The sequence below is a fragment of the Rhinolophus sinicus genome, chromosome 12 (assembly GCF_057876585.1).
Source record: "Rhinolophus sinicus isolate RSI-liver-muscle chromosome 12, RSI-T2T, whole genome shotgun sequence".
Lineage (NCBI taxonomy): Eukaryota > Metazoa > Chordata > Mammalia > Chiroptera > Rhinolophidae > Rhinolophus > Rhinolophus sinicus.
The window spans coordinates 42,949,687-43,010,634 of record NC_142512.1 but is presented as its reverse complement, the minus strand read 5'-3'; the positions used below and the strand labels follow the sequence as shown (position 1 = coordinate 43,010,634).

General features: G+C 51.2%; 1 protein-coding gene across 1 annotated transcript; it reads left to right on the top strand.

Moving 5' to 3' along the window:
• Nucleotides 1-13,019: 13,019 nt before the first annotated feature.
• WNT9B (Wnt family member 9B) lies at nt 13,020-36,666 on the top strand. The gene is made up of 4 exons (XM_019733060.3): nt 13,020-13,208; nt 29,771-30,027; nt 31,395-31,660; nt 32,524-36,666. Exons 1-4 carry the CDS (start codon nt 13,129-13,131, stop codon nt 32,995-32,997), a joined length of 1,077 nt encoding a protein of 358 aa, XP_019588619.1. The 5' UTR covers nt 13,020-13,128; the 3' UTR covers nt 32,998-36,666.
• The last annotated feature ends 24,282 nt before the right edge of the window (nt 36,667-60,948 follow it).

The following is a 60,948-nucleotide window of genomic DNA, read 5'->3' as shown; positions in this document are numbered from 1 at the left end:
GCATACATGTATACTTTGAGATGCCCTCCAGTCCATGTCCTGGAAAACAGGACTCCAAAGGAGGGAACAGGGGGAGATTGCCCATGAGGGGCTGCCTGTCAGGTCCTGTTGGGGAGGGTGGCTTTTCCTCCAACTTCCTTTGCGTTTTGTTCCTGCTGAAGTATGTGTTTTCACTAGTTCGCCAGTCTTTTCTATCCCCACCCAGGGCCAGGTCCCACCCCAGGTGTCAAGACTTGCTTCCAGAAGGGCCAAATCTCCATGAGGTGATAACAAAAAGGGCAAATTTGCCAACTCTGGGGGTAGCGGGATGGGGTGAGGGTTGGGGTCCTGGGCAGTGGCCGGAGGGGTGGGTGGTGACTGGTACTGAGCGCATGAGGGCCTCCACGGGTGGGCAGTATGGCTGGGCTGTGGGAGGGGAGGAGAGACGGGCCATCAGAAATCCCAGAGCGGGGAACTGGGAAGCTCTCCTGGACCCTCTGAGGTCTAGTTGGGCTTTGGAACAGGTGTTGAGCGCCTTCCATGGAAAAGCCCATCTCCCTGGCTTGTCACTGACTTTTCATCCCAGGAAGAGTCAAGGGCTCAAGGAAGCAAACGCACGTGGCCGGGCTCAGCCCTGTCCTTAAGCCTGGGCACAGGTTTAGTCCTCCCTCCCTGCCTCCTCTCCTCCCCTCTGCGGTCGCATCACTTCCCCATCTAGACAACCCAATGCTAGCCTGGCACGAAGGTCTCCCGTTTCCCTCTCACAACTCTGCCTCCTGTTGTTCCCTGGTAACCTTTGCCAGCTCCTCCCAAGGCTCCGACCCACCCCACTCTCTTAGTCTGTAACTCCTGTTTCTCTGGCTTGTGGGGGGAAGAGTCCCCGGAAGCCTCCCCCAACCCTAGAAACATCCCCCCAAATGGCCAATGATGAACTCACCTGTCAGCATTCCTCCCCCAGACAGTACCAACCCCTTAGGTGGGCCCCTCATCCCTCTTGTTCTTCATATGAGCCAGAGCCATGAGTTAATCTCTTAGTCCACACTCACCTCCTCCAGGAAACCTCCCCGACTTACAGCCCCCTTTGTGCCTTCTGGCTCCTCATCAGTGTAGGGATTCCTGACCCCGTGTGGCCCTCAGCTGTCACTAAGATTTGTCCCAAAAGCTCAGAGCAGGTGGTAAGGTGAGTTGGCGGGGGGTGGGGCACTCTCCTAATGCAATGGAAGAAGAGACCTGGCCAGCTGGGAGGGAAAGGAGGAAGGTCTAGCTCCCCACTTTCCCCTTCACTCTCCACCTTCTGTATCCCTTGACCATGAGGTTGAACATTCACTGAACCACAGCCCTTCCCTAAAATGGTCCTGGGAGAGAGTGAAACAGATCAGGACCCTTTTCTCTGGGACAGGACCCTCCCTGTGGGATTCCTTGGAGGTGAGGTCCCACCTCTGGGAGCCCCCCAGACCTTAAAGGTGTGCATACAGGCCCAAACAGGGGCCTGTGAGAATGGTCAGGGTCACAGTGACACCTGCTGGGGCTTCTAGGAACAGCAGCTGGAGAGATGCTGACAATGAATGCTGAGGTGGGGGAGGGCAATTAAGAACACCTCACCCCTGATCTTGAAATTTACCTCAGATATTAAACCCTCATCCTCTTTCCAGGGGAGAAGCACAGGAAGGAACAGGGGCCATTGGAATTCCAACTGGGGCTCCCAGGGACAGGAGCTGCATTTCTTTGAACTGGTGGTGTTTTTTGTACTTCGTTTACGGTCTGTTTTCTAGGGATGTAACCAGAAGGAAGTCTGACATTGTTCTTTGCATTTCTATGGGAAATGGAGTTTTAAGGGCAAAGAACAAGTACACTCTCTGTATATCTTTGTGTTGTATTGCACTGACAAGAGAAAGACAAGTATGTAATATTGCAAATGTCCATAATTTAAAAACGGTCCAGGTGACCATGGTAATGTCAACTTCTGAAGACATTGGAAGGAATAAATAAGATCAGAAAATGAATTAGCACAGTTCCTGACACCTGATAATACTCAGTATGTTGGGGGTGATTCGTTGATAAAATGAAACCCATGGTGGAGAGAGCCATCGGCCTCCCCGGCGAGCCAGCCTGAAAGCGAGCAGCATTGCCCAGGGTCACAGAGTGGTGTCTTGGTTGGAAGCCTCCATCTAAGGCACAGGTGTGCTGCTCAGTAATTCCCTGGAATAAATACAAAGCCAGATGTAGAAATAAAGAAATCCAGGCAGAAGGATTTCAGATTGTAAAGTAACCCTTCACTTCAGGAAAAACCCAGTCCAGGACTTTTGAAAGTATTTCATACATCATTTTTCTTTCTTTCTTTCACTCTCTCACCCCTTTACTTGGATAATCAAACTGCAGTGATGGGGGTAGAGAGGTTACCTACCCACGGAGCCAATGCTGATGTTCTTCCTTTGGCAGAGTTTGGAGTATAAATGATAAAGTATTTAGAGAGGGTGCTGGGACCGATGGTGGGGACTCAGCCGTCCTGGGGCGTTAATATGTTTCCCGTCTAACCCTCACGAAGGCCCCATGTGAGAGCTGACACTGCTCTCACTTCCCAAATGAAAGACTTGTGGCCCAGGGAGGCCGTGTCACCTCGCCAAGGTCACAGTCCTAGTCAGTGCTGGAACAGGGATGTGAACCCAGAGCCACCTCATTCAGAATCCAGGGGATGAGGGGTGACTCCAAAGGGCCAAGGTGGGGTTCACAGGAAGGTGGTGGGGTCCTCACTGGGAACACACATGGGGGGAGGTTTGGAGGAATAGCTAATGGTCAGTGAGATTGTTTCCCCCTCACAGGGCAGAGGACTGACCTGCTATCCGCCAGTAGGGCTGACATACACAACTGTGCATGTTGTGCATTGCAAAAGCTACCACATCAGAGGGCACCCTTTTAGCACAGGCATATTTGTAGTGACTGTTTTCTGACCGTTGGAAGTCAAGGGCCTGGAAGCGGACAGATCTGTGTCTAAGTCGCTCAGAGGGGCTGTGTGTGTGGGCACTGCCCTGCCAGCCTCTTCCATGTGTACCTCACATCTTCCTCCAGACCGGCACCCGAGAGAGTGAGCAGGTATGGGGGCAACTCCAGGCCACAGCCTGGAAGTGGAGGAACCTTGCACATTTCCTGCTCCATCTCCTTTCTCCCAGCTGTCGTCAGAGGGACAACAGGGAACAAAAGCCTTCAGTGTACCACTGGTCCTGCTGGTTCCTCCCAGAGATAGCTTGCTGAAGATTCCGGGTTTTGCTTCCTCCTGGAGCAGGACCCTGTAACTGAGGGTGGGGGAGGGGGAGGGAAGGAGGGAGAGGAGAGGAGAGGAAGAGCCTGGAGCCCAATGGGTAAGTGGAATGGAAGATGCAGAGCAGGGGTTGGCCCCTTCCCCGGCTACATCTCAGGTTCATTTTTCAAAATTACACCATAGGTCATTTGGGGAAGCCCTTCTCCCAATGCCATCACAGTTGAGTTTGAGAACCCTGAGACTGTTTCCTGGAGCAGTATTGCGTGTAACAAGCATGTGAGTATACCAAGCTTCAAGCAGGGGCAGTCTGTATAAATCTGGGTGTACCAAACATAATAATTTGGCATGCAGCTCTGTGTAGGTACAGGGGATTATTCACCACATAAAACAGTTCACAAGAGTTGTTTCCTTTTCTGTTGAATGTCGAATGAATTTTCATCAAGTCTCAAATATTATTATTAATTATAACAGTGCTTATCGAACACTTATTTTATTGGACATGTAAATACGTTTGTGGCCCTGCTTCACAGCACATATTCTGCCCCTATGACCACAGCCAACCGGACCCTCGGACGGCCAGCCCACAGCTGGCCAATAGCGTTTGATGCAGATGCCACCAGGTGCCAAAGCTGAATGGCCATGACACAGTGAGGGTGTCAGGGCAGTCATGACGGCCACGTGCAGACTGTAAGCTCTAAGTAGCAGGAACTAGGAGTTCATGGAAGCAGAAGCAGATAGGCATGTTCAGAAAGAATATAGTCACCCTATAGAAACCAGCACAAAGAGGGGAATGAGCAAGGCAGACCAGGTACCTGAAAGCCACGTTGGGGGGAGCATAAGCGATAGTGTGGCTTGATTATTCCGTCGTTCTGCCTTTTCTGTTCTCTAACATCCTCCTTTCCTTTGATCTTTTCATAGTCACTGCGCAGCCCCTACCCTGATGCTGCTCCTGAGGTGGGGGTAAGGAGGGTGAGGGCGGGAAGGTTCACATTTGGGAAAGAGGGTACCAAATAGGAGAGGGATGAGGCCTCCAGTTTGAGCCTCCCGGGAAGTCTGACTAATCAACCTTGCCAATTATTGAGCACCTGCTGTGTTCCAGGCACATTTTATACATGATCTCAATTACTCCTCACAACCAGCCCAAAGAGCTTTATTCCTATTTTACAGTTGGGGAAACCGAGGCTCTGAGAGATTTTAAGTGACTTGCCCAAAGTCACCCGCTAGGAAGGAAAGCCGCCAAGCTAGCATAGGCATCCTGGCTGACAAGGGCCAGAGAAACTCTGCTGGGCTGCTTTGCAGTGGGAAGAAGAAAAAGTCATCCATCAGTATTCAATATGGAGTGAGAGTTCAGCTCTGTTCCAGGCACATCTGGGGGTGGGAAGGAGCTAGGTTGGTGAGTAGAAAAGCCAAAAGAAAGAGTCCCCTCTATGGTCCCCAAGATCCTGCCAACAGGCCGACAAAGCCGTATCCTGGAATTATAAGCCATTTAAACTTGTGTTCCCCGGAGGCAACAGGGCTTCATAGATGAAAGCACTCCGGGGCTACAGTGAGGGAGGGTTCCTAGAGGAGATGGCCTTGTGAGGCGGTAGGGACTGAAGAGGAAAGGAGGAATGGGGGCTGGCCGTGTGCAGGGAGGGAGGGAGGGGCCCTCTGGGCTCAGGAATGCGGGGTAGGAAGGGAGGGGAGGCAAATGGAGGACTCTGCAGTGTGAGGCTGGAGGACTGGGAGATTCACATTCCCGCTGGTCGCTGAGAGCCCTTTTCTAAACTTCGGTGTTTGCTGTCTGACAAATGAAGGGTCCGGGGTGACTCTGGGCCCTTCATGCTCTACTCTGGGGGTGGGGGGATAATGGCTGGGGGTGTCTGTAGTCTCCCAGAGAACAGAACCTCTAGCGCGGAGCCTCCTCCTCCACACAAGCAGCGGCACCGGTCACCAGCAGGGGGCGCTCCTGCAGAAGGCTGGCTGCCGCGGCTGCCCTCGGCATAGTATGTCTGGCCAGGGTGTCGGACAGGGTCCTCCCTTCTCCGTCCCTCCCAGCCTGCTCAAGTCACTTGCCTTCCCTCACCGCCCCTTACCACCCTACATTCTAAAATTAGCTGTCTGGAAGGGTCCTGGAATCCAGGTTCTTGGGTAAGTCAGTTTGCTTTTTTGTGCCTCGGTTTCCCCATGAGCTAACTGGGTTGTGTGAGGAAGACATAGGCTGTTGGGGGAAGGACTTTCACATCCCGCTATCTTTCCCAGGGAGGGGACATTGCTTCTACCTCCCACTAGGGAGAGCTAGAGCCCCCTTCACCCTGCCCCACAGCCCTTATAGCTTGCTTAAACATATTGAAAGTCCTTTTATGCAAAGGTGGGAATCATTTCTGGATTCCATATGGCACCTGGCACAGTGAGTGATTCTCAGAAGGTAGCTGTGGAATGATTGGTTTTCTGAAATTATCTGGACTCTTCTGAATCACAATGGAAGGTGCCCACGTTCACCCTCACATTTCTCACCACTGTTCCAAGGAAGACAGACAGTGAGTGTTATATCCGTTTTACGGATGAGGAAACCGAGGTCACAGAGGATACCAGGAACAAGGTTAAATTAGGATCCGGGGTTCTCTCCATTCAACCAGAGGGGTCCCATCCCATTGTAGTGAGCGATCCTTATTGGAGACATGTGGTATTGCAGCCAGGTCCTAGCAGATACTGAATGCTCCTCTGTCATGGGGAGGAAGGTAGTAGGCACATCCAGGAGTGCTAAGGAGAGGGGTGATAGGTAGACCCTGACATTGGAGCTGGGAGTGAAAATGAGATTCCAGAGTCAATAACACAGAGTGGTAAGGTTCAGCAAGTCTCAATGACATTTCCTAAAGTCCCCAACACCCTTTTCAATCTACTTCTCACTCCAAAGTTGAACCCACTATAGCAAAGGAATGCTCTGTAGGGTTATCCCTTAGAATTATAATGACAACCACTGGGGAAACTTGATTCCTTATCAAACATTTGGGTGGCAAATTAGGATGGACTGTGCCATTTAGTCAAGTGAAGAAAGAAAAACAAACAAACAAAAAAATAATCGGTGCAAGATCCAGCTCAACTATCACTGCCTCTTGGTATTGCCCTAGACACACCTTCCCTGGAATGATAGATGGATTGTCCTCTCGCCTGGGTTCGCATCTCACTTGGTACTTTCTTTTCTTTACTGCAGCGCAGTGACGAAACATGCTTCTGCGGCTAGTTCACTGGGTTCTAATCCCAGTTCCAAGTTTACTAACTGGCCAGTTACTTCTCTGTGCCTGAGTTTCTTCATCCATAAAATGTGGTGAGGATTAGATGAGTTAATATTCCTATAGGACTTAGAACAATGCTTGGCCAATTAGTCAATAAGTAACTTACACCTACATATTAGGTTGTTGCAAAAGTAATTGCGGTTTAAAAGGTTAAAAATAATTGCAAAAACTGCAATTACTTTTGCACCAATCTAATAGAAATGTCAAAATGCTGTATGTACTTACAGTATTTCCCCGGAAATAACACCTAACCGGAAAATAAACCCTAGCATGATTTTTCAGGATGACATCCCCTGTACATAAGCCCTAATGTGTCTTTTGGAGCAAAAATTAATATAAGACTGGTCTTATTTTCAGGGAAACACTGTATTTGCATGTCTTTCCCAACAAACTGTGTGCTCCTCAAGGATAGGACCTGGTTTAATCATCTCCTACTCCAAGGACTTAGCACCAGATGCTCAATCAAAGTTTGTTAAATTGAATATTATATAATCATACTTTATATGAAATGAAAATTTTGCAGTAAAATAGAGTTAGTCACTTCTTTCTTTCTTTTTTTTAAGGAGTCAACCCTGAGCTTACTGTTTCCCAGAGATAAATCAAGGTTTGAGTCTCTCCCTAGTTTAAAGAAAGACCTCTGGCTGGGCCACTAGAGTCCCACACTGAGTTCACGAAAACATGCTCTGGCCCATCTGTCTACTAGTCCAGATTTTGTCAATGAACACTTCCTGCAAACTTCTCATACTTGTGGTTGTGAAAATGCGAAATGGAGGAAATGATCTGTGATGGCCGCCTCCTCCAACCACGCAGGGGACTGCTTTCCTCCAAGCACCGGTTGCATTCTGAATTTCACGATGGGATCCCTTTCCTCTCAGCCTTCCTTTTCAGAGAGCAAGAAGTTACTCCGAGGAAAGCAAACTCAAATGATGTTGAGAATGCCTCTGTTTAGAGTTGAGTCTTTAGAATGTTATTTATAGTAAATTCTGGATTATTCTTCATTTCTGTTTCCCAAGAAAGTTTTTCCTGCCTTCTTCCTTCCTTCGTTTTTCTTTCTTTTAAGCCGCATTAGTAGCTGTGCCTTGCGTGGAACACCTCTCTGTCGTGAAACATCCCAGTACAGATTTTTTTGTTGGCGTTTGACCATGGAGGGGAAGACCCTATAGGGGAGTCACAATAACACGCTGCTCGGTACTGTCTACGCGGTCATCTCACCGTGTTCTAATGCTTCTGGAAGTGGGAACCCAGGCCTGGGATATTCACGGTGAACCCCAGGGCCCAGGCAGCGTACAGACATGTATGCCCCTTGACATTTGTGAGTCTACATATGGGGACAATGAAGCAGGCTATTAAAAATTGGGATTGTCCATTCAGATTGCTATCTGTCTACCTACCACTGCCTAACCACCCACCTACCTACTCGACCAAACTGGACGGCTCAGAACACTCCGCCCAGTTCCAACCATGCTAGTACAGAGGGCTCAACATCTTGTCACTTATGAAGATGATAAGACCAAGGGCAAGAATTGTAGCAGTGTTTATTCATTCATTAATTGAAATATTTAATGATTAGTTCACTTTGGGTTAAAGCTCAGTTCCACTAGGGGACAAGGCAGGGGATATAAAAGAAACAGGGGCCAGGGTTTTGGTCTTTGAGAAATCTGCAATCTATACATAGCAGGGGTGGCTGACACCCCCAAACTCAAGGAGAGTGTGCATTAATGTAGCCACTGGCACAAAATTAAGCTATGCCAAAGAAGTCTCTAGGGCCAAGGTGGTGAGTGAGTAGAGCCAGGAGTGGTCAGTCAAGGCAGGCTTCCAGGAGGGAGTGGTACACCACAGCAGGAAACCTGCTGGCCTTGGCAATGGAAGCATGGCTGGGTGGGGGGATGCTAAAGGATATTCCTCTGCATTCATCCTTGACTAAGCTCAGATGCTGCTGTATCAAGAGCTGGAGAAGGGCCTCAGGCAGGTAAGGGGCAAAGGAGGGACATACCATCCTCCACAAAATGTAACCTCCACTCCGAGAGTAATTCTGGAGGAAGGCGAGGAAGGGAGGAAGGAACAGAGGCAATAAGGTCTTAAATTAGAATTTCCATGGGTGGGGGGAGCTCTGCCATTACAGAAGCAAGCTCCACAAGAGAGGATAGGGGCCCTTCCTATAGAAGCATGGATAGATGGGTACCATAGCACGACATCCAAGACTATTTCTCCGGCCTCCCTCCCAGAGAGCTTTTCTGCCAGTGCTTAAAGTTCCATCATTAGAGATTTGTTCCCTCCCCCTTTTAAGGAAATTTTTTCACTATAAATGTTAAACATGCTTGTAATAGAAAATTTGGAAAATCCAAAAAAATACCCACCATTTTTTATTCATTCTGCCAACCTCCAGGGCACTCACTTTTAAAACATTTTGGTGTCTTTGCCATCTTTTTTTGGTTGTTTTCAAGCATAGCCATGAGTGTCCTGCATGTGGGATTCTGTAACCCACTTTCCCCAGTCAGTTAGCTTTTAGTTCTATTTCGCCCTGACATTCTGAAGACATCAAGTTCCCAACCACCAAGTGCCAGTAAATTCCATGACATTTAAGAAGTTACTCACCTTTCTGGAATTCAGTGTCCTGTCTATAACAGTGGGGACAGTGACAGGGCACGGATCCAAATAATGCAAGTGGGAGTCAAGTCCAATTCAAATGTGGAGGGAGGGGTAGGATGGATGGGAGTGGTCAGAACAGAACTAGTCACACTGAGGCAGCAGCGAAGGCTGGGTCATGGGGATGGGGGAAGGACAGGCAGAGGGACAGGTGAGCACATCCACGCCAGTCCTGTCAGGCCTTCCCAGGACCAGATTTCCTGAGCAGCCTTTGGCCTGGGCACTGGTGCCTTCCCTCAGAGCTGCTCAGGCATCTCCTGCTCCACTTCCTGTTGGGCTGGGTCCATTTCCAGTGCAGGTGTGAGGGTGATTAGAGGGAGATAGCCAGCCTGGAATTCTTTGCTTCCACTAGCTCAAGGTCTAGTGGTAAGCTCTGGGGATTTTGTGATTGCCAGGCTCTGCTTAGGACCTGGGCTTGGCTGGGGTTTGGAGTTGTGGGAGACCTGGCATGGTTCCTGAGGGTTTGCTTCAGGCAGGGTGGCTGGGTCTGGGGGTAGAATGGGGGTGGAGGGGCTGGACGTGTCTGGAGACACCCTGGAGTTGGCATTGATGTAGCCATTGCTAACCTTTCAGCCGTGCATTTGTAACTCTAAAGCGTGTGTGTGTGTGTGTGTGTGTGTGTGTGTATGTGTGTGTGTACCCGAAGAGGGAGGGGAGGACTCCATCCCCTTGTGGCTGCCTTGGGCTGGTTGATGGAGACAGGTAGCTGCATGTGAATGTCTAAGAATGCTTCTTTTGCATACCTGTGTGAACGTGTGGGTCCGGGAGCAGCTGTGGGGCTGCCTAGGAATTTAGCTATCCATGGGGGAGGTGTGGGGGTGTCTGTGTGTCACTGAATGCCTGGGCTTGTGTTGTAGAGTGTCAAAGTGTGTGTGTGTGTGTGTGTGTATGTGTGTAATGGAGCATGTGTCTGAGTGTGGGAAGGGGTGCTTTCATGAGCATGCATTGTGTCAGTATGACACTTTCTACTCCTGCAGCCCCATAAAAAGGCCACAGACCAAGGTTATAAGCTGGTAACAACATGTATTTCTTGAGCACCTACTATGTGTTGGGCCCTGTGCCAGGCTCTGGATATACAGAGAGAAATAAAACTCAGGCCTGCCCTTGAGGAGCTCAGAGGGCAGAGGGGCAGTTGGGAGCCACAAACCACTTATGGCACAGGCTCCAAGTCTGAGAGCCACCCCTCATGTCCTTCCTCAGGGATCCCACAATACCACAGTTGCAGAGATGATCTGTTTTCACTGCCAACTCCCCACGTTCGCTTGAGGGTCAGCACTTATCTGGTACACGATGTTCCATAAGGATGAATTATGCAAAGGTTATGTGAGTTGGGCTCCGCCTGGGTGGCTCCCGGCCAGCCACAGCCCATCAAGAGCCACATCCAGTGTCAATCACTCTGGAGCTGGGCTCAACTCCTGCTTCCACTATTTACAGCTGGGTCACACACACCAGCTACTTAAGCTTTCTGATCCTCAGTTTGCTCATCTGTGCAATAGGGATAATGATTGCCTAACCTCAAAGGAAGCATGAGGCTTCAGTGAGACCATGTGGTGGGTGAGGGACACACATATACACAGAGCTTGATGCATGGCGGCAACAGCAGTTGCCACCTGGGCAGTTCCGTGAAGCCCTGTTGACCAAGAAAGCCGAAGCACAATTCGGAAGCCTCCATGGGCAAGCTGGATGTCTCCCCAGCAGGCAGAGAGCAGCCTGGTTCTAACATCAGGAGGACGGAGCCCAAGGGCGGGGTCCATGCCATTGGCTGATGGGGGCTCAAGAACATCCATCTGGATATTTTCTAAATGGATCTCAGTGGGCAACCATTGCCGTCTTCATTGACTCCGGTACTTCCTCCAACTTCTTTGCATCACAGCCTTAACCATCAGATGTCAACATGTAACTTGTATGTAATGTTGAAAATGTGTCATTTTGGGAGAATGTGCTCCCCCTCACCCTTCACCTTTTGGCAGACGCATGCTTGTGTGTGTGCCATGTGCTGACGTGTATGAAGACAGAATAGGCAGCTGGGGCAGCCCAAGATGGACCTGCTCTCTCTCCTTGCCTGCCTACACTCCGTGTCCATTGGGCATGGCTGGGGCCTCCTCTCGGACTCACACTGGTCCAGCTTGGCCTCCCCTCCTCTGAGCCTCGGTGAGTCTGGTTCAAGGTCTTACTGGTGGTGTGCTGGGGCTGACTCAGACTGGTTTGCAGAGCTGACTGTGCCAACCTCTTCCAAACTCCAGAGATCAGGGATGACACCATATTGGTAGCTTGAAATTAGATATAGTGGCAATATTTCCAGCACAGAAGTCAGCAAATGCTACAAAGCAGACACCCACCGGCCCCCAAAAGCATGCGGACACTCACCAGCACATCACCCGTGCTGCTCGCAGTTATAACAACATCCGATATTGGGCGGTAGCACCTGCTAGGCCTTTGGCATCACTCTTATCTATACAAAAATCCTGTGAAGTATTTGTCATCATCCCCATTTCATATCTGGGGCTCATATTTACATGATTTGACTCCAGGTCTCTACCCACCACACTGGGCTGTGTGTCTCAATAGATAGAGCCATAGATTTGACAGGGCTGGCACAGTTGTTAAAAGATCATCCATCATCTAATCACTCTGTTCATTTGACAGGGAAACTGAGCTCGGAGAGGCTCACTGTGGGGAGGGGTGTATTCCTCTGCTAACACCGCCTAATGTCACAGCTGCCATCTTCCCACCTGTCTCCAGCCCCCAATCATGCCAGTGTCTACTGCAAAGCCAAGGTCACTGTCACCTGATGTTCTACATGCATGGCTGGTTTTGGGGAAACGTTACATGCCATGCAGATCTTGACATTCAGTGCAAGTTATGTATATTTTGTTTTGATTGATTTGACCTGGTGTTCAAGACTCTCAAAAACATTTTAAAACTTGCTTGGGCCATTTATTGTATGTCTCCCTCCTAGACTGGTGCCACCCGCGGCCTTGATCACTGCACCTTTGCTGCAGGAACTGGGGCTAAACTTTAAAAAGGAATAAGCAAGACAGAGCTTGGTGACCCAACCCTGGAGATGCCCATCCTGTCTGACAGAGGTTCTGGCATCTACACACTTTAGACAGCAGTTTCTTCCCTGGCCTCCCATTCCCATCCCTGCTCTGCCTGCTCCACTGACCAGAGAATCTTGGATTTTTTGTCTCAGAAACATCAGCAGCACGTTGTCGAGCGCACACTGAGGCCCACTGTGCACTCCACCCTTCACAGTCTCCCATTTAGAAAAAGGGCTCCTCCCCCCCCCCCCCCCCCCCCCGTTCCGCTCCAAGGAATCCACCAGGACCCCCTTTGCCAGGCCAGAGGGTCGGTCCTCCAGCCTTTGCGCGTGGATCTCCCGGGCCCTGTGTGTCCCGGGAGAGCGGCTGTGTGTCAAGACCTGGCCCTGTTCTCAAAGAATCCCGGGCCCTGAGCAGAGAGACGCGCACCCGCCGGGCGAGAGAGCGGACAGGACACGGTTCCTCCGCAGACGCCAGGCGCCTCCCTCCTCTGCCCCCACACCCTGTTCCTCCGAGGATACAATCCTGCATGTCCCTCCACTCCGCCCCAGAGAGAGAGGCACAAACTCCCTGATCCCCGTCTCGTCCTCCCATCCCCGCCTCTCCAGGCCCCGGGGGTTTCACGTTCCGCCGCCGCGTTCCCGGGCGGGCGAGGCGTCAGGTGAGCTCTCACCTGGGGCGGGTGGGCGGGGGAGATGGGGGCGGGCCGGGGGCGGGCCCGGGTCTGCGGTCCCACCCGCAACGGGGCGGGGCGAGGCCGGCGAGGCCAATGGGGCCGGGGGCTCGCCGCCCCGGGGTGCCGCCAGAGCTGCTCCCTCCTTCACTCCCGCTCCGCCCCGCCCGTGTTTAAAGCCCCGCGGGCTGCTGGTGGCGGCGCTGCGAGCGCTGAGCTGCGCGAGGAGATGCTACAGGGCGCCGTGCCACCGGCATCATGCGCCCCCCACCCGCGTTGGCCCTGGCCGCGCTCTGCCTGTTGGCGTTGCCCGCCGCCGTCGCCGCCGCCTACTTCGGGTTAGTGCCCGCCGCGATCCCCCACGGGAGCCCCAAGCCCACCTGTCTCCGCCTCCTCCGGCTACTGCAGGGCCAACATCTCCCTCCATCTGGCCCCGGTTGCGGTCGCATCTCGAACTCAGACCTTAGCTTTGGTAGCACCCAGCCCCACTTTGCGGTCGGATGTCGCGCCCCCAGCTGTGTCTCTGGCCTCCCCGGCTCAGACCCCCATCGCACTTTCCAGCGTCCCACTCTCTGGTCCCCTTCGCTGCCGCTCTTCTCACCACTCCCTGTCCGAGACCTCATCCCGCTCACTCCGCCCCATCTCAGACCCCTGCCCAAGCTCCCGGACTCTGCACGCGTCTCGGACCCTGACCCCGTTCGCCCGGGAGCGCCGCGTCCCTGCCTGTCCAGGTGTCGCTCCCGCGCTCTGAGTCCCTCTGCAATTCTCACTCGGCGCCCTGTCTGCCCCCTTCATGGACTCTGTTTAGCTACAATCTTTGCCTCGGGCTTCTTCCCCACCCTCTGCCATCCCCCAGCGGAGCGGAGACCCGGAGGGCTGGGAGGGTGCGTGGGTGGGTGGGGGTGGGTTGTTACGGAGGCCAGCGGAGGAAATCGCTCAGATCCAAGATGAATGGAGGACCCTGTGGGCCGTGTGGTTCAGCTGGAGGCGGGAGGGAACTGTCAGCTAGGGAAACCCGACCAAATCTCAGCCCTGGCGTCGCGTGAATTCTCAGGAGAATGAGGAAGAGCGAGAGAAGGGAGGAGGTGTGCATATTTGGAAAAGGAGGATCAGAGTTGGGCTGACACCTGGGGAGAGAGTGGGGCGGGAGGGGGAAGCGTTTGGAGCGCAAGTTACAAGGCAACTGTCCCTCCTCTGAAGCTGAATTGCAGGGACGTGGGACGGGAGATGCGATGTGCTGCGAAGGCACTTCCTGACCTCCACCCAAAGCCGGCTCCGACTGGGTAGCCGTTACTTTCAATCGTGCCACTTCTTGTGATCTTCACTCCAAATCAGGGTGGGGTTTACCGTCTGACCACAGCAAAGGCAGGACAGCACCGAGCAAGTGACCTGACAGATTGTTTTTAAGGACCCACCAGGGAGGGGCAAGTAAGGGTCTGAGAAGTCCTTGCAGGCTGGAATAAAGGTTGTGGGCTAATTTCCAGGTCATGACCCCTGGTGAAGACGTGCCTAGGCTGTGGGCAATGGCTTCTTGAAATGTATGGAAGGGGAAGGGTTTGTCATCCCAGACCCTGGCTCTGGGCTCAGCTTGCTGGTGACTTGGGAAGACCACTAAGTCTCTCGGCCTCAATTACCCCTTTTACAAAGGAGATGATCTTGATGTGACTGAGCCTCTAGATCCAGTCCAAGAGCAGTGCACAAACATGTTTGTTTCCTGATGATTTTAGGCTTGAAGGCGCTGTTGTTGCTTCAGCGGGCAGGATATCATAGTTAAGGCACAGACTCTGGGTTCTGTCCCCACCCCTGCCACTTGCTAGCTGTGTGCTCTTGGCCAAGTCACCTAACCTCTCTGTGTCTCAGTTTCTCATCTGAAAAATGAGGATAATGGTGACTATTTCACATGAGGATTATATGAGTTAGTGCATGTATACAGGACAATATCTAGCACATAGTAAATGCTTAACTAATGTTAGTGACGATGATGATGATGATTACAGAGACCAGCAGAGTATCTTGATATCCCCGCTCTGACAGGGGTCTCTGAGCTAGAATGGCGAGCATGAAGGAGAGAACAAATGGTGCCTGCATCCTCTTGGACACCAGCTCATTTTCACAATTATTTTGTTCGTTTGGGTTTTAGGGTTGGGGATGGGGTAGGGGCCAGGTGGTGGTGGTGGTGGGAAAGGGGCTCCAGGAGGCCTGGACCATCCTGGCTGGTATGGTTGGAAGGGAAAGCAGTTTGCTGCAATGCATAGGGTTAGAATTTGAGGACTGTGAGCAAGGGGATAGCCTTGGAAATGAGAAGGGAGATGGTGGATTAGGCCTGGGTTAGGGCTGAGAGGGGTCATGTGAGTATTGGACCCATCTCTTCTAGGTCATGAGCCTGGCTGGGCAGACCTAGCAAAGTACACTCAAGCCACCACCACCCCAGTCTGGGGAGCAGGACAAATATTCAGAGAATAAGCTAAAATTGGGGCCTTGTGCTGTTATGTGTTTGGTCTCAGAGAGCAGACAGGATTCGCCCTGAATTCTCACTGAGGAAGCCCTGTTTGACTCAATCAGGCCAGGGTTTCCAGCTTCCCAACAGAATTTGCTCTCTGGAAAGAATCTGTATCAGTTATCCACACTGTAGTGAGAAAGTGAGGCAATTGCTTCTCCTGTCTCCAGGTCATTTGAATTTGAAGTCTTATTTCTGATTATAAGGTGAAGTGTTTGGACATCTTGATAAAAGAAAGTTCAAACATCAGGAGAGCAGGTGAGGCCAATCTTCTTGGGGTCTTCGAAATCATAGAATTATAGACTTACAAGTTGGAAGTGACCCCTAAAGAGTCTCTGGACCAACTCCTTGCTTTGAGCAGGTCATGTATTATTATCCTAATTTTTCAGATGAAACAACCGTCATTCCCAAACCACAGTGAGCCAGCCGCTGCTTCTGCTTTGCATGAGCCTAATTCTGTTGATGATGATAATAACATAATAACTAGTATCGCAATTTATAAATTACTTTCTCATACAGCTCTTCTCTTGGCTGATACTCAGAACCATTCCTGAGGTATATCGGATGGGTGTAAATAGTGCCCAAAAGGAAACCAAGGGTCAGGAAAGTTCAATGACTCACCCAATGTCACACAGCAAATTAGTGGGAGAGGCAGGATAGAAACCAAGTCCCACCTTCAGGCTGTTCTCCTTGCCCTACAGCCCCCAGAACTAATAATGTGTGGTCACCCAGGCGAGCAGCAGCTGCAGAGGAGCTGCAGAGGGTACAGGAGTCTAGGGTGGCCCCCTCCCCTGCTTGGCTAACTCTAACTCTGTCAGATCCTCTTGGCTGTGGTGGGCAGTGTGAGGCCATAACATTCTTCTATCTCCTGTCTCAGCAGTGAGACAAGATGCATTGAGCCCTGCTGGTGTGTCATGTGGGCTCCCAGAGGATGGGAGGTAAACCAGAAGTCAGGCCCAGGTTTGTCCTAGCTCTTGACTATTCTCTGTGTTGTTCATGGTCAAGTTATTTGCCTCCAAGGTCTTTAGCACCTGGAGGTCCTAAGGTTCCCTCACAGGCTGGTCCGGGCCTGGAAGTCTAAGGTCGCTCAAGGGCTCATGTTTTGGCTCAGATGTGTTGGGAATTCTGTAAATATTAACTTCTGTTATGTTTTATAAATGGACACGCACAGTATTACGTGACGAGCTGGGCAAATGACAGGCCTTGTTACCCAATCCAGTCTTTAAGCCGTACCAATGGCTTTGTAACTAGAAATAGCTCCTGTGGGTGCAACTTTTAAAATCATAGTTGACTTTGGTTGTGCTTTTTAAATGTATGACCTCTGCACTGGTTCGGTTTATTTTCTCTTTGAGGATGGCACCCAGAAGTTTGTGAAAACATAGGTTTTTGAGGCAGTTAGATGAGTCTGAATCCTGCCTGACTTGGCCTCTTGCTAGCTGTGTGACTTTGGGGCCTTGTGCTGGTATGTGTTTGGTTTCGGAGAACAGACAGGATTCAGCCTGAGTTCTCACTGAGGAAGCCCTGTTTGACTCTGTCAGGCTGAGCTTTGGGTGATAACAATACCCAACCTAAAGGCTGATGTGAGGCTTTATTGAGACAATGAATGAAAGGGCCTAATAGGTTGCCAGGCACATACTAAGTGCTCAGTCCAGTACTCAGTGCTTGGTGGGGTTCTAGAGAGTTCATCATTGGGTTCTAGAGATTTCATCATTGTGAAAAAGCAAAACACAACCTTCTCCCCCCCCCCCCCCAAATCAACGTTCTATACCGTAACATTCATGCATTCTAAGTGTACAGTTGAGGTTTTAACAAATATGTGTCCCCATGTAGCCACCACCACAATTCCTATACGGAACACTTCCTTCATCCCAAAGGATCCCTGTTCTCTTTGCAGTCAACCCTCCCCCAGCAGCCCCACGCCACCTCTTCTCTACCTTCTGTCACTAGATTACTTTTGCCCACCGTAAACGTTCATATAAATGGAATCAGATGGGAATAGCCTTTTGTGTCTGAATTCTTTTGCTCAAAATAATGTTTTGAGATTCATCCATGTTGTTGCGTATATCAGTAGCGCATTCCTTTTTATTGCTGAGTAGTGTACAGATGTGCCAAAATTTGTTCACCCATTCACCAATTGATGGACATTTGGATTGTTCCCAGTTTGGGGCTATTCCAAATATAGCTGCTATGTACACATCTTTTTGTGGGCATATGTTTTTATTTCTCTTAGATAAACATCTAGGACCAGATTGTCAGATCACATGTACATGTTAAACTTTGTTTAACTTTGTAAGGAGTGGTCAAATAGTATTCTAAAGTGGTTGTACCATTTCACACAGTAATGTGTTCAGAGTTCAAAGTACTCCATATTTTTGTCAGTTACTGTCAAGTTTTAATTTTGCCCATTTTAGTGGGTATGTCTTGGTAGCTCCCTGTGGTTTTAATGTGCATTTTTCCAGTGATGAGTGGTGTCTTGAACACTTTTATTTGAATATTGGTTATTTGACCAATGAACAATATCTTTCTTATTCGGTTGTCTTCTTATTATTGAGTTATAAAAGTTCTTTACATATTTTGGATATAAGTCCTTTGTTTTTATCCCAGTCTATGACTTGTGTTTTCATTTTATTTTTCTTTTCTTTTCTTTTTTTTTTAACTTTTATTTATTTAAGTGTATTTTTCCAAGACCCATCAGCTCCCAGTCACGTAGTTGTTTCAATCTAGTGGAGGGCACAGCTCATAGTGGCCCATGTGGGGATTGAACCAGCAACCTTGTTGTTAAGAGCACTGTGCTCTAACCAACTGGCCAACTGGCTGCCCTGTGTTTTCATTTTCTTATTTGTATTTTATGAAGAACAGAAATTTTTAATTTCGATGAGGTGCAATTTTTCAACATGTTCTTGTATGGTTTGTGCTTTTTGTGTGTGTCCTATCCCTGAAATCTCTGTCTTCCAGAGGTTGTAAAGATTTTCTCCTATATTTTCTTCTAAATGCTTTATAGGTTTAGCTTTTACACTTAGGTCTGTGATTCTTTTTGAGTTAATTTATGTGTGTGGTGCGAGGTAAGGGTCGAAGTTAGTGGTTTTCCATGTGGCTAGCTACTTGTTCCAGCACCATTTGTTGAAAAGATAATCCTTTCTCCGTTATGATCTTAGTTGCAAATGAATTGACCCAACCTGTGAGGGCCTATTTCTGGGCTCTCTATTCTGTTTCACTAATCGATATGCTTATTCTTCTGCCAATACCACACAGTCTTGATGTTTTGTAGCTGTTTAGTAAGCCTTGAAACCAAATACTATAAATTCTCTAACTGTCCTTTTACAAAATTGTTTTGGCTATTCTAGGTCTTTTGTATTTCCACATATATTTTATCAGCAATTCTACAGAAAAGCCTGCTGGGAATTTGACTGGGATTACATTGAATCTATAAATCAATTTATAGAAGATTGACATTTTAATGATATTGAGTCTACTGATTTATAAACAGGCCCTCTCTTTAAATATAGGTCTTTTAAAATTTCTTTCAGCAGTGTTTTATAATTTTCAGTATACAGGTCTTACAAATATTTTTAAAAAATTATTCTTAAGTGTTTTCTGTATTTGGATGGTTTTTTAAATTAAAAAACCGTTTTAAGGAATAGATTGGGTCCTGAAAAAACACAGAGTTGGAGGGAAGAAAGGGTAAAAGAAATTTTACTGCTTTGGGGTGGTGGATTACAATGATAAGGATCATTGTGTTTGGGGAAGGAATTTAGGCCTCTTGTCCCTGGCTGAGCTATAACCCCTGCCCCACCCCTTACCCCTGGAGGTGGGCTCTAGAGTCAGGCTCAGGGTCAAACCAGCCTCCTCAGTGGATGGTGGAGTTTCTGAGGCTGTAGAGGGAAAAAGAAGGGGAGGGAAGCAGGGAAGGGGGACTCCTAGGCTGGAATCTCCTAAGCAAAAGAGGTCCTGGTGCCTTTAGGATTATCTCCTCAGGTAGACGTGAGACTCAAGAGAAGGTGGGCCAGGTACCGCATGGCTTACACCACCCCTCAGACATCAGCCTGAATAGGGTTGGAGGCAGCCCAAGGCCCTGGACTTGGAGTCACACAAATTGAGTTCAAATCCTTCATCCCACCACTTACTAACTGTGACCCAGGGCAAGTCAGGTAGCTGCTCTGACCTCAATTTTTCCCATCTATGAAATGGGTAAATTCTTACCTCATAGGGTTGCTGTGAGGGTTAAATAAACGTATATAAATGTGCTGAAAAGTTATCTATATATAAGAGTTTAAGAAACCTAGTGGTCCGTCTTAGAGCATCCCAAGTTAAGGAACATTTTTAGTAATATCTCTTCCTTCCTCTCTTCATTTTTAGCTCAGTCATTGTTTAATTTGAATCCTTCTGCTCAGCACTTTATGTGCATCATCCCATTTAATCATTGTGACAGCCCAGGAGGTCAGTCATGGTATAATTATCTTCATTTACGGGTGGGTGGGGGGAAAGCTCAGAGAGGCCAAGTGTCTTGCCCAAAGTCACACAGCTAGTGGCTGGCAGCACCAAGATTTGACTTCCAGCCTGTCAGAATCAAGAGCCAACCTCTTCATCTCTGCCTCATGCTGCCTGTTGTGCCCCAGTTGAGGCCTGCCTCTCCCTGGGCAGCTCCGACCCTCTGAGACCTCCACTCTGTCATCCACACCTTTCACTTGGCCTACGTCACAGGTATCTCTTGTACTACATGTCTTAAACTCCTGTTTTCTTACCCAGTTCTTCACGTGCTCATGTTTCCAATGCACGCAGAGCTCCCTTTAGGCAGAGACCTTGGGGCCTGACTCTAGGCTGAGTAGCCCCCGTAGTCCTTGGCACGGCTTTCCCATCTGCAGTGAATGTCGGGGTGGGCAGGCCCCTCTCCCTTTCGTTGGTCCTTCCTCTTCGCCAGAACCTCCCTCTCTGCCTCACCCCATTTGTTCTTTCCTTTTCTGCTCACGCCTGGTTCTCGCGAGCATACATTGCTTTGTCACGATCTGGCCCCTGCCTGGACAGGAACTAGAAGCAAAGCAGAGAGCAGAAACTTGGCCCCATCAGACTCCAGAAGTCATGGGAATTGGATGGCAGCAGAGATGAGCGCAGGGGCAGGGCAGCCACTTCAAGCCCAGACCCCTCACTGGAGAGACAAAGACTGGGGGTGGAGGGTGTAGGGGGGGGGCGGAGCGCCTCAAAGAGCCAGGAGAGACTCAGAGCCCCATGTTCAGTCAGTCTTGGAAATTCCAGAGATGGGTTTTAGGGCAAGAGCAGAGAAGGTCTGCTTTCCTGACAGTTACAATGCCTTTGAGGCCAGATGAGTTTCAGAATTCAAGAATTCTCGGATTTTAGAAATACACATATACCGTGTATAACATAACGTCCCTAGCAAGGTCTAGGACAGCACCCATAATCAGACACTCGTTTTGCAGAAAAACATCTACATGTTGCGATAAATCAAGTCTCTGCCATATGAGTTCACCACAACCGTACAAAAACTGTAGTTTTCTGAGCTTTCTGGAGTTTGGAATTGTGGATAAATGTTTGTGAACCTGTAGTAAACTTTCTGCTTGTGTCACCATGAGAGGTTGTGCAAGCTGAGTTTTAAAGAAAGGCTTGGTCCATGTTCTTGGCTGGTCCTCACTGTGTATCAAAGGGAGGCTCCAGATGCTCTGAGCACAGCTCGTCCCCAAGATCTGACGTTCTGAGGGAACCTGCCTGGCTCTCCCAGTCCCCATAAGGGCTGGAGCACTCAGGGTCTGACTGACCGTGGCCCTGAGATCTGGCATTGGGGAAAGTACCTGCCAGAGATCACAGTCTGAGGACCGGGAGGGCGTGGCCATGCCCTCCCAGAACCTGCAAGACGGAAACTGGGAGCCAGACAACAAGAAGGCCAGGGAAGTAGGGTAGGGGGAGGCTTGAGTGAGAGAGCCTAGAGGGTGTCCAAACTTTTTTCAACGTTTTTTACCAAGGGCCATATGCGGTAAAATACACAAACAGCCGGCCCACTCACTCAAGGTGAAGTACGTATTGCCTCACCTGGTTTATTTAAGTAAACTAAATATATTTTTGGAATTTGCTGCGGACCGCGGTTGGCCCGCAGGCCGCAGTTTGGACACCCCTGGCCTAGAGCTACACTCTGGCTGGGGTTGGACATCTGAGAGATTTATCTGAGGAGCACCTGCTTGGGGGTGGCGGAATCTGGGCTGGGGTCAGGGGGCCCTCAGGGAATAAGAAACTATGATCTCTGCCAGGGAGCTTACAGGCTACTTGGAGAGCCTGTCTGTACAGCCCTGAGGAGGGAGAAAAGAGTGCCAATCACGCAAAACTAATGGTACTATATCTGCAAAAGTGGGAGAAGACAGAGAGGATGGTTAGAACGGAATGAGGCTGGCAAATAAAGAGGGCTTCCTGGAGGAGACAGACAAGCATCACAGCACAGTAGGGCTGGGTGGGTCCTCTGTGTCATCTTCCCCATTGTCTGCATTTTTGAGTCAAGTGTGGAAAAAGGCAGTGGCTATAAGAGTCCAGGGGATCCATGAGGGCTTTTGGACTGGGAAAGGCATCCCAGGTAAGGGTGACAGCATGAAGAAAGGCGTGGAGGCTGGACTGAGAGGTAGAGCAGGAGGGCAAGGAAGAGAACGGCCTGGCCTGAGGGGAGAGGCTCTCTGTTACAGTCTTACAGTTCTAGCTGGCTGTGAGTCCAGGGCGGCCCAAGGTGGGAAGTTGTTCTGGTCTTGCTCTGGAGGACCCCACTCTGTTCCCGAGAGTGCATCGCCTGGGGCTCTCCTGGACCATTCTGGCCCTCCATGGGTATTTCAGGGAGTGACTCCTTGACCAGGTTGGTAGGTTCCTGCTATCCCTGGAGCTGAGGGGAGGAGCAAGGAAGGGTCTGGGCCATCCCTGGGAGCTGTGGGAAGACAAATGGAATCTGTAACATGGGGCATCTCTGCCTGGAGCATCTGCAAACAATGGAACTGTCCTCTTACAGAGTGATCACACATGAGCCATTCCCCAGGGTTCTTTTCTAGGACCCACAGTCCAGCCGGAGCCTGCCTGTGCATGGGAAAGAGGATGACCACTCAAGAGCCTGCCAAGCTAGTTACAGTTAGTCGGTCAAGTTGCCATGGTTAAATACTTTGGCCGAAGTTACCCAGTCCGGGATCCAGGATCTCATGGTTGGGGCAGAACTGGATGGCGGTGCTGGTTGCCACAAGGGGATACAGCCTCAGTCACTGCTGGCCTTTCTCTGTAGTCCCCACCCTGTGCTTCCTACACTGCTACTCACCTGGGTCAGGGCTGGGCTTGTGAACCCAAGAAGTTGGGGAAGTTTGTCTTTAAGGCCTCTGGCCTTCCTTACTCTTCTCCCTCCTCACCCCAGGCTCTCCCTTTCTCTCTTCACAATCCCAGACCCTCTCCTTTGATCTTTCTCCTATCTAGCAAAGTATGTTCTCAGACACCGGTATTATATCAGACCCTCACACTTTAGTATGAATAGGCAGGCTGTTTCTCTAAAGCCAGAAACTTTATTTCTGACTTTTGGCTGAGAAGAGAGTGAGTTTCAGACCAGGGAAAATAGTCTTTTAAACAAAGCGTCCTACTTTCCCTCTGGCTGCCCAGGGAGCTAGAGGAGTCCTGACCGGGTTTCCTTCCCTTCAAACCTACCTATTGTGTTCCTATCACAGAAATAAAGTTCCTAGATATTTGCTGTGGTGATGGCTGAGTTTGCTTCCCTGAAGTGTTACATGGAAACTGAAAGCAGAAACCTCCAGGCTTGATAGAAGCAGTCCTAGGGGCACAGTCCTAGCCCTGCCACTAACTCAGTGGGTCACCTTGGACAATAAATCTTACATGAGCTCCTAAGACACCAGACAGGTCAAGACAGAGACTCTCATACTTGACAAAACCTCTTGCCCTTCTCCCTGTCCCCAGAAGCCTCTGGGATACCTCCTAGGAACCATCAGGAAAAAAAACCCTCTGGATTGGGTAACCTTAAAGAGTTTCTGCAGCCCTAAAATATATGATTTAAATACTGTACTTTTGGGCCCAGCCAGGGGACTGGGGGAGACGTAGACGTGAGGGATTTCCCTGCACTGGAGTGACTTTTAGAACCCTCCATGCCACCTGATCCATGCGTGCCAGAGACGAAGGCTTCCTCTCCTGAGCTTCAGCCTAGGCCTGAGTGGAGAGGGAGAAAGACAGGAGGGAAGGAGGGGGAAGCATTTCCTCCCCAGATGTTCCAGTAGCTACCCTCTGAATACTTGAGATTGTTGAGATGCAAAGCATGCTTGCTGTGTGGGCTGCTTGCTGCCCGCTTAGCTCATGAGCACACGTCTTCCTTCCGGTGCCATCCTCAGTGGGCAGCCCAGTCTGCAGCTGTGAAACAGGAAATGGAGAGACAAAGCCCACACCTGGGACAGGCTCTTTCTCTCTGAGCCAGGGACAGGGTGTGGGACGAAGCTGGTGAAGGGTGAGGCTCTGGTGGGCTCCTGGGGGTGGGGGTCGTGGTGACTGGATTCAGTTCTCAAGGTGGGTTCTGAGGTTAAGAGCTGGGAGGAAAGAAGGCTGCACCCAGGAGGGGCTGAGAGGGACCCAGACAGGGAAGTCGTGAGTGGTCTTTACTTCCGTCTTCTGTGGATAGACCTGGCATGAAGCTGATGCTCAACGAAGTCCTTCATATTCGAAGTCCTTCATATTAATATTTAAATGAGTGAGTTAGTGAGTGAAAAGAGGGAATGGAAGGAGTTGGAGTGCAGGTAGGAAATGGTAACTGCCAAATGGGCCAGGCTGCTCATTAAGGACATCTCCTTGGAGGACATGTGAGATGATGCTGAATCCAGGAGAGGTGACAGGAGTCTGCAAGATGAAGGGAAGGCTGTGCTGCTGAGCGCATCAGATGGCAGGAGGAGGAGAAGCCTAGAGTGGTTGTTGAGGGCCACCCCTCTGAAGAAAGACTGCCGCCCACAGCCAGGGCCTCTCTTCCTGGGCCAGTCACTGCCCTCACGAACTCTCCCAGCTGGGAAGAGTTGGGTAGTGGACAGCACAGGTGGGGGGTGGCCAGTGTGAATGAGTGTGTGTGTGTGTGTGTGTGTGTGTGTGTGTAGGAGGTTTAGTGAGGGCCTGAAAGGTGGGCTGAGATGTTTGAGATGAAAGCACAAAGGGAGCACTTACCATGCAAATGGCCCTGCAGCGGAAGCCTGTTATCGGAGCATCTAATGGCGTTTTTTTTTTTTGCAGGGCCAAGGCCAACGCTCCAGGCAGGGCAAAGCTTTCCTGGTTCCCAGGCAGCTGCCCACAGTTGGCATGGGCCCTGGTGCCAGGCACAGCTTCTGGCCCCTCCAGCTAAGGGTCCAAACACGCTGGCATGACCTAGTGCCCTGGGAACCACCAGCCTTGCCCTGCACCACCTACCCACATCCTGGGGGTGACCTCCTCTGGAGCCATCAGACCCTCTCGAGCAGAAACAAGGGTGGGGTGAGGGTGGAAGAACAAAGCCTGGGGCACCCCCAGTTGATGGAAAGTGCGCTCCACCTGCTGGGTCTGGGAGCTTCCTCCCGCCTCTCCCCCACTCCCAGGCCTCCCACTGCAGGCAGGATGGGGCCTGGCAGAGGTCATGTTCTCACGCAGGTAGAGCTAGGAGTTCTGTCTGGGTCCCTGAGCAGCCACTGATTGTTTCTTGGGGAGCTGGGCTGGTTCAAAGCTTTCTTCTCCCTCCCCTGCCCCTTGGGGCCTTGGGAGAGTTTTGAGTACTCTTGAATCCAGCCAAGTTCTCTCCAGACTGAGCTCTTTGAGGGCAGGAGAGGGTCCCAGCACCCAGCACATAGTAGGTGCTTCAGAATGACACTCGCCTGGAGCTTACTTTGTGCCAGGCACTCTACTAAGAGCTTTACAAATGTGAACTCATATCATGCTGAGGACAAGCCTGCAAGGTAGGCACTGTGATTATCTGCATTTTGCAGCTGAGGCACAGAGGTGGAGTCCCTTGCCCAAGGTGGCACAACTAATAATAGGTGGGGGTGGGATTTGAACCCACGCAGTCTGGCTCCAGTCACCCTCTCCCACTAGTTAATGTGTATTTGTTAGATGGAATGAACTTAGGTCCTCAAGGTCACCAATAAATGAGGGCAGACCTGGGACCCATCTACTCAGGCAAGAACAGCCTTGGGAGCTTAAGGTCCTTGGGTTCCCACACTCCAGCAGGTGTTGGGTGATTGTTCCAGGATGAGTCCCATTTCTTCTAAGGGGTTTGATGGTGCCTGGGGTTTTGCTGATAGTAAACCAAAGTAATCTCCTGGGAAGCTTTCCTCAAAGGCTGGAGAACCTTCTTTTGCTTCCTTCAAGGTCATCCCAGGTGGGGTAGCTTTAGCCTAAACTGTGGATGGGATGAGCATTGGGGAATGTGAAAAAAAGCAGGGGTGGGAAGGGCCAGGAGTGGACAGAGAGCTGGTGGGGCATGGGGTGGGGAGTCATGTAAGATGAAATCCTGAGGGGCACCGTTGACTTTTCCCACTCTGGGGGGAGACAAAGTGGCCTGGGAAGTGGCTGGGGATGCTCTGCGCTCAAAGCCAGAGACATCTCATTGTGTGGGGGCTTCCGGTTTTATTAACCTAAGGGCCATGGGCCAAAGGTACAAGGAGTGGGAGGCACAGACTGGGGGCAAAGACAGGAGGAGAATGGAGCTGGTCACTTGACATTGTTGCTTTCTTAATAGGAAAAGAGAGGCTGGAAGTCAGTCTGGGGGAGCCCGACTGTCAGGAATTGGGGAGACCAGCTGGGTCAAAATAGGTGCAACTGATGAGGAGGGATGGTTCCCAGGCCTCAGGAGCGCTTGAGTCAGACAGAAGTCGGAGGAGCTCCTGTCCGCCAGCTCAGAAGAGCAATCAGCAAGTTCCCAAATTATCTGTCCTCTGCTCTTCAGTTCAGAACACTGGTCACTGGTTTGGCTGGTGGCATCTGATCTAACCATGGTACAGTGTTTTGATTAAAACCCCAAATTTTGTCTGGATTCATTAGACTAATGAAATTCACTTGATCTTTTCCTCTTTATCCCCCAGGGAGCTCAACTAACATGTGGGCAATTGAGATTTTTGCAGAAGGGCTGGTGGGTGGGATTCTCAGGCCTGGGGGTGCCAGGGAGTGTAGTTTCTTCAAGGGGAGGGGATCATGCCCACTGACCCTGGAACCTACACCACCTAGAATTGTTCTAAGGTCCAGGAAGAAAACCCTCCCTAGCACATGGGCGTAGGTAGGAGAGTTCATGAGCACTGTTTAAGGAAATGCCTTGAAGTGCTTTCTAAATTTGATGTCATGGCCCTATTTCTTCAAAGGAAATATGATTCTAAACCACAACATGGAAAGCAAATAAGAGAGAAACTGAGTCCTGAAAGGGCTCCCAGCTGTCTTCCTAGGCCCTGCAGGGCATTGCCAAGGAGGCTTCTTTGAGAGAAGCCCTGGGCAGACCAAGGCCCAGCGTGGCCTGAGGCCCTTGTGCGGTTGGCTGCCTTTCCTGACCATTAATCGCTACTAAGTGTCATTACCGCTAATAAAATTAACCGACTTTATACTGGACTCCTGGGGCCATCAATCACAGGGTCTATTACATGAAATAAATAAATAAAAAAAAGGTGCCTGTGGATGGGGAAAGGGTGCTGAGCCTGGCTCACAAGTGCAGCCTAGGGCATGCTGGTATTCCACCGCTGTCAGAAGGTCATTATCAGGGACGGCACCCTGAGTTAGACAAACCAACTCCAAGCCTTGACACTGCACTACAGATAGGAGTGTCTCAGGCAAGAACACAGCTGACCTCAGGAAGACTCTGGCACCAGGGGCTGAAGTGCTTCCCAAATTCTCCCTCCCACTTTCACCTCTGCTTCCCTTGATAGCTTTCATTCATTCTTTCTCTCTCTTTAGACCAGCTTCCTATTTTTATCTCCTTAGTTACAGGCCCACTTACCTAAAGAAAGAAAAAGAGAAAGTGACTGTATGCTCTCTTAATTCAAATTCCAAATTCCCAGAGAAAGGACTGATTGGCCCATCTTGGGTCATGTGATCCTCATTGGGCCAATCCGCAGGCCAGAGCAGCAAGGTCATGTGGTATAAAATGGCCTACAAGGGCCACATGGTAACCATAGATAAAAGGAACAGGTAGGCAGCTAACCCAACGAGTGTCCACAATAGTAATTTAAAGGGCTTTGTAATGAGCACTCAAAAAGTGATAGATAATATAATGTATAATGTAGCTACAATGATATAATAATAATAGCTATTCTTCTTAAAATAGCATTTAAGACAGGCCTTGAAGGATGTGCAGCCCCATTGATCAAAATCCCCATCACTCCCTGCTTGTTCTCTCATCTGTCAATCGGCTGCTACAAGGAAGGTCCCAATTTCTGAAACATGGGAACTGTGTGAGCAGAAGTTGTTCCTCACATCAGCCCATGGTATGGGGAGGAGGACATTTGAGGGGTAGATGGCTGCTGCCTCTTGGCTCCCTGTAGCCCCTGAGTGGCCCTCCATACTGAAAACCAGTCAGGGTGGGGCCTCCTCAGCTGGAGTTGACATCAGGTTCTGCTGTGGACCTGCCCAGGGTCAAGCTCTAAGGGTTTCCTGCCAGGCTGAAGGGAGGGGTTTGGGTGTAGACCTGGTGGACTGGAAATTTACCCATTTGCCCCCAGATTAATGATTAACGGGTCCCGGCCCTCACCCTGTCTGGGAGGGGAACCCAGGGCCAGGCTGGGCCAGGAGGAGTCTGATAGCATCTGTCTCTGCTCAGAGGTTTCGGAGATATGCTCCACACTGGGTTGGCTGCACCTGATGGATTTGGAATCTATGGGCACTTTTGGGGGGCACCTGGGGCCTGGCCAGGACACACACCCTCTCTGGGGCAGACAGAGAGGGTGTGGCATCCAGCCAGATGTCCTGGCTGGGGCAGGTTATTCTCAACAGGAGAGCTGTGCCCATGGGACGTGGGCCTGTCTGACCACTCAGGCTTGGCCAGGGCTTGCCTTGGCTGGTGGTACACGAGCAGGAGTGACAAGTGCCACATCCCAGCAAGAGCTTTAAGAGCCATTGCATGGTTACACTTTTGCTCTTGTACTTTGAGCAATGAGGCTGGCATGTTCCAGAAAAGGGCTGCCTCCTCCAGCCTGGGTCCAAGATGATTTATATTCCACCCACACTGAGGGCCACCAGGGTATACAGGACAATAAATATTTTGAACTAGTAGAACCATTTCACAGAGAGCTTTCAGGGAGAGGGAAGGTGAATTCAATTAATTCTAGTTCCCACTTTGCTACTTATCTGCTGGGTGACTCAGGCCATTCACTGCCTCTTCATAAAACTTTTGTTTCCTTATCTGGACAAAGGGAAGACTCTGCCAAAGTTAGAGAATAAAGCATCTTGCAAGAGGAAAGAATTTTGAGAGACTCCAGCTAGCAGGAAGGTGAACCAACATGTCCCAGGCACTGTGGTTAGTACTTTTCACGTAATCCACCCAGCAGCCTCAGGAGGTAGAGAGGATCACTATTTCCACTTTCCCAAGCAGAAAACCAAAGCTTCAAGATTATATAGCTAGGAAATAAGTGGTATTCTGGCAGTGGACTCCAGAATACATAAACTTTCAGTTATAGTAGAACAAGAAGTCTGGGGCTGGTGGCCTGATGGAAATTCAGCTCCTTCACCTTCATCCACCCATCTGTCAGTCTGCCCATCCATCAACCTACTCACCCTCCCTGCCTCCCTCTTTCCTTATTTCCATTCATTCTTTCCTCCATCCAGGTATTCCCCAAGCATCTCTTTGTAACAGGTACTGAGTGGCCAGAAGGTTGAAGATCTATCTGGAAATTATGGAAACAAGTTAAGTTGGGGTGGGCTTACTTGGGCAGGGACATAATGTAAGGGAGAGAAGCCTATTGGGGAGATTGGCTGGGTATCTGCTCAATATCTACATCCCTCCGTCTGTCCCCTCTTAGGACTGTGGCGCTCCCCTCCGGGCAGCAGCCAATACTACATGCAGTGTTTCCCAAACTTCCCTTACCATCCAAGCTGCCCAGGGATGTGGTAAATATGCAGGTCCCCAGGCCCTACTCCAGAACAACAGAAGCACCCCAGATGACTGTTCTGATTGGGCAAGTTTGGGAAATTGGGTGTGTAAGAAGAGCAGAGACTTTGGCATCTGGGTTGACTAGCCCTTGTAAGCACCTTGGTTTCCTACTCTGCAAAATGGGGACATAACCCCACGGGGCCAGCCTCCCTTCTAGAAGGGCAAATAATGAAGCCCCTACGAAGGTCCCCTTCCCCTCACCTGCCTATGTCCTCAGGGGTTGTCATCCTTTATCCCCCCACCCCAGACACCCCCTCACAATCCCCAGGGGTCACAGGTCTCCCCTCTCTCACCCTCTTTAGCCTGACTGGGCGGGAAGTCCTGACGCCCTTTCCAGGGCTGGACACGGCAGCAGCCCCAGCGCAGGGCGGGGCCCACCTGAAGCAGTGTGACCTGCTAAAGCTGTCCCGTCGGCAGAAGCAGCTCTGTCGGCGGGAGCCTGGCCTGGCTGAGACCCTGCAGGACGCTGCCCACCTAAGCCTGCTAGAGTGCCAGTTCCAGTTCCGGCACGAGCGCTGGAATTGCAGCCTGGAGGGGAGGACAGGCCTGCTCAAACGAGGTAAGGAGGATGGCTGAGGAGAAGGGCTGGGGGGAGGAGGCCTGGGGGGAGGAGGGCTGGGGGCAAAGAGGGTTTGGGAGGGAGGGCACCATTCCCTCACCCTTGTAAAATAAATCTGGCTCCCAGGCCACAGTGTCCTTGCAAACCCAGCACAGTCTCAAGTGAAAGGAGTCCTGGGAGTTAATGAGGCCCAGATATTCCCTCAGTTTTGGGAAACAGAGGAGCAAGGAAGAAACAGGGGAAGAGGAGGCACAGCCCATCCTGGAGGAGCCCACAGATGAGATGGGTGGCACCCCAGTCCCCTCCCTCAGCCTCCTCCACATACAAACACACACAACAAGGTATACAAACGTATAAACATGGAAGGCAGTTAATAACTGGCCAAATAACATGACAGGCCAAATTCATTCGTTCACTCATTACCTGTTTCTTTATCACTTCTGTTGATCCATCTTCTCCTCCCTCCCTCCCTCCATCCCTCCCTCCCCCCTCCTCCCTTCCCTCCCTCCACACCTCCACCTGGCCATCTCTTCCCTACGCCTCACTGAGCCAGGCAATGCAACGGGCTGGACGCTGGAGGCACAGAGCTGATCAAGGTCCCTTCTGCCCTCACAAAGCATACAGCCTAAGGGGAAAACAGGTCATCCTGTGGCTCCATCACCAAGCAGCAGGGGCTTTTACAGAAAGGCAGCCATGCTGTGTGGGAGTCCGCTCTAGGCCACTGCTCTCCATGGCTGGCCTGGGGCGGAGCTGACGCTCACCCCCCCACGCTGTGTCACCAGCACCCCAGGGACATAGGAGAGAGCAGGCAGGAGGTAGCAAGTTCATGGATTTGGACCACGCCCCAACAGTGCAAGAGTTGTGATAGTCCAAGAGGTGGTTGGATGGTCAGTCTGGGATAAGTCAAGAAGGAGACCCAAGGTCATGCTGTCATTGAATCACTCTGTAGTAGGTAACAGAGAATGACATCTGAGGGTTATCGTAAAGCACAGGGGCCCACAGGGCACATTTCAGGAGATCTGGGATTTCAGAAATGGTTTAGTCCAGCTTGCTCTCACCTTGACCTGGAGTCATTATCAGTGGCTTAGCCCCAGCATTGCCCCTCAGCAGGTGCCTGAGTCACTTCTCTTTGCATCTCAGTGTTCTTGACTGTTCCCTTGTCCTGCCACCTGGGGAATCTGGGTACATATTCCACAGTGAATTTGAAAGTCCCATTTAAACAGCAACTTGCAGCCTGAGTTTAAGGTGCAGGCGTTGGGGAGGCTGCCTCGAGCTGTGTCCTCAAGTTCACACACCCCTTGTACACACCACAGCAGCCTCTAACCCCACTCTCCTCCCTCCCGGATGCCACCCGGTGCCCGGCCCAGGTTTCAAGGAGACAGCCTTCCTATATGCGGTGTCCTCGGCCGCCCTTACCCACACGCTGGCCCGGGCCTGCAGCGCCGGGCGCATGGAGCGCTGCACCTGCGATGACTCTCCGGGCCTGGAGAGCCGGCAGGCCTGGCAGTGGGGGGTGTGCGGCGACAACCTCAAGTACAGCACCAAGTTCCTGAGCAACTTCCTGGGGCCCAAGAGAGGAAGCAAAGACCTGCGCGCACGGGCCGATGCCCACAACACCCACGTGGGCATCAAGGTGAGCATGTTCCCGGGTGGTCCAGGGCCCTTCCCAGCTGGGGTGCAGGGCTGAGGCCCAAGGTCTGCAGGAGGCCAGCACATGCCCTGCCCCCCACCCAGCACACACCCAGAGCCACCTCAGGACGAACCTCATTCCTTCAACCAACATTCCCTGGGCATCTACTCTGGACAACTACCAGGTATCAGGAGAAGTGTCCTGCGTGTCATCCATAGCTGGCCCGGGCCATGGCGAGGCAGGAACATGTTTGGAGAGAGGTCTCCATTCCAAGGACTGGCCTTCCTGGAGGTCATAGAAGCCAAGACAGTTTGCTGATCTGTTGTAACTGCCACTCCTTCAATTTTACAAATGGGAAGAGGAGGAGACCAGAGGAGGGAAGGGACTTAGCTGAGGTCACACAGCAGTGGGAGGACTAGACAGGAGAAAGTATTTAGGTCTATTGGGATGAGACGACTGGGAGAGACTAGGGATTCAGTTCTGTAGGAAACTGAATTCTGCATCTGTGCCCTCATCACTGGGTTGGTGTAAACCAGGGCTGCGGTATTCAGCTGTGCAAACTGTCTACCCCACAAGAACTCTGGGCCAATGGGAGGAGATGGGGCTGAGGTCGGCCCACACTGCTCTCACTAAGGGGTACACGTTGACACAGGACTGCCTCTGCCCAGTGGAAGGGGAGCCTTGAGTTAATTTGCACAAAGGTGCCACATGGGCCAGCTTGGGTCCTATCTGTCCCTGTCATATGAACCTCTCCCTGTCTCTCCCATCCTCCTGCCACACCCTTGCCAGGGTTGCAGCTCCGGGGGCAAGCTTGGACTGTGGGCCCTGGGCCTCTGACCAGGCCTCCATTCTGCCTCTCCTCACAGGCCGTGAAGAGTGGCCTCAGGACCACCTGTAAGTGCCATGGCGTGTCAGGCTCCTGTGCCGTCCGCACCTGCTGGAAGCAGCTTTCCCCATTCCGTGAGACGGGCCAGGCACTGAAGCTGCGCTATGACTCAGCCGTCAAGGTGTCCAGTGCCACCAATGAGGCCTTGGGCCGGCTGGAGCTGTGGGCACCCGCCAGGCCAGGCAGCCCCACCAAGGGCCTGGCCCCCCGATCCGGGGACCTGGTCTACATGGAGGACTCACCCAGCTTCTGCCGGCCCAGCAAGTACTCCCCTGGCACAGCGGGCAGGGTGTGCTCCCGGGAGGTCAGCTGCAGCAGCCTGTGCTGCGGGCGGGGCTATGATACCCAGAGCCGCCTGGTGGCCTTCTCCTGCCACTGCCAGGTGCAGTGGTGCTGCTACGTGGAGTGCCAGCAGTGCGTGCAGGAGGAGCTCGTGTACACCTGTAAGCACTAGGTCTGCTTCCCAATGTGTCAGCGGGGCACTGCCAGGACCTCACTCAGCACCCAGCCACCTTGAGGCCACCCAGCTGTCCGACCAGCCCCTCCGGGCAGGTTCAGCATGCATGCACTCACGGATGTACATGCCAGCGCACACCTCCTCCTCTCTCCACCGGGCTTTGGCAGTCCTTCCCTCCTTCAACACTCAGCAATGAGAGGTGCAGGCCTCTCCCCCAACCCAAGGGTCCCCAGCCTTTTGGAGGACTTGGGGCAGGAAGGCAGAGTGGAAAAGATGTGGAGGGAAATAAGGGAAACGAGGAGGGCAGGACCGAGGTTTTGGAAGGGAGAGAGGGAATATCCCTCTATCTTGATCCTAGCATGAGTGGCCTAGAGCCAGCAAGATGCTGGGAGGCGAGCACCTAGCCCAGGAAGGCACAGGGAGACCCGTCAGATGGAATAGAGGCTGGGACGGGTCAGTCCAGCTCTTGGGCCAGCTCAGATCACAATGAGCCCAGGGCCCACACACTGTCACCACCACATGGCTTCACTGTGCTAGAGATGGGGGGAAAGGCCAGGTGATAGGACCTGTTGATTTGGAGAAAAGAAAGCTTTTTGGGCTTGAGTGGATCCAAGTCAGAACATGTCCTGGAACCCTGCGTCCTTGATTTCATTTTTAAAATATGCCTGTGCTGAGGCCTCATTCTTGTCTTGAGAGCTGAGTTATCCACACCCACCCAGCCCTACTCAGTAAGCTCACCAGTGGACGCAAGACTGGTAGGAGAGCCAGTCCCCAGGGTGGGCTCAGACAGGGCACTGAGGTGTCACAGGGAGACAGTGACCCTTCCCCAGTTTCCCTGGAACACAGAATCTTTAGTCCTAGCCCAGGAGAGGGTGACAGTTCCCTGGTGCCAGGAAGGGAGCTCAGTTTCTCAGCCTCCCCTTGAGACTGCTTTGGTCAACTCCCTGTGGCTGGGGTCCCCATCTGCTGTGAGGTCCCTACACAGCTGATATTCATGATGTGAAAGAGGTGGTTGGCGGGTTGATTCCAGTTACATTTTTTCTCTTATGGCCACTCATCTTATTAATGTTTTTGCCCTGGCTGGAGGTATAGGTGTGTGAAAGTCTTGCTAAGCCTGATTTCTTGGGGACCCTTCATTTACTAATGGCCCGTCACTTTGGCTTTCACCCAAGGAACAAAACTGACTTTGCTAATTTCCTCCAACATTTCCAGGGCGACTATCAAGGTCTAGTGTAGGAGGAGAGAGGAGCTCACACACACACACACACACACACACACACACACACACACACACACCCTTTGGACCTGACAGGCTGAGGGTTCCCATTCAGCAGCACACACACCTTGGTTCAGGATCAAGACGTTGCAGGGGTCACTTTGCTGGAGGCTGCCTGCTTCCCCAGAGGAGTGCCTGATGCCAGCCAGGTGGAAGTGACCTCCCCTGGGACGCCCTTGGCCATGCTGCTGGCCCTGCCGCACCCTCTGTCAGCTTCCTGTCTCCCTGAACCCAGAGTTGCTGACCTTCCACGGAAACAGGAAACTTCAGAACCAGCTGACTGCTCAGAAATCATCCGTGTAAGCCCAGGAAGCAGCCCTGGGGGCTCCCTGAGGCCTCCAAGGATGACGAGAAGCTGCCCTGTCTTCGGTGGATCAGGGCAGCCTGCGGGATGGTGGATCTTTGGCTGCAGAGGCTCTGATGAGGAGCTCAAATGACCTGAGACCCCTTTCTAGACTGACTTTGCTGCCCCAAGCAGCTGGCCGACATCTTGGCAGAAAGTGCAAAGAGGAGAGAGGGCCGGTTTTCTGGTTTCTTCCATACCCCTACGGCATGGAGACTTTCTGCCTGTCCAATCCATCTGGCTCGTTTGAGACCCAGCTCTGTGGATACCCCAGCTCAGCCCAAGAAGTAAGGCAGCAGGAAGAAGGGGCCTGATCCACCACCACACCATCCACACCCCAACTTCATGGCTGGCGGCGCTGGGGTACTACAAGGATAGAGGGCAGGCTCTGAGGGCCCCTCGGACTGTGGGTTCCTCCCTCTCCAGCCCTCTCCCCTCTTCTCCTTACTTGCTCCTACCCCTTTCTCTTCCAGTTGCTCCCAAAGGTCCACCCCAGCCCTGCTTGGCCCCTGGGGCCAGTGAACACACCCCTCATTCTACAGTTTTAAGGGAAACACTCACAGGGTATTTTTTTGTCTACCTCACATATATAGATTTTAGAGCAAAAGAGAATAATTTATATAGCTAAGATATATGAGAAAATATTTATGTTATTTATATAGTTTCTATATTCCATGGGCAGCACCTGTGGGGATTGCGTGTTCTGCTGGAAGCCATCTCTCTGGGGAAATACAGTCTGGCTAGCCAACTGGGGCTCCCACCGAGCTGGACAGAAAGTGGCTGGGAGGAGGTCATGTAGGCTTCTGTGTCCCACTCCGGCTCTGCCCCAGAGCTGGTGAACACACCCCATCCCCACACGAGCCCTAGTGGGCTCAGTCCAGATCTTCCTTGTGACGTCCGTAACTTCTCTGCTCTTCTGGGTCCCAGGACCCCCGTTCTGCTCTGGCAAAACCGTCTTGCTCATGATAATAATGACAACAAGGACGACCGCACCGTTCATTTGTAGAGCACTTTCCATCTTCAGAAACACTTTCGTCCCTTTCACCTCACTCGATCTCCCCGTTGTCCCTGTGAGGTTGGTGGGGACCTCACTGTGCCCATTTTACAGATGCAGCCCAGGGATGGAGGGCTGTGCTCAAAGTCACACTGAAGAGGTTCCTTCAGTGAATATTCACGCAACTTCTCCATGGGCCAGGCTCTATGGGAGCCAGCTTATCCTGAGCCTAAGGACCCCGCTAAGAGTCTGCTTACCCGGCTGTGTGTGACATGGGGCCATTTGGATCAGGACAGCACTTCAGCATGTCTCCAAGTGGAGCCCTGTGTCTCAGGGGCTGGGACTGCCCCGAAGCCTGGCAGACAAGGACCCTGTAGAAGGGCTTCACCACTGGGCCCTTTTTCCTTCTGCCCGAGCTGCCCGAGAGAGTTGAGTGACATCACAGGGCACCTCCCAGCCCTCAGATGGGTTTTGTTTGCTCTCATTTATGTTTTTATTTTAAAAATGAAATGTTTTTCATTAGATTTCTGGCTTCTCTCGTAAAATCAGCTGTGCTGGCAGACTGGACCTGCATGCCAACCTGGTCATAGTCAGCTCGAGATGGGGAGCTCTATTTGGGGTTCCCCAGTTTGCCAAATACCATCCACCTCAGCCCACCGCACTCACAGGTTCCACCTGGCGCTCGTGGGCACATGATCTCCACCCCCTGGGCTAGCTTCCCTGGTGTCCTCCATTGCCTGGCAGGCAGACCCACAGACCTGTGCCAACCCTGAAGATTATTTCTTGCTCCCCAGAGTTTTCTTTCTCAACAACCATGAACTTCAACTTTTTCTCAGCACATTTCAGAATTACAGTGGGAGCTATCGTATATCGAGCACCTGTTCTGCCCATCCATTCAAGCAACAATTGTTCAGGGAGCTCCTACTGAGTGTCAGGCACCGCCCTGCAGGCTGGGGTACAGCAGTGAGCAATATCAATTCCTTGCCTCCTGGGGTGACATTCTAGTGAGGGAGAGAGACAATAAACCAATAAACTACATGTCAGTTATCTGTACCCATTTTGTCTCGATTTATTGCAATCACCCGGCACATTGGACAGAATCACCCCAATATTATGGTTTAGAAAATGGCGTTTGTAAGATGTGAAAGCTTCTGAGCAAGCAGTGGTGTCAGGACGGGAACACAGAGTTGCTGGACTCCAAAATATGGGTTCTTTTCCTCTCTTCACTGCTGTCTCCCCTCAGATGTAGGTATTGCAGGGATGGATCACCCCCTTTTAGGGATTCTGGGAAAACAGGCCTAGAGGAAGGAAGTAACCCATCCAAGGTTACACGCCAAGACAGGCCTGGTTGGAGCCTGGGTCCCCTCCCAGAGAGAAGTATTTCTAGTGCCCTCAATCCATGGCCAGCAATGCGGATTGGGGTGGGGGCAAGACAAGACAAAGCAGGAGCCTCCAGGGACTTATGGTTGGTTAGGAGAAATGAGATGCTCACCATGCAATGGTTTGGGTCATTTACGGGTCAGCCCCAGAGTCCCTCCTCTGGCCACACAGCCTTCCCAGCATGCTTTGGGAAGTGCATGTCCTCAACCACCCACTGTTCCTGGGGATCTTGGGGCCGGAGGCCCCTTTCTGAACAAAGGGCAGCAGAGAGGGCCTGTCCCTGCCCTGCCTCCGCTCTCCAGCCTTGCTGGTATCCACAAGGGATTCCCCAGGGAGGGAAGTACAGGGAGGTCCATAGTCCAACCTTGAGGTCTACCTACATGCCTGTCCTACTGTGTTCTTCCTGCCCGCTGTTTCTGGACCTGGACCTTGTTCTGAGCAGTGACAGAAGCATCCACAGGCAGCAGCAGGCTCCCGTGTACCAAAGGATTTCTCACTTGAGCCTCACAAAGCGGGCACCCTTCTTCCCTTTTCACAGATTGGCAAACTGAGGCACAAAATAGTTAAGTGACTCACTGCAGGCCACATAGATAGGAAGGTGACCCAGGTTTTTGCCTCAAAACTGTTCTTTCTACCCTACACTGCCTTCAGCCTCCCCTACCCCCATCTGAGCCTTTCCCTGCTCCTGACCATAAACCAGTTCCCAAACAGACCCTCTGGCCTCTCCACCCTTAGCGGCTTGGTGTATCACTCTTCCTGGGGACTAGCACTTGCTGACACCATAGCTAGCTGGGTACTTTACCCATGGTCTACCCCCTTGAAAAATATTTAGCCACATTTGCTCGGGGTGTGTGTGTGTGTGTGTGTGTGTGTGTGTGTGTTTGTGTGTATTTTCTTGAACCATTTGTGAGAACACTGCAGACACCAAGACACTTAAATATTTTCTTATATATCTCATACGAACAAGAAGCACAAAGCCATCATCACATCCAAGAAACTAAATATTGACACAATGTTATCTACTACACAGCCCCTATTCAGACTTACCCCATTATCCCTCAAAATGTCCTTTATAAGTTTTTCTTTTCCTGATTCAGGATACACTCAAGAATCGGGCAACGCATGTGGTTGTTATGTGTCTCTAGCCCCCTGTAATCTCGAATAGTCTCCCTGCCTTCTTTGCTTTCACGACATTGACATTTTGAGGAGTTCGGGCCAGAAGTCTTGTAGAATGTCTCTTAATGGAGATTTGTCTGATTGGCTCCTTATGGTTACATTCTGGTGAAACACCTTGTTAAGAAGTCTGCTTAGGTGATGTGTGTCCTTCTCTGTACACGCTGTTAGGAGCCGCGGAGTGTCGGTTTGTTGACACTACAGGTGACGTTGGATTTCATCACTTGGTTAAGGTGGTTTCCACCACATCTCTCTGATGTAAGGTTGCCCTTTTCCCTTTGGGATTCATGACTTCTCTGTCTGCAGGGTGATGATTGGAGGCTGTGGGGCTATCCTCGGGCCCAATATTTTACCCAATAATTTTAGCTTCCACTTGGTGATTCTGCTCAAATCGATTGCAAATGGTAACTTTTTAATTCCGTCATTCCTAGCCTATGTTTAATTGGCATTCTCCTTTAAAGAAGAGCTTTCCCTTCTTCCTTACCCCCGTGGTATTCTTTTAGTCTTCACATTCACCTTGCAGGTCTACCCCATTTTGCAGATAAGGAAACTGAGGCTCAGTGGGTTTAAATAATTTGTCAAGTGAGTTGCAGAGCTGGGATTTAACCTTGGGCTTTTCTCATACCTGAGCTCACACCCAACTGCCCTCTCGAATCTTCTCAAATTCCTGGGTTTCTTCTCTGCTGACTTAGCTCTGAGCAGGGAGTGAGAAGCGGTTCCCTCTTCCAGTGGAATTTCTGTAGCAGGTGGGGAAGACATTTAGAGTAGTAGAGGGAGTAAGGAAGGAGATTCCTCTTCTGAAATCATGAGCACCCTGCTCCTGCCTCCCCAGCCCACCTCCCACCCTAGAGGCTCAGCAGTGCCTTAGCCTCCCTCTTTGCTACCCCTCAGGATCCGGCCCTGCTCTGATCCTTGCTGGGTTCCTGGCTCTGTGGAGCATGTCAGTAGTGACCCCAAGTCCTGGAGCTCCTGAGATGGGCCCGAGGCCGATTACTCACCCCCCACCGACTCCAAAAGACACGTGGAATGATCCCACATGTCCAATTTCCAGTAGGGAAATATGGTGAGTGTCTAGCCGGCAAGCATAGCCTGCCAAGCCCTGCTCTTGAGGAAAGGCTGTAAAAGACCAGAGGGATGACCGTGATTGGGGTGGGGACATTCTGGAGGGAGAGCCATGGGGTGGGGTCCTCTGCTTAGCGCCTACCCTTCCCTATCATGCCCCACTCTGCTTTGCCCCTCTCTCACCTGGCGTGCCTTCTTACAACCGCTCACTCAGCAATGAGTAGCCACCCATGGTGTGCCAGGCATGGCCAGGGTGCCGTGGTGACAAGACTCAGGCTGGGCCTTCAGGGAGGTCACAGACAAGGAAAAGAGATCACTAGTTGTTAAGCATTGGGAGAGGTTCCTGACTGCGTTGAACTCTAGGGCAGTTTCCTCAGATCATCTCATTTAACAACTGTGCCAACCCCAGAGGCACGTAAAACCACGATCCCATTTTACACATAAGGAATCTAAAGTTCAGAGAGGTTCTCTCTCATGCCTTAGGTCACACAGTAAATCACAGGTCGGGAAATTAAACTGCCCCTCCTGCCTCTTCTCCCATAGTGCAGGGCACAGCTTTTGCAAAGGCCTGGGGACCGGAGATAGGCGGCACTGAGGAATTGCAGGGGTTCAGTGTGGCTGGTGGTATCTTCACCGCTTTTCTCTGTCCTCCTCCTCATGGCCTTCCTCTCCTTCCCACTCCCTTTCTCTCCTCCCTGCATACCTGGGCTCTTATCCCCTCTACTCTCATCCCTCCTTGAGTCCCCAGGCACTGTGGGGCCCACATTCCTTCCTGGCTCTCTCAGGCCCATTAGTGTGTTTATGCTGGAGCCCTGGAGCCCCAACTCTCCCCGCCCCTCCCCCACCACTGCGAGTGGACAGTTGAGAGGTGGAGGCTGGTCAGAGCTGCAGGAGAACCTGACCCAGCGTCCGAATTCCTGCCCTCCTGTCCGAACAAGTCCAGGGCAGCCAATGGTAGCCCCCAGGTGCCTGCACCCCTTCTTGCACAGCCCCTCCTGTGGCTGACAGGCCCTAATCTCAGCTGTCTTCATGCAGCCAGCCCTGCGTGCCTGGGGTCACCTGATGCCGACACATTTTAATTCAGAAGCTGATTTCTGCTTGTTGGCAACATGTCATTTCTGAAATTGCTTTCTCTGCCCAGAGGCAGGAGATGTCAGAGCAGCGCAGGTGTTACGGTGGTGCCGCCCCCACCCCACCCCAACCCCCAAGTTCGGGAAGGATTAAGGGGTGTGTGGGGGGGCGCACATTAGCTCCTCAAGCTTTGCTTCTCATGTTTCCCCAAGGGCCCAGGGCCAGGGGTGGGGGATGCTGAGAACAGCCTCAGCTCTCCTCTCCTGCCTGAATTCGAGGCCCAGCGTTGGGTAAATGAAGTTGCTGCTGCTGCTGACGCTGGCAACACCAATGGTAGGTTGTTTGGAGCATGTCCTGTACGGGAGCCAGGCGCCCGCAAAGTGGCTCTCATGCATTATTATATTTGAATCTCAGGACAACCCTCCAAGTTCGTGTCATCCCTTCTTTATGGCTGAAGAAATGGACGCTCAGAGAGGTTAGAGCACTTACCTAAGATCACAGAGCAAGTATGTGGTACAACTAGGCCTCAAGCCCTTGAAGGTAAAATCCAGACTGGGATTTGGAGGTCTGGGAAGAGACGGGCCACAGAGCTGGGCAGGACTTGGGGGCTGGTTTCTCCTATGCTTGCTTCATGGCTTGGCCTAAATATCTCTCGTGAAATTTGCCTACTCCCCTAACTTTCCCTCCCCTGCAGCCCATCAAAGTTATTTGCTCCTTTTACATTTTCTTAGCATTTTGCATGTACCTTGATCAGTATTGGCAATACCTATGTCAGTATTGGCATTTTTATTGGATGAAGGAGTGAAAAGCTGAATGAATAAATGAATCTGTGCCCCTTGCATTCCATCCTGTTTCCCCATCCCCACTTCCATCCCCAGCAGGACCCGACCATAGCAGGTTCCGGTGGTAGCAGCCACCATGTCTGTCCCTGACTCACCGGCTCCTCACTGGACGTGCTCCCTGCCCTTTTCTCTCCTCCCTTTCCTTCCCCTCACTCTCTCTTGCCTCCTTTTCCCAACTCCCAGAATCCCTGGCTGCCTCAACAACCAGGAACAAGGCCATGCAGAAGCCTGAACCTGGTACTTGCCCAAGATGCAAACTGCCTTCTCTAGTCCTAGGCAGGGAAGGAGTTAATGCAGCTGGAAAGCAGCCTGCTGGTCCCCTGGGAAAGATGGTTCATGGGCCACCCCACCCTCCCCAAGGTGATCATTACCTCTCAGCTCACCCTGCTACCTCTTCCTGCCTCTCCCCTAGCTCTTCAAGGACGTACATCTGTGTGTACTTGACCCTTGGCGAGATCGGCCGGTGTGGAGAAAGGTGTCCTGAGCCACCTCATGCATTTGCTGCATTGGTATCAAGCGCTAGCTTTAATCAAAAGGCTTCCGAGCTGTCATTTCTTTTTAGTGCTGCCAGAAGCAGTACCAGCTCAAAGGGATAAAACACAGAGCAAGTCAACAATCCATCAAACTTCAGACCCAGCAGGCCCCTTCCCATTTACAGATGGGCAAACTGAGGCAGCAGCAATCACATCCTGAACACAACATGGGGTCAGGATGGGTGGGCTCCAGGGGGGCTTCTGAAGTGTGATGACACTCTATTTCCTGATGCACGGCTCTTTGCTTTGTGGTCATTTATCGAGGGGTACTATTTCTGTTCCAATTAAAAAATTAAACTGAAAACTTAAATCAGGACATATTTCACGGAGGATGCTCAAATGTCCAAGGAGAAGGGACAGATGTCTTTAAAAGTCAGATAAACGGAGTCACCGGAGGAGCACTGTCTTGGGAGCTAGAGCCAAGCTGGCAAGTTACCTTTCTTCTCTGAGCCTCATTCATTAAAACAAGCAGGCAAGCAAGCAAACGCCAACAACAAAAACTCTTTATAGTATCCCCAGATAGATAGATAATAGATAGATAGATAATAGATGACAGGAAAAAAGAAGGATAGGTAGGTAGATAGGCAGATTACATGCGAAGTCTCCTACTATGTGTCAGGCACTGAGCCAGGCCCAGGGGATGAAGCAGGTAAGGCAGGCACAGGCTCCTAAAGGACAGAAGATGTAAACAAGTCATCACTAGTCAGTGTGATGACACTGACAACCCTGCCCGCCCCAGGCAGCTCAGCTCAGTGGCTGGGGATCTGGTGGGAGGGCAGGGAGACTTCTCACTATTCCTCGTGGTTGTTGTTGGATTGGAACCATGTGAATGCAGTACTTAGCCCTCAAAATAAATAAAATAGAAAATACAATAAACACAAAGTGTGAGCAGTGTTAACAAGGGGTAAGTCCAGAGTGCTTACGGAACACTGCAGGGGTGTGGGTGCCGAGCAGGCCCAGGGGAAGTGAGAGAGGCCCCCCGAGCAGTGACAACCGTGCCTAATGGATGGTAGCCACCGCTATTAGTCTTCCCCAATTATGGGTGCGCCTTTGGCAGGGGTGAGGGAGAAGGGCGCCCTCAAGCTGCCACTGACTCTGTGATATATTCACGGGCCTCTGGGTCCCTTGGGGATAGGAACACCCTGCCCTGCTGCGGCATTTTATAGCGCACATTTCACCTCATGTCACAGACCAAGTAACATGGCCAGGCCTGGAAGGGAGAGAATGCCTCCCAGCCCCAGGCCCCAGGCCGTGGACGGCACAGCGATGAAAACCAGTGCTGTGAGCGCGAATGATGCCCCAGCTCCTCCTCCTCACAACCGCCCCCCAGGAGCGAGGACCTGGAATCACCACCTCCGTTTACAGGTGAGGAAGCTGAGGTGTGCAAAGGTTAAGTGACCTTCATGAGGTCATTTCATGAGGTCACATGGTCAGGCTTTGACCCCAGGTGGACTCTTAGCCACCCACTGGCCCTGAAGCAGAGCTTCCCTGTCTCAAACTTTCACTGCTCGCCTGCTCAGCCCTTCCCTGCAACAGGAAGACAGCCATTTCCTTTCACTCAGCAGCCCACTAAGTGCCACAAAACCCTATTTGTGTTCTAGGCTTAGAACATATGGTGACATCAATACAATTTTGGAACTCTGATTTCCAGGGAGGCCGGATGGTCACGGGTTGACTCTATCTAGATGCAGGATGGGGTGGGGGGGTGCAGAGCTCACTTAGAGGAGTTCCCTTTGGAATCAGGCCCTCTGGGATGTGACAGCCTCAGCCTAACGGGAAGTGCTTCCCTCCTGAGGGGACTTGGCAGGTCTCCCACGTGGGTGGCCAGGGCCAGAGAGGAAGAGCCCTGACCGTGGGAGAGCGGTGGGCTAGTCAGCCAAGGGAAGCAGTATGGTAGCCATGTCCCCTCTCTTCCTCTTGGAAGAAAGCAAGAGTCACATCTTAACCTACAGCTTCAGCATGGCCTGGGCAGGATCCCAGCCAACTGTCAGAGGTCAGGGCCTCCAGACCCTGGTTGGCTAAATGGACCTTTGACCTCTGACTCCTAAAGGCTAATCAAGACCTCTGACCTTTGTGTTCCCGGCCCCCCTTCTCCCTGGCACTCACCTGGCCCCCATCAGCCCTGCCAAGTGGTGGTTTTAAGCTCATGGCCTTGCGCACCTTCCAGGTCCTGGAGGCAGGGGCTCCACACGGCCCTTCTTTATCCTGAACTTGGTAGTTGCACCTCATTGTATCCTGAGTGAGGCCTTTGACTTCTGACCTTTAGAGAGCAGAAGGCCTCTGAGAGCAGCAGACGCCAGCCTTGCAACTGGGATCAGTATTCATTATTGATGGACCTCTGTGTGCTGTAATTTCTACATCTTCTGTAAAATGAGGATAGTTGTACTAACGCCTACACCGTGAGAATTACGTTCGTTAATACGAGAGCTTAGAACAGTGCCTGGCACATTGCAAACCAGCATTAGCTGCTCTTATTATTGTTTTCGCTGCTGTTATTGTGAGACTCTGTCTCTCACCCCCCACCCTGGGCACCTGGGCAGCGCCTCTCATACCACCGCTCGGGCGCTGCCTCATTCCTGTGTCTGCTCTGTCTAGTCCTCTGTCCCTTCTCTTCCCCTCTCCCCTTCCCTCCTTGCTGTCCTGCTGCTCCTGCGGCTCTTTGCGGGCTAATCACGCTGCTGTCACTTCAGATTAGAGCCCATTATGTTCCTTCATCTCAGCTGAAAATTTTTGTGGTTTCCCAGCTCTGCCCAAAGTGCTCCACGAGGGGCAAGGGCTGCCCAGCTGAAGGAAGCTTCCGGAGGAGGAGGAATGTGGGACTGTAAGGTCCCCAGGTGAGCTTTCCTGGTTTCCTGCCTCTCGGAGATGGGGCTGAGGTGGGGTGTGGGGGACCACGGGGAGCAGCCCCTCCACAGACTACGCCCAAGAGACCAGGGAGCTGGCGTCTTCGGGTCCAGATGAGCCGAGTGGGGACGCTGGACTCTGATTTCTCTAATGCACGAGGATTGTCACTTCCCCCACCCTCTGGAGCATTCCCAGATGGGCTGCACCAAGAGCTGAGAGGCTTCTGGTGGGTACCCAAGATGGGTAATCTCATTTGGGCCCCTCAAACCTTCCCCTCTCTATCTGTCTGTGCAGTTAGGAGGATGTCAGTTTGCCTGTAGAGAACACTAGGGAGAGAATTGCCATGAAATGTCGCCCATTCCAGCCGGCCCAACAGCCTCCCAGCCTGCAGTGTCCTCTTGCAGGCCCAGGCTTACAGCACAGCAGGTCCCGGTCCTTGTTTGTGCTCTGCTCCCTCAGACCAAAGAAGCACCTTGTGCAGGGGCTTCAGGGACCCCAGAGCTCCTCTTGGCTGCGAACAAAATGGTCTCTGTTTCTAGTGGAGGTTAATGCCAGTCCTCAAAGTTTCCAAGTCTGTCCCTTTACTCTTCTTGGTGGCTGGACATGCCACAGCCCTGTTTGAAAACCTTGGCTGTCTATCCCCAGGTGAACTCCTCAGCCCTTCCCCACCATCCCAGCCCACGTCTCCAGGCCCTGCTCATGGTGTCCCATGCCCTAGGCAGCTGAGCCTCTTCACCTCTCTCTGAACAGGTTTTATCTTCTCACCTCTGAGCCTTTGCTCCTCCCAGTTCAGCTGAGAATGACTTTCCTCCCTTTGTCCACCTAACTTGCTCCGGCCCAGCCCCAAAGACTCAGCTATAGAAAACTTCCCTGTGCTCCCCAGAATAAACCACTCACTCTGATGGCTTTTTCCTTTACATTTGCTCTGACCACCCTGCACTGTGGGCATCTCTCTCTCCCTAGACTGAGCTGCTTGTGAGCAAGGCCTGGCTCTCATCCACCTCTGTTCCTGAAAAAGTCTTCCCCTCTTCCTTCCATCTCCCTTGGTTCCCTCCACTATTCTATCCTTCAATAAAGGACTACCTCAGCTTTCTTAAGCAGCACTTGATAACAAACAGCAGGTTGCTCATAACAATTCAGCATCATATTGGTTGGACTTTCGGAACATCCATGTGGGCCAGTGCAGTTTCAGCTTGTGGTCTTTTGTGAACTCCAGATCCTTTTTCTTTATCCTTGCTCAGACTCAGTCATTCCACCCACTACACATGATCTGGGCTCTACTAGCCCAGTCAAGTCCAGATCAGTGGGGTTGGAGAGTGTCTACCTGTGGCACAGTGGATGGGAAGTGCTGGCAAGGCCAGGGTCCCCTTGACTTGAGGAGGTCATTTGGGGGATTTTCTCACCATGGGGAGAGAAGAGAACAGCATCAAATTTTGAGTTGAAGTTGGAAACCTGAAGAAACCTGACTGGAAAGGCTCTGGTTTCTAGAGCTCAGAGGAGAGAAAAAAAACAAGGAGCCTAATTCATTCTCCTGTGCAAGGGCAGATCCTCAGAAGGGCCGAGGGAGCCAGTAGGACTGCAGGTCCCTAGGGGGCCAGAGAGTGGACATGATGTTTCCGAGGTCTCTGTGGGGGTGGAGATGTCTTGATGGACATCTTTGTCAAGACAAACACAGTGAATACTAGCACAGCTGGATCGGCACATCTGGATTGGCACAGCTGGAACGGCACAACTGGATTGGCACAGCTGGATCGGCACAGCTGGCAGCCTTGTCACCACCCGCCTACAGTCAGTCTGCCTGGGGCCCTCAGCAACCCAGTCCCCACCATGCCTTGGTTTGTCCTGGTAGCTCAAGACCATGATATTCACCTACATCTATTATTTACGGCCCGTGAATTAGCTCCCAAGATTTGGAGATGCTCCACCTGATCACCATGCCCTCTTGGGTGCTACCTGTCGTCATCCATACAACAAATAAACGACACTCATCGAGCACCCAGTGTATCCAAAATCCTGTTGAGTTGCAATAATGGAGTCACCCGGGCCTTGGTTACTCTAAGCTAATCACCCAGTTTCTTTTCTTTTCTTTTTTTAAAAGATTTTATTGGGGAAGGGGAACAGGACTTTATCGGGGAACAGTGTGTACTGCCAGGACTTTTCTCCAAGTCAAGTAGTTGTCCTTTCAATCTTAGTTGTGGAGGGTGCCGTTCAGCTTCAAGTTGTTGTCCTTTCAGTCTTAGTTGTGGAGGGCGCAGCTCAGCTCCAGGTCCAGTTGCCGAACCGGCAAACCTTGTGGTTGAGAGGACACGCTCCAACCAACTTAGCCATATGGGAGCTCAGTGGCAGCTCAGCTCAAGGTGCCGTGTTCAATCTTAGTTGCAGGGGGCGCTGCCCGCCATCCCTTGCCTGACTCGAGTAATTGAACCAGCAACCTTGTGGTTGAGAGCCCACTAGCCCATGTGGGAATCGAACCGGCAGCCTTTGGAGTTACGAGCACGAAGTTCCAACCGCCTGAGCCACCGGGCCGGCCCCTAATCACCCAGTTGTTTTAACCTCAACACTGTAGGAATAAAGACGAGAATCGAAGACGCAGCCCCCTCCCTCAAGGGACTTACAACCTCATGGGACTAACCACACAGCAATGTGATTGACTGAGTCCCTTTGCTTCCCTGGGCTTCAGGCTCCTGCTCTGTAATAACAAGGAGGGTCAGATCCCTGACCTTGAGTCCTTGCCAGGCCTCCTATAATTCCACTGTAGGTTCTACATAAGGTCATTGGGTGGTGTGCAGGAATCATTTAAGTCTCCCTAAGACAGGTGCCAGGAAACCTACCAATTGGATAATTAGGGTAGCCCCGACCCCTCATCCCTTGAGGGATCAGAATGGACCTTGCTGCCCTCCCCACAGTGGCAAGCGGAAGTGCTGGGCGCCGTGGGGGTCTCCTGGTGGAATGCAGCCGTGGTGGGCACTGGGACAGAGGGCTCGCCTGACAGATCTAAGGCTGCCGCCTGCCACCAGGTCTCCATAGAGTGGCCTGCTGGCCTCCCTCCTGTGGAATGAGGAGCCCTGCTCCCTCCCACCTGGCGTTTAATCTTTAATGCAGCCCTGGCTGCCCTCGGGCAGGACCCATCAACCCACCCGCTCTGATAAAAGCAATAATTAGCTCTTTTTCAACTTTTCACTTCTCCCCCCTCCACTCTGATGTGTGAGCATTGGGAGAATTCAGGCTAATGGGTCTGTCCTCAGCCAAGTCCTGCCAATACCGGCCGGAATGCATTGCGGGGTCATTAGCCGGACCTCCGGGCGGGAGCCAGTGCTCAGGACGTGCTCTCCTGCCCATGGTGGGTGCCCCAGCCACCCGGGAGAGGGCCTGGCCTCGGCAGAGCAGACCTGCCCAGTCCTGCTGGGTCCCACCTTCCTCAGCAGTGACCCCTTTCTGTACCTCAGCAGAGCCCACTGGGACGTGGACTTAGGCTGTCAGTGGTCAGGGTGACAGGACTCAGGGCCATCTGTCCCCAGGCATCACTCTGCTTCCAGGGCAGGGGGCCCAATGGGTTCAGCCGCTGGTTAGTGTGGAGGCTGCCGGCTGGGTCCCCCAACCATGCCCCCCCAGTGACTTATAGTCACTAATTTGTGCATGGTGCCTGTCCCTACCAAATGCTTCCAGAGAGTTCAGCTCAGAGGTCACAGCAGCCCAGGGCTTAACCACGCAGGCTCGGGAGCTGCACTTCAGGAACGTGGGGCAATTCCGGGTTAGCTCCTCTTCCCTTCTTCTCTGACCGGCTCCAGCCAACACCCACAGATTTGTTGGTCACTGCATGCCAGAGACTGCCAGCACCTAGAACCATGGGGCATCCATCACTAATGTCACAGGGTCATCAGCACCCAGGATGCCCAGGGCTACTAAAATCTAAAGCCACTGCCTCCAAGAGGCAGCAAAGGGCCACTGATGCGTAGACTCAGACGTCACCACTAGCCAGGCCACCTTCACGTGGACATCTTCACCTGGTACCATTGACACCTGGAACCACCTAGACCCATAGGACACAGGCACCAGGAGCCTCAGCAGAGCCCATCGAAGGCTGCCATGAACTAGAACTCTACGGTCGCCTGAGCCAGGAAGTGGAGCCACAGAGTCACTGATGTCTAGTCCGTCCGTAAACTCGTACTGGATTGAGGAACGTTGTCGTAAGGTCACGCTGGTGTTAATGAAGGGTTTTCCTCGTATGGGCTCTGGTATGTTTTTCTTCATTGACTGCTTGGGAATGAAATATCACGGAGACTCTTAGGTCACTTCTTCCACTGCCTGAACCAAAGGACTTCTCACTTCCTGGGTCCTAGATTCTCACTGTAAACTTTCTTTTTAAAAAAATTTTTTTGTTTTGTTTTCCTTATTTTTCTTTGTTCTTTATTTTTCACTGTGAACTTTCCAAAGAGGGAAACAGAGGTGCTGTGTGTCATGTGGGTGGGTCTTACACACCCAGTTACTCTCTCTGAGTGGGGCCTGTTCATCAAGGAAAGGTAATGCCTGGCTTCCTAATGTGCTACTCTTTTTCCAGAAAGTACTTTAGGGAGTAGGATTGAAGGACTTCCTGGAGGAGGCAGCATTAATGTCCCAGAGACAGAGCAGAGCACTATCAGAGACAGGTCACTGGGGTCAGGGCCTCCGTAAATCACACCTCTTCATCCCACCTACCCAAGGGCGAACACATATCCATGAATTTCCACTGTGGAATATTATTAGACCATCAAAAGGAATGTAGTACTTACACACGCTACAGCATGGATCAGCCTCAAAATCATTATGTTGAGTAAAAGAAGCCAGTCACAAAATACACGTATTGTATGATTCCATTTATAGGAAATATCCAGAATAGAAAAGTCCAGAGTCAGAAAGAGAGTAGTGGTTGCCTAGGACTGGGGGGAGGAGGGAAGGGGAGTGACTGCTAATGACTATGGGTGTTTAGGGAGAGGCGATGAAAATGCTCTGAAATTAGACAGTGGTGATAACTGCACATCTCTGTGAATGTACTAAAAACCATTGAATGCACACTTTTTCATTTTTTTAAATTTTTTTTAGATTTTATTGGGGAAGAGGAACAGGACTTTATTGGGGAACAGTGTGTACTTCCAGGCTTTTTGTCCAAGTCAAGTTGTTGTCCTTTCAATCTTAGTTGTGGAGGGTGCCGTTCAGCTTCAAGTTGTTGTCCTTTCAATCTTAGTTGTGGAGGGCACAGCTCAGCTCCAGGTCTAGTTGCTGTTGCTAGTTGCAGGGGGCGCAGCCCACCATCTCTTGTGGGAGTTGAACCGGCAACTTTGTGGTTGAGAGCCCACTGGCCCATGTGGGAATCGAATCGGCAGCCTTCAGAGGTAGGAGCACGGAGCTCCAACCACCGGAGGCACCGGGCTGGCCCCTGAATGTATGCTTTTGAAGGCTGAATTTTATTGCATGTGAATTCCACCTCAAAAGAGCTGTTATTTAGAAAACACCAGGAAACTTTTAGGTCAGTTGACTATTATTTCATTCAATTCTCACAGTGACCCACATCAGAGGTATAAAGGTGGTCTAATGGAGCAGTTAAAGCACGGCTTTTCAGTATGACTTTGAGAGTATAGCCCCAACTCTACCCTCTACTAGTTCAGGGACCTTGAGCAAGTCCCTCAACCTTCTCGAGACTCGGTCCTCATCTGTAAAATGGGCACAACAATCCATATGTCACACACACAGCACAGTGCCTGGAGTGTGTAGGCATCATTACTGTTAGAGAGTCTTCCTTCACAACCTCCTCCCATCCTTTTCCACTTCTCAAGTCCCCTGTATTGTAGTCATCCTTAGAGGATGAAGATGGTGAGGGAGAAGGAGAAGCATTTATGAGAGTGTGACATCTGCTTTTCTCTATCAACTCCTTCCTGCGTGTTCAGTATCACAGGACACAGCAGGGTGGAGAGACTATAATTCTAGCTAATTCCTACCAGCTCTTTTGCAGCAGATTTTTGTTTGTTTGTTTGTTTTCATTTCATCCCCGAAACGTGCTCTGGGCTGGAGACATCATTAATTCATTCATTATTGAACACCACCTACAGGCCAAGCTCTGTGCTTTAGGACAGAGTGGGGACCAAGTCAGCCCAGGGTTTGGCCCTCACGGGCCTCAGAAGCATCTTCCTCGTGGTCGGGCCACATGGAGCACATGAGGTTGGGTGAATCAAACAAGACAACAATCAAACTTTTCCCTTTGCTTTAGATCCAGCCCAGTCTTTGGCTGTGAAGTGTTTGCAGAAATGGAGGCTTATAGGTGTGCCTACTTGTACAAACTCCGTCAGAATCTAATGGGGGAAATGAATGGGTATCTTTGCTGGGGAGGGCAATGCACTGGAACAGACGGTTTCCTCATACAGGTGTAGGGTTCAGAATAGTTCACCGGACACCTAGATAGTGTGTGTGTGTGTGTGTGTGTGTGTGTGTGTGTGTGTGTGTAAGACCGAGATGGAGAGAGAGAACTATGGCAGGAAATTTTCACTTCGCCAAGTTTCAACAACAAACAAGGAGCAGTTTGTGGCCAAGCAGTCAGTGTAGAGGGAAAAACAAACAGACAGAGCAGGGGGTTGAGAAAGTCAGGGATGGGTTTCCAAAGTTGCCCCTGGGGTGGGGTAAGAAACACAAAACGCTGGGATCTGGTTGCCAACAGACACTGAGCATCCAGCTCCCCCTTCTTACAGGTAAAAGAACCATAATTATTATGAGCCACCCATCCTCCCTCGGGAAGGGAACTCTACCTGCAGTTAAGGGTGTGATCATCTCTTTTCCCATTTCAGAGATTAATTTGAGCATGGGCAGGTGATGCAATGCTAGCCAATGAGAGTTGAAGGCAAGTTCTGCTGGGATTGTGGGAGAAGTCTCCTCTCTTTTAAAAAGGGCTACAAGAAGAAATGGTTCCTCTTATGCTTCAGTTATTTACAGTCGTGGTCTGCAGTACTCAGATATGTGGCAGCCACTTTGAGGTGAGCTGGCTAACGGAAAGACAGGAAAAATTTGAATTCTCAGTGATGCATTAAGTCTCTGAATTGACCAATCCCAGAGCCTCCTCCCTCTGGCCTTCTTGTTATGTGAGATAAGTTTTCGTTGTTATTTAAGCTATTTCAAACAGGGCCCCAGATACTTCTATCATAATTGATGCCGTCTCCCTTACTGGAAAACAATATGAAGGTAAGGACCATTGCTTCCTCACGTCTGGATCTCCAGCACCCAACACCAAGCCTGGCTTTTTGTGGGTGCTCAACAATGGTTGGATGGGTGGATGGATGGATGGATGGCTGGAGCTCATCATCTCTCACAGCAACTTGTCTCAGTATCTACTCTTATAATCTCGTTTTATCCTTGATCAAGGTCAGAGTGGACTGAAGAAGCATAAAATCCTAGACTCAGAAGACCTACATGAAACCTTCACGTGAACACAGGCCGGAGTCTTGCCTGGGGCTGCAGGAAAACTGGGACCTTTCCAGCAAAGACCTCAGAAAGAGCCCCCCTTGCCCAGGGTTTCCTGCAGAACTCTGCCTCTCCCTTGGGAATGAGGCACTCCTGAGGCCCCCTACCTGGGCCTCTACCTCCCAAAACACAGAGCAGGAGCAGCCTACCCCCACCACAAAGGAACCAGCTCCAGAATCTTGGAATAGGTCTCCACGTGGCCAAAGCCTCTGTTTCTACATTGGATAAAGGGGAACTACAGTGGCCCTAGTGAGATGACTTTCTTCGACAGCCTGCATTGCAGAGTCCAAAGAGCCCCTGTGAAGGTGATGCTTGGAATAACCACTCCCAGCCTGAGCGTGCAGCAGCAGCAAGAAGACATAATTTCATCCTACTGCTCAGTCACAAACTGGTCCCTTTGTACATGGCACACATGTGTGAGAGAGCAAGCCCTGGGGCAGGGTGGCATCTGTGGCTATGGAAGAGAAGGAAGTCTATGGCGCTATCTAAAAATTGACCTATGACCTTGACCTCTTGGGCAATGAGCACTGACAGATAAGTCGTCACCCTCAGTGGTGCACTGTGTCTTGCATCCTGGGATAGCCTAGTGGAATGCCAAGCCAACTAGTCAAGTGAATAACTGTTTGCCTCATCCCACAGCCCCTGGACTGTGTGTGTGTATGTGTAGATTGTGTGGCTGTGAGGGTGTGCCCAGCCCTGCAGACCAGGGTCCTCCAAGGGATCTGCCCCAGTGTGAAGGAAAGTCCCCGCCCAACAATGACGAAGTGGCTAGGACATCTTTGCACAGCATCTGGGAGGAATAGGCAGGGCCGGATGCGGGCTGCTGACCTTCTCCCTTCCTCCTAGAGAGGAAGCTCCTCCTGGGGCCACCTTTGTGCTGACCACAGGGCGGTTACAAATGCGTTCCCTGCCTGCCAGTCTCTTCCTGAGCAGGGAGAAGCAGCTCACCCAGCCCAGCCCAGCCCCCACTCCCGGGGAAGGAGCTAACTGCACACTCTGGCTTCTGACCAGTGTTGATGGGCGGGGCAGGAGGCAAGGCCCAGAGGCCAAGCCAAGGCCCTCCCTGGGCCTCTTCTGCAGCTTGGCTCTCTCCCCTCTCCCATAAGAAAATAGACACAAGGTCAGAAAGGACTTCCCTGAATTAACAGAACAGGGCCTGCAAAAGGCCTGAGCCAGGGCCCACAGTTGGATGGTGAGCATCTCTGGACGGGGAAGGCAGTCAATACATTTCATGTAACAAAACTCTCCTGTAGCATGTAGTATGTGCCCTTTGTAGCTATTACCTTATTTAAACCTTGCAACAACCCTGTCAGCAAGGTGCTAGCATTATATCCATTTTATAAATGAGGAGGTTGAGGCACAGAGAAGTTAAGCAGTTGCCCTGAGATTGACCACCTGGTAAGTGACAGAGTTCAGATTTGAACTCAGTCTGCAGAGTGGATGCCATTAGCTAATATGCAACCCAAAGGTACAAAAATAAGAGTATTGCTTAAGCATGCACTGGGCGCTGTCACAGCGTCCCTCTAGAACCCATCTCTTGGAAGACCAGCATATAAGTATGCCACAGCTACACTGCCATTAGGGCTATTAGGGTGCTCATAGCTATATTGTGAAGGTACCAAGGGCAGCTATATTGTGAAGTGCAAGGGCAGAAAACAGAGAATGAATTCCATCTGGTAGCAGCAGCCACTATGTGTTGTACCAGCTACTTTCCAATACGTGATTTCATTTAATCCTTGCAAAAATCTCCTAAGGAAAATGAAGGTCAGAGTAGTTAAGTAACTTACCCAAGGATGCACAGCCGGCCACTGGCCCATCCCAGGTCTCTCTGACAGCAAGGCCAGATGGCTTTCCGCTACACCAGGAGTATACTAGGAATTAATTAAGGAAATTGGGCTCAGATAATTCAAGTAACCTGCCAAGGTCAACAGGCAGCAGGGGGCTGAGGCAGGATTTGAACACAGGTCTTTTTGATGCCTGGATGAACAACTGCCAAGTCTTCAGGTTCATCTTGGCCCTGTTGTTCTCAGGACTTTAGGCCACCAGTTGGAACTCCCTTGTGAAGGAAGGAGAGAAATGAAGTCCATGCTCTTGTCCTTCCTGGCAGGGAGGGCCTGACCATGGCCATGAGCACTCAGGACACTTGAAGTCCCTGACCCTTGGTGTTTCAGAAGGAGGAGCCAGGTGCAGGTGTTAGGCTCTGTGGGGAGGACAGCTGGTCCTTTGCTCTTATCTGAGAGACCATTCCACTCTACAGCCCCAGCTCTTGGTATAAATAAGGCTTTGGAGTCTCCCTCTGCAACCCAGCTCTCCTGGTTTAAAAAAAGAAAAGATAGTTAAAATAGCTTCTCAAATTGTATGCTAGTTTCTTAAAAGCAGGGACAGACAAAAAGGCCCCACCAATTTCTATTTTGCCCTGGGCCCCTTAACCACAGCTCCAGTTGGGGGGTGGTATAGGGGAGTTCAGTCCCAGCATTGTGGGTGAGCGGGGATGGGGGGGCACTCAGCTTGGGTTGCCGACCCCTTAATCCCCCACCAATGGAATGTGCTTGATTCCAGGAGGCTAAGATTTTGGGGGTGGGGGAGCCGTAGAAGTCCTCTTTAAAAAGGCAAACGTTCAGGCAGGTCTGTGGCCCTGCTGTTTGACGGTTCTTGATGGATGAGCCTCCGACCCTCCTGTCGAGCCTCCTTGCCCCCCTCCTCATGCGCCCCCTCACTCTGTGAGGTCTGGCTTGTGCAAGGAAGCCTGTCAGTGTTGGGACACGTTGGTCCCATGGCCTGCAGCGGGGTGGAGGCCTCTGAGGGATGCCTGCTGTCTGGCCCTCTCCTCATAGGCCTCCTCTAGCCCCACGCCGCAGGGTCTTGGGCGCTTCCCTTTCAAAGCTGCAAAATTATCGCCATTAACGCAGCTTGTCTCCTGAAGGCATTGAAAGTGGGGCGAGGAGACCCTGGCTGTAGATTTGGCTTATTTGGGGCCGGTAAGTGGGTGTTGAGTAGGACTGTTGCCCGTGGGAGGTGGGTGCTTTGAGGACCACCCTGGGAATCTAGTGAGGTCAGCTCTAGACATCTACGGACACGTAGCCCCTTCCCGGGTCCTGCTGAAGGAGCCATATTGGAGTCTGACAGGGCTGGGAGCATAGGAAGCAACAAGTGAAGTTCCCAGGGTCAGCCGCAGCTCCAGGGAGTGATGCCTCCTAAAATTTTGTGTTCGTGGTACTGGCTTGCTTCATCCTGGTCCTGGCGCTGAAACCCCATTATCCTCCAACAGAAAGTCTGTCTCGATTGCCCTCAGACCCCACTCTGAGATTGTGGGTCTGGGGGACCTGGGGACCCCCTTAGTGCATCAGCACATGCCAGCCCTGGGTGTCAGGCTGGCAGGGGTGAGTGGTGGGAGAAGTACTATCCAGGTCAGCTGTCTGCCCTCAGGCACCTGCATTCTCGTAGGGGAGCCCAAGGGGAGAATCTAGACCAACGCTGCTCCACAGAAATGTAGCACAAGCTATAAATGTGAGCCCAATATTTCATTTAAAATTTCTAGAAGTCAAATTAAAAAAGGAAAAAGAAACAGTTGAAATTCATTTTGATAACATTATCATTTCAACAGGACTCAATGTAAACAAGTATTGAGATAGGATATATACTTTTTGGGCTATGTTTTTGAAAGCTGCTGTGTAACTTACACTTACAGCCCAAGTCCACTCGCACAAGCTACACTTCAAGTGCTGAATAGCTAGTGTGGCCAGTGGTAGCGTGTTGGACAGAGCAGCCTGAGCCGGGTGGCTTGGGCCGTGGGGACAGCACCTTCATCTCAAGGAGGAAAAAACAGGACGCACCAAGGCATGGCAGATTTGGGGGGCCTTGGAGAGGGGCTCAGAGATGTCTTCTTGGAGACTTTGTTCTCCGCTCTTCCAGAATCCCTGTCTGCAGGGCATTGCTATGTGTGTGTCACCCAAGGGGCAGTGCGAGCTAGGGAGCTGAGCTGAGCACTGGACTGGCGTCAGGACATGTAGCTCCAGCCCCAACCAGGCTTTGAAGTCTGGGCAGATTACATCCCTTCTTTGGGCCTCAGTTTCTCTGTGGGGAAATGAGAGGGATGATTGGCTCTCAGTTCACTGGTTATCAAGGACATGGAAGGAAATTACTCAACAGCCCTGCTCCCCACCCCACACCTGAAACCATGAGGACTCACTGAATGCTGGAGATAAAGGCGATGACACAGGTGCTCCTGCATGCTCAAGGAAGCTGTATGTGGCTGTAGAATATAGGCTTTCTAGGTTGGCACTCTTTGCCAGGTCCCACAAAGTTGCCACCTGGCAAAACAATCCCTCTTCCACAGTGGCCTGCCACAGCTCGAGTCAATTCCTGGATGTATATTGAGCCCTTCTCCCCCACGATTAATCAGGAGACCGCCACCCTCCCCCTGCACCTGCCCTCAGCCTCATGTTATCTTTGCCTTCCTTAGATCTCCTTCCCTCCCAAGGATGGCCACATACCCATTCTGCTCCATGTGGCTCCAAGGAGCAGGGGACTCAGAGGCATTTGTGCAGCCTGGCAGAGGGCAGGCTAGAAACTGTGCTGAGCCCCACGAATGCCTAACGACCATGGGAATCACTTAGCAAGAGGAAAAGCCAGACCTTTGCCCTGGGCCCGGCTCACAGGTGATGGGGTTAATCAGGAATTCTCTTTCCCTGCGCAGGGCTGCTGGTGGGGGTCCAGCTCCCCCATGACCTGGGGACACATTAGTCAGTGATAAGTGGGGCTTTCCAGCCCCTTTTATCATGTTTACAATACACTGGCTCTCCTCGGACAAAACCCTGCTCCCCCCCCTTGCTCCTGGCTGTTATGGCTAGATGAGACAATTTGCTGATGGACTCTCCTTGGAGGGTGGCTTCCTGGGTGACTCCTCCCCACCTTCTAGAGCACCCGGGGCAACATCCCCTCCACCTGGTGGGTCCTAGCAGGGGCCACAGATGCTTGTTTTTCTCAGCTCATTGCAGCCTCAGAGTTCAGAAATGTCATCTTTTCTGTCTGCTCAGCTTTAATCGAAGGGGTTGAGGAGCAAACCCAGAGGCGGTGAGATTATATTTCTCTGGCTTTGGTGGGGCTGAGTAGGGTTTTGTTGCTGTTCGAAGCGGAAGCCGTCAGAGGTGTCTTATCTGTGGCAAGCCCTTGCTGGGGGAACATGATGCAGTAGCTACCTGGAGGGCAGTGTGTGACTGCAGCCTGGACCTAGTTCCCCTCTCCCGTGGTCAGCTTGGGAGAGCAAGTTAATATCTCTGAAGCTCAGCATCTGGTCTAGAAAACAAGGATGGTGATGTCTGTCCTAGCTCCCCCCGGGTGGCTATGAGCACAGAATGAGATGTGGCTGGGAAAAATAGTTAGGGAGGAGGCATTTTGTTTAGCACTCTGCATTTATTTCAAGTGCTGACTCTTTCCACAAGAATATGTCTCCACTGATCACGCAGTATATAATTGCCGAAAGGTCAACTTTCAAATCATTCTGTGGCTTCTGAAATGGCAGGCAGGTAGAATACTTAGGAGAGTGAGTTGATTAAATAGAGTCTGTTTCAAGTCAGCAGATAATTGACAAGCATCTACCTTGTACCAGTCAATAAGCCTGATGCTGGGGAAATGCAAGGTGAAAGATACATCTCCTGCCCTCAGGTTAGTGGACAGAGAATTGTGACACCTGTAACAAATGCTGAGAGGGAGCATCCAGTGCCAGAGGAGCACTGGAAGGTGTATCAGCTTAGCCTGAGTGTCAGAGGTGCACCCCAAAGGAGGTGAAACCAGAGCAGAGACTTGAATGAGCGAGAGTTAATCAGGCTTGAGACAGAAGGGAGGGTGTTTGAAGCACAGGGAACAGTGCGTGCAGAGGCCAGAGGTACATAAAGGCCCTTGTGAAAAGAGCTGCAATTACTCTAGTTAGGATGAGGGAAATGACCAAGGATATGGCCAGTAAGGAGGCTGTGTCTGCCAAGTGTGTTTCCCACTGTGTTCTGTAGGCACCAGGGAGCTATCAAAAGTCTTGACGTATATCTAACATCAGACCTTTGCGTTAGAAAGATCTTTTGGGCAACATTGAAGAGGATGATTGGAAAGGGAAGGGAGGGGTTAAGGAATGGTGAGGGCCTTCCAACAGGCTCTCACAGCTTAGTAGAGGAAGTGAGACATTCACATCTGGCACCAATTGTGTGAGGTGACGTTTGAGCATTGGCACAGGTGAGATAGACAATAGCGCAAGGGGGGAGGTCAGGAGGAAACAGGAACAGAGGGTGCCCTGGGAGGGGTCAGAACCCAGGGCAGGGGGAGTATAGGGGACAATGATGGTTTGGTAGGAGTGATAACAGAATTATTCTATTCAATTTGACCGAGATGTCCAGAGAGACACAACAGGTTAATGTAGTTTCAGAGATAAGAACTGTTTCATGAAATTGGACTTACCAAAAAGACTCTTCGGAGGATGCATTCCAAGTTTATCAGACTACAAAGAGAAGAAACAGGCTGACTATGGATTGGTTTGTCAAATCCTGGAACTGTAGGACTCTGGGGCATCTCTCAACATTCAAATAAAAGGAGAGAGCATGAAGTCATCATAGTGATTTTCCTGAAATATTCTCGATGTCATCATTCAAGCCCTCCAACCAGTCCCCAAGGCCACAGGATGGAGGCAAAGCATTATTCCTGTCCACCGCGTGACTCTACTTCACTGTTCTAGCTTCATCTTTCTCTACTGCAGAAACCCTCTGCTCTAGCAAGAGGAACCACAGACTGCCTCCTGGGACTACCTACACCTTCCCAACTTTACCTCTTTGCTTGCCAAGAATGACGTGTGTCTTAATCCTTCTTGTATTTTAAGGTCCAGCTGAAATCCCATGTCTTCTGGAAAGTCTTCCTTCATCATCCAAATTCAAAGGGATCTCTTCCTTTTCTGCATTCTGACAGAACTTAATTGTCTTTACTATTCATTGCACATCCATACACTGTCTTGCATTGTTATCTTTTCATGAGCCCTAAACCCTGTCTTCCTAACTAGCTGATAAACATTTTGAGGTCAGATGTCTATTACTGTATAACAAACTATTCCCAAATTCAGTGGCTTAAAATATCATCCATTTTACTATATCTCTTGAATTGTGGGATAGAAATTCAGGCAGAGGCTCAGCTGGGCAAATTTCTGTTCTATGTAGAGTCTGCAGAAGTCACTCGGTAGGATTTAGCAGATGGATAGACTAGTATAAAGGGTGCAAGATGTCTACACTTATATTTCTGGAACCTTGGCTGGAAGACTGAGCTCAGCTGGGCGTGTTGACTGGAGTATCTACAGACATGGCCTGTCCAGCATATGGTCTTCGGGTAGTCAGACTTCTTCCCAAGTGACTCAGGGCTACCAGAGGCAGTGCTCCAAGAGGCTGGATAGAAGCTGCAAGGCTTCTTACGACCTGGCCTTGGACATCCCAGAATTTTACTTTTGCCACATTCTATTGGTCAAGCAAATCACAAAGATCAGCTCAGATTCAAAAGAAATGGAATTAGAATCCACCTCTTGATGGGAGCTGTAGCAAAGAATATGAGATCATCTTTATTCTACCATACAATACTGTCCTCAGACCTAGGCAAGCAGAGTCCCTGGCCAGGATCCTGGGCTTCAGGGGGTCCCATACTTTTTAAATTTTTAAAGCACTATTTTTTAATTTTTCTAAGTCCCCGTTTCAGTGGTTGGCATTGTCCCACATTGTTTCTTCTCTTCAGGGTACTCTCCAACCTTCCACCGCATGCATTGGGTAGACCAAATGCCCTGAAAATCTTCAGGGCTCATGCCTGTGGGTTGTCTCGGGCAAGCTGGTAAGCAGATTGCTTCTATTGGCCAGCACAATATTTCTTCTGTGGCATTGCACAGGGTCAGGCCACCAGAATGGTACTGACTTGCTGATCCGGGGGTGATTCCCATTCACAATGGACACAGGATGAGTTCAGGAATCCAGGCTACTGACTGTCCACTACTGACCCTTGGGGTTGAGCCACCTGTGTGGGTCTATACCATGGGTCTCGTCAGCCTGTGTTCTGACCAAAGGGCTGCCTCCCATCTATAACACACCAGACTAATGGGGGTGGCAGCATCCTTTGCCCTGTGTGAGGCTACCCACTCCCACCTGGTAAGGGTGGTCACTCTACCCTCTTCACAGGCTTTGCCCCACATGTCGGGCAGTCCTCGAGAGGTGGCCATGTCTATCTTCTCCACTCGAGACCATTTATTGCTCTGTAATGCCACTGGCTTTTACAGTCAAGGTCCTTTCTTTCTTCTGATCAATGTAGTGACCCCATGAGCCATTTAGTGGGTCTTAAGCTGGTCCAGGTGAAGGCCAAATATTTCTTGCTCCACCTATTGGCCCCTATCCTATCCACTCCTTCTCCTCTGCCGACTGGTTTCAGTATGTGGAAGGCCGGGGTGTAGTCAACACTGAAAGAGACCATTCTCTAGGAATACAGTGTTAAGGCCTAAAGAGTTCAGGATACAACATCATCGGAAGATGTATTATTGCACATTTGCACTACAAAATTCTGAACAGTGAATTATTATTATTATTATTTATTTTATTGGGGAATATTGGGGAACAGTGTGTTTCTCCAGGGCCCATCAGCTCCCAGTTGTTGTTCTTCAATCTAGTTGTGGAGGGCGCAGCTCAACTCCAGGTCCAGTTGCCATTTTCAATCTTAGTTGCAGGGAGCGTAGCCCACCATCCCATGTGGGAATTGAACCGGTAACCTTGTTGTTGAGAGCTCGCACTCCAACTAACTGAGCCATCCGGGAGCTCAGCGGCAGCTCAGCTCAAGGTGCCGTGTTCAATCTTAATTGCAGGGGGTGCAGCCCACCATCCCTTGTGGGAGTCCAACTGGAAAACTTGTGGTTGAGAGCACGAGCCCCAACCAACTGAGCCATCTGGCCA

What these genes read in the sequence shown, in the direction of transcription:
- WNT9B (XM_019733060.3), top strand. Translation starts at nt 13,129, where the DNA reads ATGCGCCCCCCACCCGCGTTGGCCCTGGCCGCGCTCTGCCTGTTGGCG. An exon ending in GTCGCCGCCGCCTACTTCGG is followed by an intron (nt 13,209 to 29,770) that starts GTTAGTGCCCGC and finishes CACCCTCTTTAG; the next exon opens with CCTGACTGGGCGGGAAGTCC. An exon ending in ACACCCACGTGGGCATCAAG is followed by an intron (nt 31,661 to 32,523) that starts GTGAGCATGTTC and finishes CTCTCCTCACAG; the next exon opens with GCCGTGAAGAGTGGCCTCAG.